This window comes from Carcharodon carcharias, chromosome 20, assembly GCF_017639515.1.
Source record: "Carcharodon carcharias isolate sCarCar2 chromosome 20, sCarCar2.pri, whole genome shotgun sequence".
Classification (NCBI taxonomy): Eukaryota; Metazoa; Chordata; class Chondrichthyes; order Lamniformes; family Lamnidae; genus Carcharodon; species Carcharodon carcharias.
Genome location: NC_054486.1, coordinates 54,068,168 through 54,140,256, shown reverse-complemented (window position 1 = coordinate 54,140,256; position 72,089 = coordinate 54,068,168). Strand labels below are relative to the sequence as shown.

Below are 72,089 nucleotides of genomic sequence, written 5' to 3'. Positions count from 1 at the left end.
AGCTCCTTGTTATGATGAGCAGTGTTTGTGTCAGTCTGAAGTAAAAGCTTGGTTCCTGCACGGGATAAAGGCAGTTGCCTCAGTCCAGGGCCTCTTCCCTGTGCTTTGTGCAACCTTCCCAGCACACTGATGGTGCACTTTCACTGTCACTGGACACATCAGTCAGCCTGCACCTCACTGGGGCTTATCATTGCTGCCAGGATGTCCTGGGCCGGAGGCACAGAGTTCCCTCATTCTCTCTGTGCTCTCAGCACCTTTGAGGTGTAGCTGTCCCCCCCCCACCCAATGTCATCAGCATCTGTGTCCGGTGACAGTATGGTCCTGAAAGGTTCAGCTCACGAAGAGTGCCACAGGATCAGGAGAAGTTAAAGTTTCGCTGCAATTGAGCTGCCATCAGCCAGATTGAAGTCAGATATTCTCAGAGGCTATTTCAGGACCTAGGGAATGTCCCTACTGCAGGTCATCAACATCCTCCTGAAATGTAGGGACTATGGGTATCCTCTGCATCTCCATACAGGAGCTTTATCATAGAAGGTAAGCGCGCTGCCATCAGCCAATCAGGAGTCAGATGTTCACAGAAACAGTGTGAGGATCTATGGAGTCTCCTCACTGCATGTCAACATCATTCTCCACGAATCCAGTGGGTATGAGGGCCCCTGAGCATGCCTGCCTCATCTGGACAATGCGATGGTCTCATCGCTGTCATCCTCGCCTTCGAGGGCTTCATCACGCTCATCCCCGTCAATGTCCTCCTCATTGGAGAAGACATGCAGTTCCTCCACCTCCTCCTCAGGCAGCTCCTCCCCTCTGTTGCAGCACCAGGTTGTGAAGGGCGCAGCAGGTGATGATGATGCATGACACCCTCTGTGGACTGCATTGCAGGGCTCCACCAACTCAATCTAGGCACCAGAACCTCATTTTCAACATCCTGATGGTTTTTTCCAACAAGGTTTGAGTTGCAGCATGAGCCTCATTGTAACTTCTCTCTGCTGCAGCCTGAGGCCATTGCAAGGGTGTCATCAGCCACGTCCTCTGCAGGTAGCCCTTGTCCCCGAAGAGCCACCCCTGCAGCCTCTGTGGACCCTGGAGAACATTAGGGATCTGAGACCTCTTAAGGATGTGGGAGTCATGGACACTCCCTGGGAATAGCGTGTAGGCCTATAGGAAGCGTTTATGGTCAATACATCAGCTGAACATTCAGCAAGTGGTGGCCCTTATGTTTGACATAGTTGATTTTTTGCTGCCACGTGGATCCAAGTGCCACATGAGTGCAGTTGATGGCACCCTGCACCTGTGGGAAACCTGAGATCTGTGCAAATCCCAGCGCTCTTGCCTCCTGGTTTCCCTGATCCCAGATGAAAGGCACAAAGTTGTGTGTCTTGGTGATTAAGGTATCTGTGGCTTCCTGGATGCACACTTATGTGTGGAGGCTGGCGAGACCCCACTGAGGTCATCTGTGGAGCCCAGAAATGAGCCACTAGTGTACAAATTGAGCACTGCGGTCACTTTCACGGCCACTGACAGTGGATGCCCTCCATGCCCCCATAGCTCAAATCCTGCAATAGATGACATATGTGACCAACCAGTTCCCTGGCCATGCGCAATCTTCGACGACACTGGTTCTCTGTTATCTGCAGGAATGACAACTGCCATCTGTATACGCTGGGTCTAGCTAGGTTCCAACCCGCAACAACTCGCTGTGGCTCACCAGCAGCATGCACAGGAACCCCAGCCGCCCCTTCTTCTTGACAATGTTGTTCCTCTCTCTGCCCAGCCAGGCACCTCCATTGCTCTCTTCTCCTTCACCTGCCCTCTCTGTACGCCACGAGGCACACAGCTAGGTTACCAGGCTCCATGCTCCTGGATGTATTTCTCCTGCAAGATGAAAGAGAGAGACGCGTGGGTTAACTTGGCTGTACTAAGAATCTCTCTTGGTTAAGTCTGAAGGCCCCTTAATGCATCCCAGAGAATGCCGGCCACCACTTGGATGGCCAGAGTTTAGTGAGCTACATGGCTGTCCATAACCCCACCCACCGTTACCGCACCCACCTGACCAAATGGTGGCAGCTTCAGCCACTGGACTGCATGCTGTGCTCTCAGCTCCGGTGCAGGAATTATCCTAACCCACACTGCAAGGCAATGCTGTTAGCTTCAATCATGGGAGAAAGTGGTCCAAACCTGAATGGTGACATTGAAAGGGGCTGCGAGCACCTCCAGCAGTGACTGCTCCAAGGCCAGCTTTTGCAAGGAGATTGTACAACTTTCCCAGTCGTCCAATTGTTCTGCAGCCCCCTAAGACACTCATTAATTTGCAGGCTGTGCCCAAGGGTTGCAAAGTTCAGGAGCATTTGGTGGCACTTTCATGCCTCTGCGTTGTTTGAGTGGGCAGATAAGCTAGAGGCTTGAGTCCAAATGCATCAATGTAGCTAGCTGCACCTGAACTGCCTCAGCTACAGTAGAATGCTCACTTTATACAAGGTTACCTAATGCTTCCCTCCCCCAACCCCCGCATGTGCTTGCGCACTAGCATTGGATGGTGCTGCCTTCCCTCCCCCTGCACCTCGCCCCAACTGCATTACAGTTCTTGCCCGGCATTGCACAATCAGCCAGCTGGAAAAAAGCCATTTGCCTGTGCCTTTGCTTGAAATCGAATGGGTGACCTCCCCGAGTGCTGCGGTACATTCCTGTGCACTCACCTCCGTGTTTCCCTTAACTTGCAGCTCGCCAGGTACACACCTTTTAAATGCTGTTGTGAATCACATTGTTCTGAAGTCACGCTGATGCGGGAGATAAATTCAATGTTGGGGGACGATTCCAGCAGGTGGGCAAGATGATGAGATGCAAATGCATTGAAATTGGGTTCCCAACGTTGGACAGCGGGAAAGGCAGCCTACCATTATCAGGCAGGGCAGCTGATCACGTACTGGTTTCATAACGGTGTAAAACTGATTTTTGGCCTTCTTGCCATATTGTCCGCTCACACCTGCCATGACACCCAACACCAATGGGGGCAGAAGATTCCGGCCTTTAACTTAACTAAAGAAGCAGCTGAATAAACTTTGTATTGAAAGGCTTTCTAGCTTGTTAATTGTTCAGCCCGTCAACCTCCATGGTGCCTTATTGAGCCTGGCAGGATCCAGGAGTCCTGTGAAACTCATGTGCTGGTAGGTAAAACCAGAATCCATGGCTTTTGTTGCGGTCATCAAAAAGTAGCTTTTTGCATGTTGGAATCCCCAAGCCACATGCTGAAAAGGTGCTTCAGTTAAATGTCAATGTTGTTGGTTTCTGTTGCCTTCCTAAAACACAAGCATTTTTTGCTTTTTTAAATCCTGTACACACCAGCATCTGTCCTCCCCTCCCTGTCCCAAACAACCCACCACCCACAGAACCAACCACCTTGGAAAGTTAGCATTCCCCCTTTGTGTTCCCAAAATAGAGACTAGCCTTCCAGAAACATATATTGAAAATTTGCATCTGCTGCAGTTTTCTGATTATTAATTTAATGCACAAAGTCAAAATAATATCCCATCACTCCAACTCCATCTCTTGTAACTATCTTGCTTCCATCTTATTTCTCTTGTTGCAACTAAAGTCAGCAAAATGGGAATTCATTTGGAAATGACAATAGCATCCATAGTTTGAAGAGCAGCTGTGAGAGTTCAAAAAAAGATGCAGCAACTAAACCTCACATAATGCTTCTAGGCAATTGTTTTTCACTCAGTACTGTCTGGGAACCTATAGAGGCAATCTGTCTTCAGTCCTTCCACTTTGCAGAAATTTTGGTCATCTATTAATGTTGTAATTGATGTAAAATCCCAGTCTACACGAGTACCCGAATGTTTTTGATGTATGTTTGATTGTGTCAAATTGATTGCTAAGTATTTTTCTCCATGTGTTTAGTGATCTTTGTGAGTGGGTTTTTTGTTCCATTGTGTGTTTTAGAACGTAGCAATGGTTCACTTTGTGTGGGTGTCTGAACCACATTAGTTTCTTTTTATATATATTTCACCACTGTAAGTTACTTTGTTTCCTTTCTGCACAGTTTTGCAGCCCTGCCAATTTTCAGTAGGGGTTCTTCTCAGCTGTTGATTTTTGACGACTTGCAATCTTTGTTTTCCTTTCTCACTAATCACTCTGCACAGCATACAAAAGAAATGATTTGCAGCAGTGTCAACACTATTTTTATTTTCATCCTGACCTTTACTCTTGGACAGCTCTTGGATGTTGCTGCAATTATTTGCAGCTCTGAACATTACTTATTTTAACACTTCCATTTTTTGAAACAAGAATTGTAATTTTCCTAAGACAGGTCAGAATTAATTAAAATCCCATGAGGATGTTAAAAGAGTTATGTGTGAAATGTAATATCTTCAGAAAGAGCATGACCGGTTACAGTGATCATTTTATTTGGATGCTAATGGGAAAACCAATTATGGACCATAATGTTAGCCTTTCAGCAAGTGTTTTGACTACTTTTTTGTACTTGCTTTATTTCTTTTACAGTGTTTATTCAAGTCATAGTAAAGTCAGCATTGGTTTAGTGAAATAACTATTCCATTTTTTCCCCTTTACATGTGCATTTTGAAAAGGTAGCAACTTGTGATGGAGCAAGGTGGTTCCATTGTGTGTTTTAGAACATAGCAATGGTTCATTTTGTGTGGATGCCTTGAGTCACATTAGGTTTGTGTTTTTTTTTGGGTCTCACCATTGTAAGTTACTTTGTTTCCTTTCTGCTTCCACAATGTCCTATGAAGGAATGTACCTTAATAAGTAACTGAATGTTATGTAAATCCATTATATTATCTCACTAATGTTGTTGATATATCATCTAATAATGAAACAATATTAAACCAATAGGCTAAAATGGAATTATATCATTATTTACGTCTGTAGTTTGATATTGCTGTCTATCGTGAACATTTTTTTCTTCATCCTCACTCCAAAGGCACAACCCACAGGGCCACAACCTCCACTACAGGCAGGGCAAAGAGGCAGATCCTAAATCCACTCCATGCTGGTAACACCGATCTAATCCAAACCGGCTGTCTAGCCAACTGACCCCCCAACATGCCAGAATTGCTGTGGTGATGTACACTTTTGACATGCATGTTGTAGCCTGGAGCTATGAATAGTAATGGTAGAGTCTCCAATTTCTTTCCATCACATGGCTGACTAGGAATCTCTCTCACTCTTATCACCTGTCATTGGCGTATGTTGGAAGGATTTTACAAGTTAATACTCAACCTGCTCGGCTGCATTATGAACTCACCTTCCTTGGCCATCAATTCCTGGAGTGGGACTTGAACTCGGAGCTTCTGGTTCAGAGGTAGGAATACTATTCACTGTGCCCTCCTAGACTATTAACAGTCTATAAAACTTTAAAGTTTTGAGCTATGTGGTTTAAATTTTAAAATACATAGGGCAGAATTTTCCCAGGCCCTGGGAGGCGGGTTTGAGAACTGGGTAGGAAAGTCTAAGAAGTTGACATCGGGTTAGGATCTCAACTTGATCCCATCCCCCCCATAGCGGCATTGAAGGTGAGCATGGTATATGGGCAGAGGGTGAGTGTGAGGGTTGGTTGTTCAGACAGGGATGGCAGGTACCTAGAGAGAAGGGAATGAGTGGAGTTTCAGGATGTGTTGTGTGAGGAGTGCTGTGCAGAAGAATGTTGGGGAATTCAGAATGTGGGGCTTGGCACCTGAAAGTAATATGTCACTCACCTGTCATGTCCTTCTGAGGTCCTAGATTCTCAGTGCACTGTCTCCAGTTTGGAGGATCCACATTTTTGTTGCTGACTTCATCAGTCACTTCCGTTCATGCAGGCTTGGTCTGAGAGGTTGTCCTCCTCTTAACATCCTTGGTAGGGCTCATCTCATTGCAGCCCCTCGGATCCCATAGCAGTACCTCCATATAACTATCTCAATTGTCACTGGTTCAATTTCACCCTTTAAGGCCGCTGAACATTCTCTAGCTCTCTGCACTCCTGTAGATCCCTGCTGGTTGTTGCTGGCCTCTTTTCTTTCACTAGCTAACACTTTACTGCCACCCAAATCATTTCCAAGGAGAAAGTTGATCCCTGGTACTGGTAGCTTGGGGTAATTCTTACCGTTATTGGTCCTGAGACTAGGCCACACTGTAGGTGGATGTGATGGAGGGGGCTAGACATGTATTCTCCTCCTACTCCACTGATCAGTGCCTTGGCTTTCAGGGAGGACATGGGGCTTGGGGGTGGGGTGAGGTGGGGAGTAAAGCTTATGTTTCCCTCCAACATTAAGGACTGAGTGGCCCTTGTATCCTGGAGTAATGCAATTGATTTGCTCACAACCTGGAATGGCTATGGGGGCACTGTTCCTGAAAGGACAAAAGTCCAAAAGCACTCTGGGAGTTTGTTTGTCTCTGCCTTACATAGGGCCATACCCTTCGAGAGTTTTTGCAACAAGGGTTCCTGCCTGCTCTGCTGCACTACCCTCTGCGGCATCCTTCTAGAGACTGCTCTTATGGAGCCCTGTTGGACCCGCAGGCTTCCCTTCCAACCTCCAACATTCAGGTCTAGAGTGTCAGATTTTATTACAATGGGAACACGCTGGTCACCGGATGTTCTCTCTTCGAGCTTGAGGAGGACTTCTCACACCCAAATTTGTACTTTCTTTTCTGGGTTGTGGACCGTTCCTATCTAGGTCACCCGGTTTATCTTTCCAATGGGCATGGGGATGGTCTGGAAAAGGTCTGCCTGAGTTTCCAGGCCTATGGGGGAGGTCTTAGCTGTCTGCTCTGAAAGCTGCATCTCGGGCTGTGAGGATCCTCTGCCCCTCCAAGTGCGTCCTTAGGTTGGAAGATAAGCAGTTTTTAAATTCCTCCAGCAATATCAAGCCACGGAATCCCTTGGAGCTGCGTTGTATTTCCAAAAAGCTGACCCACTGATCAAACACAATTTTCTTCAGCCATTCGAACTCGAAGTAGTGGGTTTCTTGTGAGTGTTCCAGAATTGCTGGTGATATGCCTCCGGGATTAACTCATAGGCACTCAGGATGGCAGCCTTGGTCTCTTTATAATTAGTGGACATCGCAGGAGTCAGCATGGAGTAGACCCCTTGGGCTTTCCCCAGTAGCTTGAATTAAAAAGGCCAAGATATTTGATGGCTATTTTCATTGTCCTGCTACTATCTCAAAAGTGGTGAAAAAAGATTCCAAGTCACTGTTCAAATTTGGAATGAACCTAATGCACTTAAGGGTGTTGGAAATTGGTTCCAAGTAGGGGATTAGGGGCTGTTACCAGGTAGGGGAGGGTTTTTCCTCGCAGCTTCCAGCTGTCTGGTTTTTCTCGCTCTCTCTCCCTTTTGAGCTGCTAACTCCATTTCCAATTTTTGGAGCTGCAGTTCATCTCTGTTCCTTTCTCTCTCTCTCTCTCTCTTTCCCTTTCCTGAGCTTCTCTCTCTCTCTCCTGAAACTCTAGCTGCATTCTCAGCTTTTCCAGCTTGAGTTTGGCTAGGGAAAGGGGTTCAGAGTCAACATTGAATGTCTCATTTCCCTGCTTTGGCTGCTAAGTGAGATCCAAATTCTCGACCAGCAACTGGATCAGTTCACTTCTTTTTACCGTACTGGGTACTTTCAGCTGTACCTGCATAACTACAGCTTTCAGCTGTTCTGTGCTTAGAGATACTAATGTTTCTCTGCTTAAGTTTCCTTATTTTACCCATATCTGTGCATCAAAGATCGTCATTTTCTTAGTGTTAGGGGAAGGAATTTTGCTGTGGTAACTTTCTTGCATTTTAAAAATCGTTCCAGCTACTGAATTTTCCCCTCTTGGCTTCCAGTGGGTTCCTTTTATATAAGATTCATCTCATGTCTGATCAGTGGAGTAGGAGGAGAATACATGTCTAGCCCCCTCCATCACATCCACCTACAGTGTGGCCTAGTCTCAGGACCAATAACGGTAAGAATTACCCCAAGCTACCAGTACCAGGGATCAACTTTCTCCTTGGAAATGATTTGGGTGGCAGTAAAGTGTTAGCTAGTGAAAGAAAAGAGGCCAACAACAACCAGCAGGGATCTACAGGAGTGCAGAGAGCTAGAGAATGTTCAGCGGCCTTAAAGGGTGAAATTGAACCAGTGACAATTGAGATAGTTATATGGAGGTACTGCTATGGGATCCGAGGGACTGCAATGAGATGAGCCCTACCAAGGACTCTGGTCCAAATTTTTGGTCAAACTCTCTTGTTTGATCAGCTTTTGCCTTGCTTGTAATGGGTCCATGCTGGACCTGAGCTCCCAATTTCTATTACAGACATGAGGAAGATAGGCAAAAGGCACGTATTTCCTCTCACCAACTGTCCCTAAGCAGGAGGTTTTTTGATTTTTTTTAAAGGATCCAGTGGTATGTTTTCCCAAACCTTTAGTTTGGATGATCTACTTAACTAATACCTGCAGCTAACTCATGTTATGATTAACTCAGAAGGTTAGATTAGTTCACATTGAAAACCCAGGAAAAAAGTGTTTGCAACTTATACAAACACACACACTATAGGGGGGTTGTTAGAAAAAGGTGTTTTACAACTATGGATAGTAACAGTAAAAGAAACACAGAAATAAGTATTAGTTTGTGTGACTTCCAGAGTCCAGAGTCAGAGTCCAATGAGGAATTATTTCACGGAAGATTTCAAGTTCAACTGGATGGAGGCTGGAGTTATAGAATTCGCTTTACAGTTGATGCTGATAACGAAACATAACGTTGGCACACAAAAACTGGATTGGTTCTGCAGGCGATGGTAGGAAATTTTCCAGCAGAGACAAGCTTGAGGAGCAGGCTGTTGTTCTACCTGGAGGGCTGCTTCTTGGTGATTCACCAGTTTAATGTTAAACAGCAGGCTGCTTGTGAGGTTAAAGATGTAATGTTAAAACTGTCCGAAAAGACCATAGGCTTGAGTGATGTGACATGTTTCAGTAATGGTTAATTGCAGCTTCACAATCAGTTTTGGTGTTTCTGGCCAAAATTCCATTATTCCTCCTTAGGAGAGAGAGAGAGATAAAGCCAGGGTTTTCCCCGCATTACACAAAATGCATCAGTGGGCATGGCAAGTGGTGTTCTACTCGAAGGCCACAAAGGTGGATTTTTATGCTGTACCGTCCACTTCCTGGTGCATTAATTATGCACACACTGGAAACATGCTGGATCACAGGCGGGCGGCTTCTGATCTGCCCACCTTGCCATGGATTTACCACTTCCTCACACTGGGTGCCATATTTAAACTGCATCTGTGCACAGCTTTTTTATTGTGTGCAGCCCAAGACTGCTCCAAAGAAGACATAGCTCCCAAAAGGAAGAAGCATGCTGCTCCGAAATTCAGTGGTGTCTCAGTAGAATGCCTGCTGGATGCAGTTGAGACCTGCTTTGGTGGCCGGGGAGTCCACCAAACTCACCACTCTGGCTTGGCAGACAGTGGCAGCAGTGGTCAGTGCTAATGCTGCACACAGGAGGGCAGCCACCCAGTGTAGAAAAAGAATGAAAAATCTTATCTGTACCACCAGGTTAAGTCAACCATTTCATCACCCTCAACTCACAAACCCACCAGCCCATCACAAATTAACTGGCATCTTGTACACTGCCAGCTCAAGGGACATCACCATTCGGTCTCTCACGGACACCTTCACATCTCCATCTGGCCTCATATCCTCTGCAGTTCACATATTTATGCCATCCATGTCTGCACACACCACCTACACATGGCAGCCATCCTTATCATCTGCCCTGGCAGGCGTCCTGCTCACACTGTCTCCATGTGTCTCTATGCAGGACAAGCTCGCACACAATCGAAGGGAGAGGTCTCAGACCGGGAGTGGAGTGGTTGAAATCAAGGTCCTCACTGCCTACGAGAATCAAGCCATTGTGCTGACTGGAGGGAACGTGGACTGTGCCTGCACTGATGATGAGGTGGGTGGCACACACACAAGTGAGCATCCTGCACCAGATCACCCCTCAGCCAATCATACTTCGAGTGCATTGTCCTGTTTTATAGTTGGCTGCCATGCACTAATTATCTCTCCCCTCTTTCATAGGCACCTCTGGAAAACACCCAATACCAGCCACAAGCCAAGCCCTCAGCTTCAGCCCTGACAGTATCTCGGATGAGGAACCAAAAGACAGCATCACATAAGACCTGTCACAGTGCTCACCCAAACCCTCCACCACTGCAGAGACACAAACCTCGGTGGGATCTAGGTCTAAAGTTGCCCCTGTGTCACAATCTGGCAAGCACAGCACACAATCTGGCCCACAGCAGGTGGAGGAAGGGACATCTGAGGTCACTGACAATCAGAGGACTACTGGAGACCGTGATTCTGCTGAGGCTGAGTCAGATGATGAACCTTCGGACTCAATCCTAAGTCAGTTGCTGCAGCTGCAGCGACAATCATGGAACATCAGGAAGGGATGTCGGCTGCATTCCTCAGATTACAATGGACAATGGAGGAGTCCATCCACATTCAAGTGGATGGCATGCCAACGCACCAAGGTTAACACTGGTAGAATGGTGGCCACCATGGAGACCTTGGTACAGTATATTGGCCCTGTTCTGCTGCAGAGAAAGCACTCCATCTCTGTAGCCATTGGTGGCGCCCATTTGTGGTTATGTGAGGGGGTCGCGGGTCACCTAAATCTCACTCCAGCTTCCCCTTCTGCTCAAGGAGTCACCCAGGGGCCCTCAGGCACCCATAGGGAGTAGGACCAGCAGCTGGATACTGCGGGGCCATCCACCTACGTGACTCGGGGGTGGTCCGGCTGATCCCAATCCCCTCTTCCTGTAAACCCATCACCTCCAGCTCCACAGTAAAAGGGGGATACACCTGCCCCAGAGCAGGCGACCCAAAGAAAGCTGGGGCCCTCTAGGCTCAGCCCTCCAGAGGATGCCCACCAAGGTCATCGCAGGGAGCGGGGCATGCCAGGCAGCAGGCTACCTCCATCTCCACTGTGAATATCAGGGAAGCCCCAAGGTACTGCGGTAGGCTTAGGAATGTTAAATAAGATTTAGGGTCACAACAGTGGCACGGGTGTTCACAACATGTATATAATGTTCACAAATGTAAGTAGAATCACGCCCTTTTCACATCTCTTGCCTCCTTTTTATGATGAGCAATGTTGCTGTCAATCAGGTGTGATACCATGTTCACTCCCCCCATTTATCGCACATGTCACTATCATGGGCCTCTCATCTGTGTAGTGTGCTTCCATATCATCACAGTGTGTGCCCCTTTTCCAGGTCATTCTCGACATCAGTGATGCCTCAACCTTAATGTTAAGTGTGCTTGTGGAAGGAACCTCGGTCACATGCTTTGCAGGTCATGTCATGTTTATTCTTGGCTGTGTAAGATTGAGGCAGAGGTGTTCTCCTATCTCAACTGCATTCTTGACAGGTGAAGCTATAGTGTACAAACAGACATGTGTTTTCACATAGAGAAGGTAATATAGCGTTCAACTCCATGTGCTCTCTATCTTCCAGCAGGGTTTTCATGCTATAAGCCCATGCTCAGAGCTCATTGTGCTATTTGCCAACCGTGTTTCCAACTTTCCAAGTGTACATCTGCTAAGCTCACCAAGAAGTGGGAGCACCTTGCCACCTCAAGATGTGAAGCTCTGCTCCTCTCAGCCACATTATTGTCCTGGTGCTCGAACTTACAACCTTAAGTATTTCTCAACCTGTAATTGTGTGTATTGCAGCCACAAGGCTCTCATCACAATGTTTTGATGTAGTTCTGTGCGTCCCATCATCTGAACACTTGATGGGATGAGTGATGCTAATTGCTAATGTTGATAATTGGTGGTCAATAGAGCATTTGAGCATGCTCTGAAAACGCACATTGTAGCTTTAGACAATGTTGAGGGGAGCAAGGAATAGGAGCGAGGATGTACTGAAGCTGAAGTCTGCTCTTTATTGGCAATGACTCATGACCTTGAGGGCTTCATGGTTTCTGAGAATTTTGGAGTTTGTGCCAGGACTGGCCATGAGGGCACAATGTGTGTCTTAAAGAGGAGGCATTTTAATGTCTATCATGCAAGTGGTTGAACATTGTCATCCTCAGGTGGTCCATATGCATAGTAAGTTGAGGATAAAAGCAGGCCAACATCCCTAACTGAGAGCGCCAGATGTTAATGTGATAGAGAAGAAGGTAAAACAGAGGATTGAGTCATCTTGGAATAGATGCACACCTGCGGAGCACCCTCGGCTGCCTTGGCCCAAGAGTCATCTATCAGTTTCACCATCGCCGTTATACGGCATGCATTGTCCCATTGCTGGAGATGGATCTCCTCGAGGACCTTTGTCAGATTGAAGGCATACAGCTATGAGCCTATTGAGATAGTGGAACAGCTCCTGGATTTTGTAAGATGCTGCTGCGATTGGGATTATGGAGAAATGCTTGAAGAGGCAAAAGCTCCTGATGTCTGATGCCGGGACTCCCTCCTCCAGTTAGCAACTCATCTTAGCAAGGACACATGCTCCCAAGGCTTCATGATCCTTCAAAGGGTCAGGACAATGTGAGCCTGATGTGTAACTATTCACTCTCATTTTGAAGTGCCTTGTTGAAATAAGAGGGATAGCAACGCTGGTGTTCACATTGGCCCATGATGGAGAGCACTGGTCCGAGAAGGTAATCTTCATTATCTTCTTTGTGAAATCTGGTGGCAATGAGGGCCTCACGTGTGTGCCTGTCTCATCTAGTCCCTGCTATGGCCCCTTCTCCTGCAGCTCGGTTTCCTCCAACTCAATGCACTCATCCCCCTTAGATGTCCTCCTCATTGGAGGAAATACGCAGCTCCTTCATGTCAGCAAGTGCCCCCTGTGAGAAATGAATGTTTCAAAAAGTGCTTTTGGGCAATAATGTGTTATTCTGTGAAGAGGGCTGTGTGTGTTTGTGTGTGTGTGTGTGTGTGTGGGGGGGGGGGGTGTGTGTGTGTATGATTTAATTAAGCTGGGCAGAGATTAATAGGAGACAGGTTGTCTGAGGGGTTTAAAGCATGAAAAAGATAAGGGTGTTAGGTCTGAGGTACACGTGAACAGATTAGATCTCACATTTGCATTTTTAAATAAATTGAGAGTTGAAGGGAAGTCAGGGATGACAAGAAGCATGTTTGCATCTTGCAGGAATTCTATAGGTAAATAGAAGTGGGGGTATTATATTTTATTGGCCCAAAGCCAAAGACAGGATAGAAACATGAAAGATCTTATATTTGGAAGGGTTTGAGTTTCAAAGCGGTGTGAAAACAATGGAACCTGAGATGAAAGGGAAAAAAGAGTATTTTAGAGTTACCATGAAGGACTTAAGGGAGCTGTTTGAGCTGGAGCTGTGAGATGTAGACGTTTGTGCTGTTGAACTGGGGCTGAAGTTGGTGAGATGTAGCAGCTAGGAGAGAATGCAGTTTGAACCAACCATCCAGTCAAGCCAGGAAAGGCTTGGGCTGCAAAAAGCAGTTTTATTCTGAAGTTTGGATTATCACAGTAGAGTGGAAGTGAGTTACAGGTAATGTGGCATGCTTTAATTAAAACTACAGCAGTTTGCCTTGGGTAATATTACTGGATATTTATAGTGAAACATCTATAAGGGACTGTTGCCTGGAAGGTGTTTATTTGTGGGTCTGGCCAAATAGAAAGTCTTTTGGGGGGAATGTTTTGTAAGTCTAAGTTTAACTGTGTAACTGTAATCTTGTGTGTTTACGTTTTCTTTTATTCTTGTTAATAAAACTTTTACTTTTCATTTTTAAAATCCCAAAAGTGTTCCTGGACTTCTTGCTGCTGAGATCACTATGTCTTCTTCTCATCTTCAGAATATAAAAAAGGAAAAGCCTATAAGCAAAGTTTCCCTCTGGGATTTGGTTTAAGCAGCAATTAATATTGGCTATGGTCATAACATTCCCTCCTTTGTAGCACCAGGTTGTGCAGAGTGCAGCAAGCCACAGTCATCTGTGAGACCCTCAGGGGAGTGTACTGGAGTTCTCTACCACGTCTGTCCATGCATCGGAATCGCATCTTTAGGAGCCCTATGGTGTGCTCCACAACATTCTGGTAGAAACATGAGCTTCATTGTATCTTCTCCCTGCAGGCGTAGAAGGCTGCTACACAGGCATCATCAGTCATGCCCTTTGCTGGTATCCTTTTTCAGCAAGGAGCCAGCCCAGGGTCCTGTGTGGTCACTTGAGGATGTCTGGGATCTGCGATCTATTCAAGATGCATGAGTCATAGTTGCTTCCTGGGTACCTGGCGCAAACCTGTATGATCAGTTTCTTATGGTCGCAGACCACTATACATTGAGTGAGTGGTAGCCTTTCCTGCTTATATATTGCAGAGCTTTTATAGCCTCAAGAATGCTGTTGATGGCACCCTGCACCTGTGGGAATCTGGAAATCTAAGCAAAAGCCCAGTGCTATGGTGTCCTGGCTTGTTTGATCTCTATCGAATTTGACTTATCTGTGGGCCTTGGCAAAAAGGGCATCTGTGGCATGATGTATGCATTTCTGTGTGGATGCTTGAGAGATCCTGCAAAGGTCCCCAGTCGAGCCCTGGAAGGAGCCACTGGCGTAGAAGTTCAGAGCAGCTGTTACTTTCAGAGCCACTAGCAGTAGAATCCCTCTCAATCCTGTGCCAATTCCCAGAGAATGTGGCAAATGTGAGTCACAAGATCCCTGGATACATGGAGGCATCAGCGACACTGGTTCTTGCTCATCTGTAGATAACACATGTTTGTTCTATACACCCTCGGTCTTGTGAGGCACCGACGTACGACCTCTCTGTGAGTCTCATCCTCTGTGTCCAGGGGGGTCCGTGCTGGCCCTTGGTCTTCAGGGTTTTATTCCTCCCATTAGCAAGTCAGGCGCCTCCATCACAATCTTCTCCTTTTACTCTCCTGCCCGGATGCGATTCTGCAGAAATAAATCCAGTCCCCATCTTCCTGATGGTCTCCTCTCTGCAGTATCAATGAGAAATAGACAAGAGGCAGCATTAATCTCCAAAGGTGCTCTTTCTGTCAATGACTCATCAGTGAATGTGGATTCAAGGGCTTTGTTCCAGTGTTGGAAACTACTCGTCCCAAAATGATGGCCAGACATTGCTTTGGCCAGGTGCTTGGATGTGTCGCTTTCAGTCCAGGCACTGGGATCCTCATTCACTGCACACCAATACTACACTTTTTGGAATAAACATAAGGGTAAATGTTTAGTCAGGAAATTAGAATATTTGAGGGGGCCTGAGGCTTCTCTTGTCTGAACCCTCCAGCAGCATGATTCTAACACACTTCTAAAATTTGTCCAGTTGCCCAATTGCTCTGGAGTTTGTTATCACTGGGGAATTGCAAACAAGGGGTTTGTATAAGGAGACCAATTAGTGCCACTTTGTGGGATTAGTCTCATATGAATGTGCATCATTGCTTCACTTTCCTGATTCCCTGCATTGTCATTGAAAGGCTCCTAACATGTCTCAGCTGTGGTTCTATCCTCATTTGGGGTTGCACAATTCAATTGCGTGGCGATGTAATCAGTAAACCCCCCAACCCAGTGCATACAACTGCCATCCAATCCACCTGCAGAGCCCTCACCAGCAGAGGTTCTCCTCATTTTAAATTTGTACTGCGCCATTACTGCAGGTTGGAAGATGGTGGTGCAGAGCTCTCACTGCCAGACCAGATGGACCCTCTCTGTGTGCATATGGAAAGCCCTCCCATTGTCCCAGCGGAGCTTAATGTTTAGATTCCTCTCCCTCTCAACCCTCTCAATCCTCCCCCTGTATTCCATGACCCCATTGCGTTTGTGCTGCATGTCCCATTTGTTAGCCTCTGAACATTTTGAGGTGAATGTGCCTATGTCCCATTTGGACCTCACCCATCCCTATCTTGAGGTCACTTGCACAGTTAAATATATAACCCCTCACATACGTTAGATACCCCCACAATGTCCTTCCCTGTCGGTTGTAGATGCCTCCCTTGACTGAGTGTGCCACCTGCAGCCCAGTATGATGCCAGAAACCCCACGGACAAAGCCGTGTGATGTTATGACCACACCCTATGCACAACATGCTGGCACAACTGAGACTGGCACGCCCTCCCCCGTCCTAGACTGAGACAAGGACAATTTTTTTAAAAATCAACATTGTAAACTGAAGCACTCCTTCACTCGGTGCTCCTTCTACTCTGGCCCTATGTGGCTTACCTCAATCTGTAACATACTCTCTCCCTATCTAGGTGCTGAGGATGCTAACCCCCTGCACCACCACCCCCCCCAAGTCATGTGTCTGACTGCAACCGTCCCCACTCCTACCCCACAGTACAGCCCTAACCCTGCAATCCCTTCTCCTGCCCGAGGTTAGTTTCCCCCCTTCCCTAGTATAGCCCTTGTCCTGCAACCTCTTCTCCTGTGAAGTCAGTTGCCCCCCTTCCCTAGTATAGCCCTAGCCCTGCAGCCCATTAAAAGCCACCCCTGCCCTACCACTGATCTGGTAGGCAAAGGCTTGCTTGTAGCACAAGCCATGTAGTGCTGCCTGAAAAGCCTGACGTTGATCGCTGCAAACACTGCGCAATGCAAGTACATGAACAATCCTTGAAGTGATGCGCAAAATGCAGGTCACCAGGTGCACGTCACTTATATACCAATGTGTAACACGTTGTTCTAATTGCACACCAAAATGCCCTGATGATCCAGTATGGAGGGATGATTCCAGCAAGGAGTCCTTATAATTACATGCAAATATATTGAAATGGTGTTCACGATGTGTTGGGGTGGGAAACACGACCAACCACTGACAGCTGGACCGCTCAATCACGACCTGGTTATATGATGACGTAAAACCGATTTTTGGCCTTCTTACAATATTTTCAGTTCCCGCCTGCCATGACACTCACCATGAATGGGAGCAGGAAATCCCAGCCAAAGTGGTCATTTGCATCTCTTCTAGTATAATGAATTTTGTTCTCTCTCTTTTGTGATAGTTCCAGTTGGGGGATCCAGTTCGTCTATACTTGCTCTGCTTTTGTTGATTACAAGGAGTCTGTACAATGAGATGTGAGATTCCACAGGCTGGAACCGGTGGTAACTCCCAGAACAAAGGCCAACCCTGCGGTCATGTGACTTGTAGCAGCCATCCTTTTTTGGCTTAGCAAATTTATTTTAGAAGATAGCAGTAAGGATAAAGTTTTTAATATACAGTGTTGGATTTATTTTTAACGTGGTAGCAGCCCAACATAATATAAAACTGAAGAAAAGGATATACAGAAGTTCAAAGGACAGTATAGATCCAAAGGATTGGGGAAAACATCAAGAACAGCAAAGGAAGACAAAAAACATTGGAAGAATTTCAAAAAGCAAACAAATTTGCAATGGAAATCAAAATTAGCATGTTTAGTTTTTATAATGATATGAAAGGAAAAAAGATTATAATAAGGCAATATTGGCCTTTTGAAAATAGTTACATTTTTATTGCAAATGGAAATAAGGAAATTGCAGTTTTTGCTGAATAATTACTTTGTGTCAGTTTTCACAGTAGCAGAAGCAGATAATGCACCTGACATTCCAGGAAAATTAACAAAGAATCAAGGACAGGAACCCACTGATATTAACATAAGAAAGAAAACAATATTTGAAAGACTAATCACATTAAATACCGATGTTTTGCACCCCAGGGTGTTAAAGTAAGTAAATGAGAAAATTACAGATGCCTTAGCCATAATTTTCCAAAGTTCTCTCTAGTCAGGAATTTTCACGCTACTCCGACTTTCACTCTAACAGCTAGATGTGCCAATACCAACTCTTAAGTTAGGCACCAGTTAACAACCCTTCAAAAAACATGAAAAATTAATACGTGGAACATTTACCAATCAGACAGAAAAACCAAGAAGGTATGACTTTCTTTTATGAGGATGTCACAATGCCCTATAGGTGAAGGGACCCCAAGACGGACCAATGAATAGCAATTGTCTTTGCTAACCCACTCACTTCCTATATATAGCAAGACTTGCTCCAACTAAATAAGACACTTTCCTCTTTTGTCATTTCCCATATGACTTTAGCCCTCTGGTCAAGAATGAGCTGTCCTGCCAATGAATAACCTCACATCAGTGCGAAGAGCTACATAGCTTCATAAAAACCTTGCTACACGTATCTGCAAGTCCTGTGTAATCTACTAGATAGCATTTATTCTATTTTTCTTTATTTACTAGATTACTAAATGTTAAAATGAGATGGTGTAGGAACATGGTTCGTGCCATTGTAGTCAAGTATCTCATCAGGTGCTGTGCTGCCTGTACTTACATTGAAATGGGAACTGAGCTAGCAAAGTTCTTGAGATCAAAAACTGTCTGACAAGCCAAAATAAGGATGGATGTGAAACAGTCATGCTCATGAATCCATTCACCACTTACTACCTGTAAACAGAATGGTTGGATAAAATAATTACAGGGTCAGTACATGTTGAGACAAGAACTTTCCACATTAGAGTGATTATTGTGCGAGAAATGTGTAGAATCAGCCAAACGGTATAAAAGGAGGGCTCTAATGGTATTTAGAGTTTGAATAGTCCACAGGGACAGTTGGAAATCCATAACCCACGGAGGCCAAAACTCACCTTGGATTGTGAGGAAAGCAAGTTGTATGTGTTGTACTATATAACTTTATAGCCATTATGCTATTAGTGCCTTTGTAATAAACATATGTTCAATAACACATTCTAACTTGGACGGTGAGAATTCACTGATCTAAAGTCATAGGTTCCTTACAAAAGACCAAAGGACCATTCAGCCCATCTTAATTTGCCCATCCAGAAACACCCTACCATCTTCCCAATGCTGCATCCAAGTGGATTTTAAATGATTTCTGGGATTTTTACCTCCAGCATTCTATCAGAATTACATATTTTAATCATTCTTTACCATGGGAAGAATTTTCTGGCTGTTCTAAAACTTCCTTTCACTAGTTTGAACCCATGCCCCCCTTCTCTGTCAATGGAAATAAAAATCAGGAAAGGTGTAAAAGGGACTGCTGGTTCACTGTCATTCATTGGACATTACTGCATAAAGTCAAAATCAATGTGGGAAAGTGAGGTCAGGTGAGAAAGACAAAATGGAATAGTTTTGCAATGGTGAGAGTCTAGGTGCTGTGAAGGAGCAAAGGGACTTATGTGTCCATGTATACAAATCACTAAAAGCTCATGCACAGGTACAAGAAGTAGTCAACAAAGTTAATGGATAGTTGGCCTTCATCTTGATTTAAAAGTGAAAAAGTGATATTTCAGTTGTATAGAGTTTGGTCAGACTCCATCTAGAGTACAATGTTCAGTTTCAGCAAAAGTATATCAGACATTTAAAATTTAAATCATGAGGCCAGGCTGCATAAATTTAGGCTGTATTGCTATGAGTGCAGAATGTTGAGGGGTGTTCCAGTCAAAGTGTTTCAATGATAAAAGATTTTGATAGGTTAAAAAGAAGGAACCATTTGCCATGGTGGAGGAATCTAGAACAAGAGGGCATAATCTTAAATGAGAGCTAATTCATTTAGGAGTGCAATCAACAAGCAAGTTTTGAGACAAATGGTAATAGAAACATAGGCCTGAATTTTTCCATCAGCAAGCTGGGGGCGGGGCCTGCTCACCGACATGAAAATGACGCGGGATGATGTCAGGGGGATCCCCCGATGTCAACTCGCCCCATTCAAATATTCAGGAAGGCGGGCGGACAGCGCGATCAGCTGTCCGCCTGCCGAACTGTCAATGGCCAACTGAGGCCATCGACTGGGTCATTAAGGCAATTAAAGGCCCTGCCCATCCAACCTTAAGGCTGCAGGAAGGCCAGGAGCCCTGGCGGGCTTCTGAAAAAACATGAAACCTCATCCACTAGCAGGATGAGGTTTCATGTCTGTTTTTAAAAAGTTTAATAATAAAATTTTAGTCATATTTATTAACATGTCCCATCTTGTGTGACATTGTCACATGTGGGGGACATGTTAATAATTTTTTTATCATTCTATTTTTGATATTTAAAACACTGTCAATGATTTCCCTGAGACAGCACTTCGTCTCAGGGAGGTGTGCACTTTTTCGCACACATGCACAAAAGAGCGCACTTTGACAGTTGGGGAATCCCTCCACCCCAGCACAGGAAGCCCATAGCATTCCTGTCGGGCAGCCCGCCCACTTAAAATGGTGGCAGGGCCTGTTTCGGTGGCGGCGATCGGCTGCCCGCCCGCCACTGAGCTGGTGGGGCCCACCCACCCATCAGGGGCAAAATTCTGCCCATAGAAGCTAGGAGCAGGAGTAGGCCGTTTGGCCCTTTGAGCCTGCTCCGCCATTCAATTGATCATGGCTGATCCTCTATCTCAATGCCATATTCCTGCTCTCTCCATGCCCCTTAATGCCACTAATATCCAAAAAAATTATCAATCTCTTTCTTGAACATACTCAGTGATCTGGCCTCCACAGTCTTCTGTGGTAGAGAATTCCACAGGTTGACCACCCTCTGACTGAATACATTTTTCCTCATCTCAGTCCTAAATGGCCTGCCCCATACCCTGAGACTGTGGCCCCTGGTTCTAGACTCCCCAACCAGAGAAAACATCCTCTCTGCATCTAGTCTGTCTAGCAAAGAAAAATGCAAAACTTGTTCCATCAAAAGTCCGAGGTCAATTGGAATTTTCAAAACTGAGATAAATTTTTGTTCAATAAATATATCAACAGAATTGAATTACATTCCAACATGATTTAATTAAACGGTGAAACATGCTCAAGGGGCTGAATGACCTACTCCTGTTCCTATGTTCACAGTCTTCAGCCAATTGCTTATCCCTTCTCAAGGTCTACTCTGAACACCCAATGCTCTGGGATAAACAGATAACTTTTTTAAGATGAGAGATTGTAAGAAGAATTTTGTCAGTCATAATTTGAGAAGCAATATTAGGTTGTGCAGGAACAAGTTTCAGAGATGCAGTCAAAAGTGGCTCCCCATCAGAAATAAACTTCCATGAGAACAGGGCCACCTCTGTTTGAAGACTGTTTTGTAACACCGGAGGAGTAAAACATTTCCTGTGATTTTGATCTTTCAGGTTGCAGCTGGGACAAGCACTAGACGAGATGAAAGCAAAGTAAAACCGAGAGGAGGCCTGATGTTAGGAGAGAGTAGGTTAGCTTGTGCTCACTTTGCAGTTATTGTATTTAAAAAAGGATGTGTACTGACCTTGCACTTTGTTATTTATGAAGGTTAGAGTCATAAAGAAAACTGTGCACTTATTTGAAGCTGATTTATTTAATTAGGTGATGATTTTTTGCACAGTACTCTAGTGGCAAAAATGGCTGTTACATTGTTGTGTTCTCGTATGAATAGTGGATTAAAAGAATGTTCCTATATTTGGAGGTTAGGTGCACAGGTGAAAGATAGATAATGTTACTCAGAAACGAAAACTAGAGGAAAGAGATGTGTTCTGAGGTCCTCTGTAGCAATCACTGAGGAGTTTTGCATTTAGGTCATCATGATAAGTCAGAGTAAAGGATCCTCTGGGAAAAAGAGATCACAATAAGATAGAATATGTGAACTGTATCAAAGGAAATAGAGGCCAGACATCTGTTTCTCCAGGTGGGCTCATTATGAATGGTTGTCTGAGCTCCAAGGCTCACTAATGGATTAGCTCAGCAGGGGATCTGTTTACAGAGGCTGAGGTGGAGTGATTGATTTGGTTCATTGACTTATTTATGAGGTTATAATACGTTATACTTTATCTGAATTGTTTCTTTCAATGCTTGTAGTTTTATTAGGTCAAGATTAAAAGGTGTAAAGTGATGTAAAGCTTATGTTATTGATATATAATGGCTCTATTTGATTGACACTTTTAAAGGATTGCCAGGACAACAGTTTTTTTCAAAGCAGATATTTGAATTGGTGTATTTTAAAGGCATTTCAAATCTTGCCAATGCCACTAAATGACTTATTGGTTCTACATTTGGTGTGTGGCAAGTGAGATGGAGTCAGTGAGTGGGAGGGTCAGGGAGGGAAGCAGCCAACCAGAAGTCAATGGGCAGAAGGGAGGTGTCATGAAGAGATTAATGTTTATAATGTTATTGGAATTTTTTTTTAATAGAGTTTAGTGGCTTCTATGTCTATGTGTATGTATGTGTGTGTCTTAATTGGATTAAAGCCATCTGTTCTAGAGGCTTTGATGTATAGAAAGAAGTAGGCTTGAAATGGTAATTAGAAACATAGGTGTCAAGGGGGCAATTTGCATTTTTAAATAAACCATTCAGAAGAATGGGTGAAATCTTGCACCTCGCTAGAAGGTGCCAAGCAATGTGTTTTTTTTTCAGTTTACTAATAAAATTGTTGGAATCAAAGGATGTTGCTGTTAGAAGAGGTAAAATTAAAAGTCTAGTGATACAATAGAAAATTTACATTCAAAGAAGAATATATGTATAAAGGTTAAAGGAGATTGTGGGTAAGGCAGAGGCATTTTAAGATTCAACAAGTGTTTCCCCTGTTTTTCGGATGAGTGCCTCGCCATCCTCTTGGAGGAGGTGGTTGCCAGAAGGGATACCCTTGCCCCCAGAGATGGGAGGAGGAGGCCACCGCACCTCACAAAGAGGGCATCGAAGGAAGTGGCAGTCCGGGTGAGCAGCCACAACGTGGTGTGGCGCACCTGGGTGCAGTACCCAAAGCGCTTCAATGACCTACTGTGTTCAGGGAGAGTGAGTACCATGTTGGCATGGGTCAGTGTGTTGAATTGTTTTGGGCTGGCTGTGCCCCTGTGGAGCTCAGGGGTGTTAGAGTCTGAGTGCCAACTGTCAGTCATGCTGGAGCTGGCCAAGGGTATGAGCCCTGGCTGCTTCAATTGAGTGTCTTGCGCCTTGAGGGCCATGACTCAGATGTGCCCTGCAAGGTGCTCCTTAGGTGGGGTTGGCCAGGCTGCAATGCACTCAGGTAGCGAGTGGGCTGATCAATGCTTCTTTGTCCTGTCAGGAGAAGACATCCCATAACAATATTGAGAGGTCGCGGACTGGCGGAGGACCCCCACACCTCCTCATCCTCTCCTGCTAGGAGCAAGAAGCCCCGGAGCCCGAGAGGCGCCATGCACTTCGATCAATCGGCTGCGGAGAGGCTGGGGTGTCAGACGAAGGTAAGAGTGCAGTGCACTGAGTTGAGAGTTTCGGATGCTGCAAGCAATCTTGTGCAGTCTCATCATTGATGGGAGCCTCCAAACTGGATTCTTCATTGATCATTGAAAGATGATGGCACCATGATGCAGATCGCCGTTGTCTCATCAGGGTGCCTGGCATGCATGGTGACAGTGTCATGACTTTAACTAATGACATGTCATTGTTCTCCCTTACATCTGCCACCAAGCAACCAAGTGCAGGACCTCCAGGAGCTACCCCTGACACCGGAGGACCACCATGCTCCAGGAGCACCTGTGTCACACCTACTCTCTGAACCAGGCACCAGTGCAGATATTTCAGTGACTAGTATCTCGGTGCACATTGGTGAGGGCAATTCACACTTGCTTGAGGTGCAGGCGGAGGCAGAGAGTGCCTAGGGCGTCGGCAGTCATAGGACTGCTGGAGACCAGGATGGTGCTCAGTCAAAAGCTTATGAGGGCTTCTGGAGTCATCCTTTAAGCAGCAGATGCTGGATGTCCAGTGGGAGGATCTGATGTAGATCCAAGAGGGTAGATGTGCCATGGTCTCCATTGTGGAGGAGTCCATGCAGAGCGTGAGCACTGCATTGACACTCATGGCCGAGTGCACTGCCTCCTCTCATGGAAAGGCTGCTCCAGGAACAGAATCAGGGTTTCCTAGGGTGCATTCGGACCTGCAAGCCCTCACACAGGCACTGATCTTAGGTGGTCAGTGTCCATGTGTGAGATGCATGAAGCACCCAGTATCCCAGCTTGGTGTCCATCCATCAATTGCGAGCAGAGAGGTCCACAGCAAACTCACGTTGGTGCATGAGCTGCTTGTCGTGTCTGCAGGCTTCTCTCATGGTGCTCTGGGTGACAGCAGAAGCTCCTCTACCCCTCTGCCAGTGACCGTGGCATCTGGTGAGGCAGTGGCAACTGGGGAGATGTCAACCGTAGCACTGGCCATCACAGGCTTCACTGGCCAGAGCACGACTGCCAAGGCCATCAAGGCCAACAGGTCAGCAGGCTGTCTCCAATGCTGGTGCTAGTGAGGGGGGAGCACCGAGACATAGCACCAGTAAACATTAGTTTAAAGCGCCTTAAGCACAAGAGGGACTGGTCACAGGTGATCTTTTGTTCTCCCATTTTGTTTTACTTATTTCAATGGTGTGACCATCAACACTGGATATTGTTCTCTTCGAGAGTCTGAGAGCTCCAACATTAAAATACATTTGTTTCTGTGTTATTGGCCTGAGTATGCTTCATTTCTTTTATAAGTGCAGGGTCGGTCAGTATGTAGTGCTGGATGTGGGTGGCTCGAACCTTTATTGTACAGGCACTGAGTGTACCTTGGGGGCCAAGGAAAGGGTCATTTCTGCGAACCAGGATGGTGGCGGCAACCCTGGCATGAGGTGGTAGCTCTTATTTGGCAGCCTAGTTGAAGGAGCGTTGGATCAAGGTCTCCCTGGTGTCCCTACCTCCCTGGAGGCTACCGGGGTCTGGCTCCACACCCTCAGCGTTCTCCTCACTGCTCCTCTTCTGACTCACTGCTGGGCTCATCATCTGTGACCTTTGCAGCTGCGTCAAGATCCTCTTCCTCCAGTGGCTCCCCTCTTGCCAGTGCCAGATTGTGGAGAGCGCAGCGTGCAACCACTAACATGAGCACACCTGCTCTGGGGGGTATTGTAGTACACCCCCTGAACGGTCCAGGCATCAGAGGTGCATCTCGAAAATACATATGTTTGTCTCTACCGCCGCCCTTGTGGAAGCATGGCTCCTGTTGTTCCGCTGCTCCGCCTCTGTTCTTGGGTGGCAGAGAGGCGTCATGAGCCATCTTTTCAACAGATAACCCTTGTCACCCGGCAGCCATCCATCCAGTTGGGCTGGAGCACAGAAGAGCCTCGACACCTGGGAGTGTCTCAGGATTATAGCATCATGGGAGCTGCCGGGGTACCCTGCACAGACTTGCAGAATCTGCATTTTGTGCTCACACACTATCTGCATGTTCATGGGGCAGAATCTTCTGTTCGGTGTGCAGGGGCAGGCCCTGCACACTGACACGTAAAATGGCAAGCAGTGACATCATCGTGCGTCCCAACATCATCGCGTGTCATTGAGTCAGCTGCATGCCTGCCAAACTGTCAAAGGTTTCTAAAGGCCATTAATAAGAGAATTAACCCAATTGAGAAAGTTGCCCGTCCAACTTTAAGGTTGGCAGGCAGGCAAAGAGCCCAGGCGGCCTTCGCATTTTTCATGAAACCTCATCCGCGGGTGGGATGAGGTTTCATGAAGGATTTATTAATGAATTACATTTTTTTCTCAAAATTTACAAACATGTGTGACACTGTCACATGAGAGGACATGTCTGAATAATTTTCTTTTTTTACAACTTTACAATGGCACTTAATCTCCCTGATGCATGGAGCGCAGGTCCCGACTCTCCCTCCTCACCCTGCCCACACAGGTAGTGCTGAGCGCTACTGGGTGCGCGTCATGCTGGGCGAGCCTTTATTTGCCCGCCCACATAAAATGGCAGCTCTGCATCCACTCCCAACTGGCGCACCCGACGAGGAGAAAATTCTCCCCATGGAGTGGAATCCCTTCCTGTTGACAAAGGCATCCGGCTGACCTGCTGGTGCCTTAATTGCCACATGTCTGCAGTTGATGGCATCCTGGATGTGGGGGAACCCAGCAATCGCTGCGAAGCCTCTAGCTCGCTCAGCCTGTCTGGCCTCGTCTGTATGGAAATGAATGAATGAAAACAATACCCGCCTGAACAGAGGGTCTGTCACCAGCTTGATGCAACTGTGGACAGCTGATTGGGATATTCCACACAGATCCCCCACTGAGCCCTGGAAAGAGCGGGAGGCACAGAGGTTGATTGCCACTGTGGCGTTCAGAGCTACTGGCGTGGGGTGTCCACGTACACAGTCGGAACTGACCTCAGGCCCGATCACCTGACAAATAGAGCGCATGTTCTCCCTGGAGAGATGCAGTCTCCTTCAGCATTGCACCTCGGACATACTGAGGCAGCTGCACCTGTAAACCCTGGCAGCAGGATAGTGGTTTCCTCTGTGGCTACTTCTGTCTTGGACTTCCTTCTGCCCCTGTATCCCCTGTGCCTGCGCCTCTCCTCCCACAGGTCCCTCCCCTGGAAGCTGCATTGGGACATATGGCCTCCTCTCCCTTCTTCCCCTCTCTTCTTCCTCAGAGTAGGTGCCTCCAGCGGAGACCACAATCCCCATTACCAGGGCAATGGAAGGCTGTCTGATACCTGGAAGGGTCCACATGGTCCAAATCCTCAGGAGGCCTTGAAGACACAAATTAGTCTGCAATGATGCATGGAAATGCTAAGAATGAAGCCTCAGTCAGAGGTTAAGCTGCCAAGTACCAAAAAGCAACCAATAGCAAACTATCTCCAAAACTCCTCACTGCTCATACTGGCAATGCTGCTGACTCTTTTTATCCCACCCGTGGATGAGGCTTTGCAAATGGTGGGCTGCCTACCTGCCCGTTTTGCCGGTGCGATGAGCATAAAATTGGATGGGCAATGTTAAGTTGCTATCAGTTGGGTTGTCAAGGGCCTTAACTGGCTTCTTAATTAATGGTGGGCACGGTTCTAATTCCCGCGCACGCCCACCAAGCAAAATATTGTGAGTGTGCGATGACGTCAGGATGCTCGTCCGACGTCATTGCACATCATTTTGCACTCGTTCGGGTCGGGCGTGCGCCTGCCTGACATGTGAAACATTCTGGCCTAAGAGTTGGAAAGAGGATTTTTGGCCAGTTAGGTTGAAGGCAGCCGATAGGTTTTTAATTTGAAAATTACAGGTCAGCTAGGAACACATTAGGAGTGCTAAATGATGGATAGCTGTTAATTAATTCATTAAATAAGAGAGAGTATATAAGTAATTAGCATAAATATTATACACGTTACCATTTGTTGCTGAAAGCTAAAAAGTGAACTTCCGCAACCAACATCAGACAGAAGACAAGGTGCAGTGTAAACGAAAAAGAGAGAGTTTATGCTTAATGCATCTCAAACCTTAATTACATCACATCTGGCATTCTCTGTACAGTTATTAACGTGTTTGTTTTGTATTGATTTTTTTGTGTTTTACATGGCAAGATATGTTTTTGAAGAAATAAATTACAATGAATCCGTAAGTATGTTAAAAATTCTGCTAGCGGCTCATTTAAAATTTTTCAATATCCATTTGGTCCTCACTATTTCACTAGCGGGAAGAATTTTTAGGTCGGCGTGTGATGCGCGTGTGACCTGATTAGACACGAAACCGCATGGGAAGATGTTGGGCATGCATCCCGACGTCATCCCACACTTGTGCGATGTTTCAGACAGCAGGCGTGTACAGAAGTCGGAAGCGGGCCCGCCGACAATTAAGAGGTCTATTAAGGTCATTAAAGTTGTAACTGTCTCCGATGTTTTGTGGTCTGTCCAACCTTACGGTTGGCGGATGAGCGAATCAGCCAGGTAGACTTTGCATTTTTCACAAAACCTCATCCAAGGGTGGGTGAGGTTTCCGTTATTAAATTAAAAGAAACTATAGACAAAGTTTTTATCATGTATATGTTCAGGTGACTGATTCTGATGCATGGACATTTTTTTTTCCTGGTTTTACAAACTTTATTTAACTGTTTTCAAGTCTTCAGCACCCTGAGGCAGCTCTCTGCTTTCAGGGAGCTTTCATTCGGTGCTCATCAGTGCCCATGCTTACATTAGCGCCCGCCCTCCTCCTGCCCCCACGTCAGCAGCGCTGAACATTTCAGCGCATGCTTCACACTAGCTGGCCGGTAATTGCCCAGCCAGCGTGAATTCGTGGTCAGGGACCGATCACAGGCGGCGGTCCATTTTCTGGCTGATCCCGAGCCCGCCGATTGTGCCTGCCTGTCGACATAAAAATTCTGCCCAGTGAATATCATGGATTTAAAGAATAATTCATAGTTCTCCCTGAATATACATTCCCTTGAGGAATAAAAACTCCAGTGGGAAAAGTGATCCAACTGCAAAAAGAATAGTTAAGGACAAGTTAGATTAGAAGAAGAGGCTTATCATGTTGTCAAAAAACTAGTAAGCTGAAAGATTTGGAGAGTTTTAAAAATCAACAAATGATGACTAAGGAATTGATAAAGCTTTGTAAAATGAAATGAGTAAATTATCAAGAAATATAAAAACAGATTGTAAGAGCTTCTACAAGTACAGTACGAGGTTAGAGAAAGGGTCCCTTACAGGCAGAGGCAGGAGAAATTATAATGGTGAATAAGGAAAAGTCAGGGATGTTAAACAAACATTTTGTATCTTGTCTTCACTGTAGAAGACACCAAATACATACCGAATGAAATTGGGGCCCAAGGGTCTAATGAGAGTGCAGACCTTATAGCATTTAAAATTAGTAAAGAAGAGGTGCTGGAGAAATTGATGGCACTAAACGCCAACAAATGCCCTGGACTTGATGGTTTACATGCCAAGGCTTTAAAAGAGGTGGCTGCAGAGATAGTCATGGTTTTGATCTTCCAGAATTCTCTAGACTCTGTTATGATCCTTATGGATTGCAAATTAGCAAACGTAATCTTGCTGTTCAAAAAAAGAGGGAGAGAGAAAACAGGCAATGATAGGCCAGTTAGCCTGAAATAAAGAAAATGCTAGACTCGATGAAAAGCTAGTAACAGGACACTTGGATAATTACAGTATGATTAGGGAGAGGCAGCACAGTTTTATGGAAGGGAAATTGTGTTTGATAAATCTATTAGAGTTTTCTGAAGGTGTGACTGACAGGATAGATTAGGTGGATATTGTATATTGGGATTTTCAGAAGACATTTTGATAAGGTCCCATAAAAAGGCTCCTATAACAAATTAGAGCTCATAAGATTGGAATATATATTAGCATGAATTTTCGATTTGTTAATAAACAGGGAATAAAAGTAAACAGGTTATTTTCTTGTTGGCAGTTGTAACAAGTGGAGTGCAACAAAGATCAATGTTTGGGCTTCAGTTATTGTCAGGGCAAAATTACCATAAACCTACATAAAACACTCACTATTTAACTCATGCTGGACTGTTGTGTCAATTCTGGCCACCACACTTCAGGAAGAATGTGACGACTTTCAAGAATGTATAGAAGAGATTTATGAGAATAGTTCTAAAGAATACAGATTACAGTTATGTGGGAAGACTGGAGAAGCTGGGATTGTTCTCCTTCGAGCAAAGAAGGCCAAGAGGGGATTTGATAGATCTGTTTACATGTTTCCAATGGCTAAAGAGTCAATAACCAAAGGGCACAGATTTAAGGTGAGTGGCAAAAGAATCAGAGGCAACATTAGAAAAACTTTTTTATGCAATGCATGTTAAGGATTTAGAATGTGTTGCCTAATTGAGTGGTAGAAACCGATTCAACTTCAAAAGGGAAATTAATAAATGCTTGAGGAAGAAAAAATTGCAGTGATATGAGGAAAGAGCCAGAGATGGGACTAACTGGATTGCTGTTTGAAAGAGCTGTCACGTACTCGGTGGGCTTAATGGCTTCCTTCTGTGTTGTACTGTACTATGCTTCTATGATTATGAATAGTAAAAGCAACACATAAGTCCTTGGCATATACTTGCTAAAATGTGGATTTTCTGCATGCTGTTACTCATAATATGTGAACTGAGTGAGTACATTGATTCCTGCTGAGGTGATTAAGGGGTTTTTCTGTGGGAGGTTGCAAATAACGTGGGTGCCATCGATTGCGCCCTAGATCTTGGGAAACCCAACAACGCCGTAAAACTCAGTGGTCCTATTTCATTAATGTGTTGCTGTGTTGCCAAAGGTGATGAATTCCCCAGCTCTCCTGTAAATTATGTTAGTCACAGGACCAATGCACGCCCACACTGCACTGTGACAGATACCGCAGAGATCGACTTTGGCTGCCTACAATAAGCCTATAGCATGAAATTCATAGTTATAGAGACAGCAGTGTTGGAGGTGAGCAAAGTTGCAATTTGTCATGCAGTTTGTGATAGAACTGCCTGGCTTTGATGGAGTACTTGAATTTACAAAAGGCATTCGATAAGGTGCCACATCAAAGGCTACTGCACAAAATAAGAGCTTATAGTGTAGGTGGTAGCATATTAGCATGGATTGAGGATTGGTTAGCTACAATAAAACAGATAGTATGGATAAGTGGGTCATTTTCAGATTGGCAAGCTGTTACTCGTGAAGTGCCTCATCGATCAGTGCTGCAGAGTGACCAACTTGTCCCTTGTTTCACAGGAGAATCCTGCATCTGAGTCCACTGCCCGGTGTTCTAGGCTGCATGGTGCTGGGATGCTGATTGTCCTGTAATTTGGGCCTTTAAATTCTGACGATGCGTAGGACCTGCTCTCTTCATGTTTCCGCAGTCTCACAGCTCTGCTGGCCACCACTCCCCTCCTGTGCAGACTGCCATGGTAGACTGTCTCTTAATTTTCTCTGCGAGAGTTGGTCACCGTGAGTGCTGGAGCCTCAACAATGACTTGGATGAAGGGGCTGAAGGTATGGATGCTAAATTTGCTGATGACACAAAGCTAGGATAGGAAGCTAAGTTGTCAAGATGGCATAAAGAGTATACAAAGGGATTTCGATAGGTTAAGTAAGTGGACAAAAATTTGGGAGATGAAGTATAAGGTGGGAAAAAGTGAACTTGTCCACTTTGGCAGGAAGAATATAAAAGTAATTATAGTTAAATGGAGAGACACTGCAGAACTCCATGGTACAGAAGGATCTGGGTGTCCCAGTACATGACTCACAAAAAGTTAGTGATCAGGTACAACAGGTGATTAGGAAGGCAAATGGGATGTTTACGTTTATTGCTAAGGGAATTGAGTATGAAAGTAGGGAAGTGTTGCTGCAGCTGTCCAGGCCCTTCGTTAGGCCACATGTGGAGCACTGTCCACAGTTTTGGTCTACTTAATAAGAAGCAATATAATTGCATTAGAAGCAGTTCAAATAAGGTTCACTTGACTGATTCCTTAGATGAGGGATTTATCTCATGAGGCAAGGTTGAACAGGTTGGGCTTATACCCCTTGGAGTTTAGAAGAATGAGAAATTATCTTATTGATACATATAGGAGCTTGACAGGGTGGATGCTGGGAGGTTGTTTCCCCTTGTGGGGCTGTCTAGAAGTAGAGGACACAGTTTAAAAATTAGGGGTCTCTCATTTAAGGCAGAGATAAGGACGTTTTTTTTCTCAGAGGGTCATTTGTCTGTGGAATTCTCTTCCCCAGAGAGCAGTGAAGCAATATCATTGAATATATTCAAGGCTGAGTTAGATTTTTGATCAAGGGAGGCAAGGGTCATGGGAGGCAGACAGGAAAGTGGAGTTAAGGCCACAATCAAATCAGCCATGATCTTACCGAATGACAGAGCAAGTTTGGGGGGGGGCTGAACGCGTCCTACACTTGCTCCTAATTATTGTGTTCTTGTGTTGTTTTCTTGTGAGAGCAGTACTTTTCTCATACACAATTCCTCAACAAGATTCTTATATGATCACACCCCGCTTCCTGTAAGGACTCCATCCCATTCTCTCAGTTCCTTCGCCTCCGTCGCACCTGTTCCGATGATGCTACCTTCAAAAACAGTTCCTCTGACATGTCCTCCTTCTTCCTTAACCGAGGTTTTCCACCCACGGTCGTTGACAGGGCCCTCAACCATGTCCGGCCCATCTCTCGCGTATCCGCCCTCATGCCTTCTCCTCCCTCCCAGAAACATGATAGGGTCCCCCTTGTCCTCACTTGTCACCCCACCAGCCTCCGCATTCAAAGGATCATCCTCCGCCATTTCCGCCAATTCCAGCATGATGCCACCACCAAACACATCTTCCCTTCACCCCCCCTGTCGGCATTCAGTAGGGATCGTTCCCTCCGGGACACCCTGGTCCACTCCTCCATCACCCCCTACTCCTCAACCCCCACCTATGGCACCACCCCATGCCCACGCAAAAGATGTAACACCTGCCCTTTCACTTCCTCTCTCCTCACCGTTCTAGGGACCAAACACTCCTTTCAAGTGAAGCAACATTTCACTTGCATTTCCCCCAACTTAGTCTACTGCATTCGTTGCTCCCAATGTGGTCTCCTCTACATTGGAGAGACCAAACGTAAACTGGGCAACCGCTTTGCAGAACACCTGCCGTCTGTCCACAAGAATGACCCAAACCTCCCTGTCGCTTGCCATTTCAACACTCCACCCTGCTCTCTTGCCCACATGTCTGTCCTTGGCTTGCTGCATTGTTCCAGTGAAGCCCAACGCAAACTGGAGGAACAACACCTCATCTTCTGACTAGGCACTTTACAGCCTTCCGGACTGAATATTGAATTCAACAACTTTAGGTCCTGAACTCCCTCCTCCATCCCCACCCCCTTTCTGTTTCTTCCCCCTTCCTTTTGCTTTTTTCCAATAAATTATATATATTTTTCTTTTTCCCACCTATTTCCATTATTTTTAAATATTTTTAAATCTTTTATGCTCCCCCCACCCCCACTAGAGCTATACCTTGAGTGCCCTACCACCCATTCTTAATTAGCACATTCACCAACTTTAACACCTATGTGTTCTTTTGTTCTGTTGTCTGTGACATCTTTTGATGATCTGCTTCTATCACTGCTTGCTTGTCCCTACAACCACACACCCCCCCTCCATTTCTCTCCCCCCACCCAACCCACCCCCACACCACCCCACCCCCCACCCCCACACACACACACCTTAAACCAGCTTATATTTCACTCCTTTCCTATTTCTACTTAGTTCTGTCGAAGGGTCATGAGGAATCGAAACATCAACTCTTTTCTTCTCCGCCGATGCTGCCAGACCTGACGAGTTTTTCCAGGTAATTCTGTTTTTGTTCTTATATGATCTGCTGTGCCTATGTATCCTATCGGATGGGATGGGTGGAGTAATATCCTGTGGGTTGTATCCTCCATAATATTGCCTGACTCACCTTTGCTCCAACTTGCAATGCTGCACCTCCCTCCACATGATAACAGAATACATCGGCGTGCCCTATATGCTACTGAGAAGCCGTCGTGGAAGTTGTAACTGGAGTGCGAACCTGTCAGAAGCATGAGAAGTAGGTCCATGTCTGTTCAACATATCAAAAAACAACTCCAGAAAAGTCATGCCTAGATGCAGAAGTTACTAATAGAATTCTTCAGGCTCAGAAACTCTTCGATTCTACCTGCCTGAGCAGCTTCACCTGCAGCTTAACTTACCCAGAGTGCCTTGCAAGTTTAAAAACTCAGAGCTTTGATGCCATTGGTCCTTATTAACATATTTTGAAGTATTTTTAAGTCTCAGCAGGGGGATCAGTCAAGAGCCAAAGAGCACAATTTTATGCTTGAAAATGTGCGTAAATGGCTTCTTTCTAATTGTCATGCCACAAAAATAGTCTTTTTCTATTTATATGAAATGGTGTGGAAGTTAAACATAATTGGGTTCATGTTTAGATGTATTCTTAGGCTACACCCATAACAGAGCATTGATTGACATTTCAATTTGTCTGCTTTCAATGAGTTTTACTAGCCATGAAATGCTCACCTCTGCAGCAACAGGCTGACTACTCTGTCTCTGGGGATTGATGTACTCCTTTCCTACAAAACATGGATCTTCTGTCAGCTGTTTGCTATTAAATTGTATGTAATAGCATTGAAACGTACAGTTCACACTACTTGCCTCTGAGGTAAATGGGGCATTTTAGGAAGGGCTGCAGTAAGAGGTCCTATGAAGGGGAAAATTTTTGTTACAATGGAAAACTTCTAAAGAAACCAGTAGATAATTCAACAGTAAGGCAGCAAGAGTGTCAAGAGAATCAGACATAAACTTTCAGAACTGATGAAAGGCAATCAACCTCAAACGTTCTTTTTTCACAGATGCTTCCTGACCACTCTGAGTGTTTCCAGCATTTTGTGTTTTTATTTCAGATTTCTAGCATCTGCAGTATTTTGCTTTTGTAGCAGTAGCAAATTACTTGCTGGAAGAATGTGAATATTTATTCATTAATTTAAAAATCTTTCTGCAGGAGTAGTTTAATGCATTTCCAAAATACTGTCCACTACCAGTATTTGCTAATGTGTTTCTTTAAAGTGTAAGAAGTAATGAGAAGTGACAGAAATAAATAAAGGTTGCAATATTTAGAGACCCAATGCATCTCTCAAATGAACAAGTATTCATTGAGCAGAAAAAAACAATGTAAATTATACTCAATTTCTTTAGGCGCAGTAGAAGTGCAACTGCTTAATTGTCAACACTGTAGTGGCTACAAATAACATAATATTTACTGATATCAGCAGTTAAATGGCTTCTCGCTCTTTTATTTAAAACCCATGTAATAACTTACCTCAATCACCAATGTATCTGAAAATTACATTGAATTATTGGTTAAAGACAAAATGTCATGGTTTTCATGCAATATCGAACTCCCAAAGTGTTTAATGTGATACAACAGCTCCCCCTTCTTACCAGTTAAAGAATGCAGTTTTTAGCATCTTATTGTGCACAAAGGCTGTTTTGAAAAAAGCCCCTGATGAGTTTCGGGCTGCTGAACCTGAGATTATTTATTTTATTTTCCATTTCTTATCCTTTGTTCCCAACACCTACTATGTTTCAGAAATATAAATATATAACCATTCCAGGAAGAATAACATTTCAGTTTTATACAAAAATATATATGTATATTTTTGCAAATTAACATTAATGAAAACGAAAACACTCAAGAAACTAGAAATATATGATTTTGGCAATGATCATTTGAATACTTAGTTTTGTATTAAAATCATTCTGGTTATATTATTGCACTTATTAATAAGATATCCATTTGACAATTGTTCTACTTTATGCAAAAACCAGATCTATTCATGCATGTATTTACTGTTATCAACAAAAATAAAAAAAGGTACCTGGAATTGTGTAATTTTAATCAGAACGTAGACTTCTTTCTGTTCTGCAAATCCAGGCCAACAATGTAATTGCTACGAAGGCACAGTGCAGAAAATAAATGAAATATTTTAAAGTAATTAATTCAGTTATATATGCATACATGATGTTAACATCTAATGCATGCCGAATCTTAGCATTAACATGAATTTATACATAAGTGTTTTGTTACATTGTAATATAATAACCAGTTCTTCTAAAGAGATAATAACAATTTACAGACCCATTAGATTAAACATTTATACGGTAGTGCATATCAGTAAGCTATTTTTAAAAACAAAGTAAATGAAGAAGCAAGGAGGCTTCTTGCAGAATCAGCAAAGAATTGAAAACATGTTTCCATGCATGTTAATACAGTTGAAGCACAGAACAAATAGCTCAGCTCCTCAGATGTTTCATGCCATTCAGATACCAAGCATGATTTTATTTACATAAAAAGTTGGTCAGGTTGTAACTGTAAAACCAGTTTCTTACATTGAAACAGTCCCATACTAATAAAACCTGAGGCACAGTGCAGAGTAAATTAACTGAGAAAGTGAAAAGCATATGGTCCATAAAAATATAGCAATACAAAATAATTAAATCCAAGGCTAACATTTCAGCAGCATTTTCAAGTATTAAAACAATACTGAGCCAAAATTAGAATGACCTAATGTCCTATGTCCATTTCTGTTAACTGAGACAAATTAGCCTTTCAGGTAATCCTAATTAATCTCCAAATGACAGAGACAAGGGATTTAAAATTAGGCCACGTTTGGAATTATTGCTTTCTCAATCAGAAAGCATGTGATACTGCAGGACCCAGGAAAAGAATAGCCTGTTATATTAATATAGATCCTTTTCAGGAAGCTGCCGGTCCTAGACTTCGAGGCCGACTCCCCCTTGTTGCTCTGTTGGAATTGTAGGATGTGGCTACACAAAGAGTGTTAAGGATGTGGAAAACAACCTATGATCTCTTCTATCTTCTTTCAGAATGTTATTCCTTTTAATCATGTCTGGATCCAAAATATTTTCAATAGAAAAGTAGGAGTGTTTATTCAGCCTAACCCTCAAATGTGTTTAGACTGTCAAACTGTTGGAGAAAATAGAAACACTCAAGCCAGAACAGGGATGTTCCAAAGCCCCGCTTCCTCAGTTAATTAAAGGAGGCGCCTTTTTTTCCCGCAAGGGGCCGTGTTCCTCTGTCACTCATGCAGCCAGAAATCTTTCAGGGTCTCTCTGCACAATTCCTTTCATCTCAGAAGGGAGATTTGACAATTTGCATTCGTGACCTTTTATTGTAGGACATTCCCCAGTGTGACTTGTTCTTACCGTCTCTTTTCCGCACAGCAATATCCTATTTTTTTTTGTCCACAGAACCTAAAAAGACACTAAGCTTGAAAGCATTTCTTAACAAGTTTCCCTGAGTGACAGTCAGCAGACAGAAGTAGCCTGAGCGATTCCTCCTCTATTCCCTCCGCCTCCTGACCATTGATACAAGGTTTTTGCTCTGCTCAAGAAGGAACCCACCCTTGCAGCGGACTTGATGGAATGCCACCATCAGTAGTGCAAACCCTTGCCTCTACCTCTTTGAAAGCGCATGGAGTACGCCAAGGCTTGTATTTGTTATTGTTTACACACAATTAGAATGACACTGATTTAGCACGAAGTTGTTGGCCAGCGGTCCTTCTTACAAAGCGAAAGTGGCCGAGAGCTTTCTGAAGTCCATCCGTACGTGAGACGGGGGCAGATAATGTGGCACTCGATCACTCTGAGGATTAACTCAGCGTGGAGGCTGCGCTGGGGGAAGTACTAGGTGCAACGGTGCAATTCTGCCTGCTGAGATTTGATCTGACTTTCCCATCTCAGCCACTTGATCGCTCTCACTGCAGAGACGTTTGCTCAGCTAATAGAGCAGCTTGCTTGATGCAGAGAAAAGCTGCTCTCGATTCCTACTGTATATATCAGGATAGCCACATCGGCGCTGAATGGACGGTGGAAACATATCTCTGCTGTTCGCGGCGCCCTGGAAAATGTGTATCTTGAAGTTTAACTGTGAGGATTTATGTAAATCTCTGAAGTGAAGGTGTTTTCTACATACGGATGGCATTTTGCTCTTGTCTTTTGATTTGGTTGCTTTAAGAAATGGCCCTTTTGGAGCACATCGCCATAGAGAACAGTACACTGTGTAGATTCGAGAGATTTTAATAGTGACTTGAAATGGGAAAGCGATGATGAGTGAGAAGACACACTTACCCTGATCCTTAGCTAACTGGGCAGGGCTGATGTTCGACCTTAAAGGTAACTCTTCGATTTTGGCATTTTTGTCATATCTGTTTTCACTTATGATATGTTTTTGGTTTAACCTTCAGTGCAATCTGTAACATATTCGGGGTTTATTTAGCAGCGAATCGCACTGGGTTTTTATTTTAAATTATTTTCGCTGTAGTGAGCAGTGTTCAGTGTCTAATGGCCATCGTGTACTGTTCAAGGTGTTCATGCTGCATCGCAAGGGAAGATCCACCGGCAGGTTTTTTAACTTGAGACAGGTACGTTACAAGGTCAGTGCAGCCTTTCGGATGCTAGCTCGAGTGTATGGACTAAATGCGGCGCAAGAGTGTTTTCCAAGTGCATCTGCTGTTTAAAATTATTACTGTAGAACTACACTTAGCACGCCGAAATCGAATGGATTAATTCCGCAGGCTATTTAGGGAAATTTAATTGAAACGCGACGCTCGACAGATCAGCTTTTACTGACCCTTTGCACTGAAGAATTTGGAAACATGCTTCTGTAAAATAAAGCAGAGATGCACTGCTGATTATCTCGACTCCCCCCCCCCCCCCGCGTTATAAAACAGTCCATGTAAATCGACCGAATTAATAAAGAATACTTACTTTTGTCCCCTCTTCCACACCTCCCCCCCGCCGCCCCCACCACCTCGAGTTGGTATCAGCAAGTGGCCTGTTTAGAGACTGAAGGTAATCAGTGATATTAAGCTAAGAAACTATGCCAGAGGGAGAAAAAAGCTTATTTTCAAAGCTGCAAAAAACTAAGTCTGCAGTGCCATTACATTACAGTACCCGAAGGTAAGAGCGCTGTAAACACCTCTCTAGTGCAACGAGGTAAAAAAAAACAGCTGTCGTTTACCGTACTGCAATTCTGCTGAGGTCCGGTGTTATTTGGGGCATGCGTCTGCTGGTTACATACAAAGGGAGCCCGAATAACATACGTGTGTGCAGCCCTAGGTTCCATGACGATGGTAAAAAAGAGACAAGGGAGAGGACTGACATTTCAGTTTAAAATATGGTTGAAGTTTCCTTTAATGAAAAACCACCATGTTTATGACTACCCTTTTCTACGTATAGGAAGGGTTTTAAGCAAGAGTTTTCCGATAATGATGTCTCCCTCTGTCACATAAGTCCCCTGTGAATTAATAATTATCCTCATATCAACAAAAATAGTAAATCCTTATAGAAAGGAATATTAAATGTCCACCTTATGTCAAGGAATATTGCTATTCAGTTTGCTAACCAAACCCATTTCTGATTTACGTTTTTGTTCTGACATTACCTAATTGCTGATTGCTCAGAACAGTGGGGCAATAGCCAAGATGCTGGTGGCTTTTTAGACAAGTTATTGTGTTAATTTACCTCTTATTCTGTGCCCCAGTTTATGATCTTTACTAATATGGTCCAGCAATGCTTACAGAGGTTAACAAGATCAATTGCTCTAGACTTGCCTCATAAATATTAAATGTCATATTGTAACAACTGAATTATTCAAAGCCCTAATGCTCATTTGGCACTGTTGACCAATATTGTGTAGATGTAATCATTTTTTTAAAGAAAATAGTTCTTTTCTAGCAAAAGATCTGTGGTGACAAGGTAGCATTTTTCAGCCAACAAAACAGTCTGAAAATGGCTCACATTCACGTTTAAATTTGAACAGTTGATTATGGACCCATCTACCTTTTAAGTCAATACTTAGTTGCTGCATATCAACATATTGTGTCACTGACATTACCAATTCATGGCAAAACTGCAGCTTGGACTTTGCTGCCTGGTGGTGCTAGATTTCAGGTTATGCCTCTTCAGCATTAGAAAAAGACAGTGACATCCTTGTCAGCTGAATAACTCAGGAAGCTTGAATGAGACAAGATTATTACTGCCGGAAACTTCAAAGGTGACAGTTTATCTTATGTGTTGGACATCAGTGCTCAGATTGACAATACTTTAGTGGCTTACTTGTGTTAATTAATCCAAAAGGGACAAACAGCAGTATTGCTTGAAAGTGCAACAAAACTAATCTTGATATTATTCAACCCAAAGTGTCACATTAATTCGTCATGGCCACAGATTAATTTAGTTAATGAATATGCATCCGTCTGAACTATCCTGTGCCCTCTTAAGGTGTGATCTTTTAAATATTTTAGGCCTTGTTGTACGTTCTTTACAAGGACATTGCAAAATGAATCATTGTGGCATTTCTGTGACTGATGCTATTTAAAAACAAGCTCTGCCATTAAGTAAAATGATGTGTGCTGACGGCCTGGCCTAGATTACTACATTTCCAGCATAAGTGCTAAATGAATGGAATATATCAACCGCACTCATCTACCTACTGCAGCATCAAACATCATCAAAGAGAAAAAATTAAATCTGATCAAAAATTTTAACTTAAGCATGTAATATTTACAAACCTTACTCTTCAGTGTCACAAATATGTTCTGTCACTACACAAACAGCTAATACAAACAACTGCTTATCAAAAATTGTGCAGCCTGCATTCAAAAATGGAGAGGCAGTGCTACAATGAATCTGTGTTCTTCTGGTTGCAGCATTACTAAGCTGATTTCTGTAAAGTTACTATAGCATGAATGATTTTAAGACAATAGGGTCAGTGCACCGGAAAACAGTTGTTCTGACCTTCTGATGTCTGCATGCCATTCCAACAACTTTTCCCAGTCCATTTGAGATCCATTCTTCCTCCTAAGCACAATATCATGGTACGTTGCTACAAATCAGTATCAATCCAGAACTTGAAGGAACTTGATCTTAATTAAAATGTTGAATGAGAAACAAACCTGCTTAGCAGTTATGGTTGGCGTGGGCTTTTGTATGTAGCTGTGCAGTCAGTTGGCAACTAAATACAGGTCACTGGAATTTAGGAAGGCAGGTGCAGTGTTATCATAGTGTCTTAGTGATATAAATATCCTGTTACTATGAAAGTCTCAAATGCCCAACATTATCAATAGCTGCGAATGCTCAGTGCCCAGATTCCTAGAGACATTGACCGTAGTTGAAAGCTAATTCACATTCATTCGTTTTCGTTCCTTTGACAGTTACTATGTCTTTGAAAATTTTAACTTCTTTCTGCATTATAGCCTCACTTATTTGTTTTCAAAGTATTTATTGCATTGCAAATCCACTTTTCCCTTTATTTTACCTTCCTTCTTACTACTCTTTCCTCTCTAATTCTCTCAGGTCTTGTTTTCTATTTCCATGGTCTCATTGTTTATGTTTTGCAACAGTTTCTCTCCATACGGATTTTACATTTTTCTAATTATTTTGCTCTTCATTCTAGATCTCATTGTGTAAATAGTTCTCTTTATGCTCATTTAAATGTTCTTCCTTTACCTTTTCTAATTACTGTCACTCAGTCAGTCGATTCCCCTTTTGTCCTGAAGCTGATTCAGTGACAATTCCTTAAATAATCTCCAGAAGGTTCCAAATGCTTGGGAAATGTTAATCCTGCTTGGAAGTTTTCTGTATTACATTTGTTGGCACTTTCCAATGTCCTAATACTTCTAAATGTAGATATATTTAAATGACCCAAGGCAATTCTAAAATACATTTAAAGTATCTGGTATGAGATGTTTTTTTTTACCATCAAATGGAAAATATATAGTTCTCACTGAACTGGTTGGTTATAGCCTCAATTTCAATTCAACAAATGAGAAAAGACAAGCCGAATTGAAACCTGATTTAATATCCCACAATCCATGGCCCACATCATATTATAGCATAGTGCCACACATGAGATAATTGTCAATGCAATCCGCATATGTGACCTACCTAAAAGCCATTTCTAAGGGGTAGAGGGGAGACAATGAGCAAGATCTAGTATGTTGGTGGTATATAGCATCTATAATAATAAAGTATTTGAAATAGCCATGAAGCTTTAACAAGGTGAGCTAGACTCGAACAATGATGCAAAACTCTATTGCTACCACCATAGTGGAACTTTGATTTGGTTTAGTGGATCTTTCATCTTGTAAAATTACCTTGCTAAACAATGTAACTCTTTAAATTGTATAAACATTCAGATGTCAGTGAATTTTAATTCGCCAGTGTTGTTTTATATTTTTTCGGTCTTTGAGCTTTTAAAAATAGAACATAATGAAATTGTGTGCACTTGCACCCATCCAAGGTGAAACTTCAGGCAACTATGAGAATTTGGATCCATTTAAATTAAGGTCATCAAAAATGTTGATCTCTAGTTACAGTTATTAACTTCAATAGAAATGCAATTAGATCGATCAAAGAAAAAAAAGCAGAAAGAATATTTATTTTAAAAAGGCACCCACGATCTTAGAAAAATGGAGCACTGCTAAGCTTTGACCAGCAAAACTGCCAATTGGCCATGTACATAAGCAGAAGAGAGAAGAACTCATAAAATATCTCACTATATGCCTGTCACCTCTAGGTTAGAAAACTTGAAACTAGATGATCCAAACTGGACATCCTGCTAGATTTCAGATTGATCTACAGTCAGGAAGCAATGTTATCAAGAGGGTTTTCTAGGAGTGAAAGCCTAAGAACCCTGAATTAGACCATTTCTGATTTTTTTCATGGATGCTTGAATTTGACTATGCTTGGGTAATTCAGGTTGGGAAATATCTGCCCAGTTAAACGCTGTGAATGTCCATTTTCATATTTACAAGTGGAAAGAGTAAAAAGCTCAAGATTTCAGATAAACATACTGTTTAGCATATTAGTTTGAGAATCTCTAAATAGAAATGAACTGGAAGGAAGCTTTCGCATAGTGGTAGCATATTTGTTGGAGTGATTCCATATCTTCTTACCTGAACCAATGTTTCTAAGGTAATTTAATTTATCATAACTATCTACCATTTTGCCATTACCTCACCATAGAAAATCTCTACCTTTGTAAGATATAGTGACTAGGAACTCTGACAAATAATTTTAGTTTACTCAACAATTATATGGGTGACATTTAATTTAGAAAATATGGATTTGCAGCCCTAATGTGGCAAATCAGCAATAAATGATATTACCAGAGTTGCACAAAACATATCTGTGATTAATGCTTAGAATCATATCTGAGTTGTAATTCATACCACAGCAGCAAGCCGATGGCATCACCAGTCAGTCACTGGTGCATAGTTAGATAATCATGAATTTAATTGATCAAAACCTGAATCTGATTGATCTTCAGTTTAATTTAGTAATTGTCTTTTACATTATAATAACCAGCTTTTAAAGGTCTCAGCTTTATTTAAACAACAACAAATATGCAACAGTGCAATAGGAGAGACAGCTTAGAGATTAAGACTGCAGTTAAATTCACAAGAATTATTTGGAACAGGATTGAGACTTTCTGTCAATTGCTTTCCTCAGTTTTATCCTTCTGCAAGTTCATTAATTTCATTCATTATATTTCAAAAATAATATTGAAAATCATATTTTGTTTTCTTTTTGATACACTGTGTGATCTGTCACATCCCAGCAGGGTCTGAAAGAGTATTGTAAATTTAAATCCTTATTACTGTTGGATACAGCTGTGCTAGTAGATTGTTCAAATATAACAGGTTATGAAAAATTTTAACACTGCTGAACTGCCTCTGATATTGCTACTGAGCAGCACGCAGTGGAATTTCAACTGCACTGTGGCTGCTTCAAAAATTTTTGAAATAATCACATTACTAGTTGGAATGCTAGAAAAGGTGTTTGAACATAATGAATATTAATGCTGTATTGTATCTGTGTCTTACCTACATTTCTGTAATTTAGAATGCCTGTCATTACAATTCCTCTGCAGCTATGAATGAAACTATTTGTTAAACTGGAGACTTTTAATTACACTATTTGAAGTTCTTAATGACATATTAAGGCCTTGTATTACATTAACTCCAGCCATACATTTTCCATTTAACCTCAGAGTGATAATTAGAAATTAACCATCAAATCAGCGACAGTTCCTTTCTGAAATGCTGAATTCTGTGAAATAGAGGACACAGAGAAAAATTAGGTCCAGTCTTTTGCAAAATTGTTTTGAGATAGCTAAATATAAACATTCAGTTTTATGGTAGACACTAAATATATAGCATGCACACATTATTCCTTTAAAATAATCAGCAGACATCTTTGTGAACTTGATGTTATCATTTCATTTGCTACATCATTTGCAAATTAATCATCTTGCATATAGCATGCTCTTACCTGCCAGTAAACCTTCCTTCTTGGGTCAAGTTTTTCAGACATACTTCTCATGTTAACAGTTTACATTGAACTGCCAATTTATCACTTATAATGGAAATTCTTATAAGAGGCATAATGAAAAACATTTTATCTAAACATCATTTTACACTATGTTTGTTGAAGAACTAAATGAATTATTAAAGATAATTTTAAAGGAAAAATGTCTGACTTTTTCTTAGTAACTTAATTGTTTAATGTCCAAAATTTAGTTTTAAAGAAAATTAAACAAAATGCACACAAACACGGGATTAATTATCCATTGAATTATTGTTTGCACCTTTCAATAGTTTAATTAAGATTTCAAAAGCCTTACTCAAAAAATTGAATTTCAACTGGATAGTTTTTTCCTCAAACAGTTGGATGGGAATTTTATCCATACCTGTCGATTCTAAGCATGTGTAGGTTGCAGAATTTCCCAGAATACTTTATTGGTTGAAACAGAAGGACTTTTCAAATTACCCTCTAAGGGGTTAATCAATTTCTTTGCTCCTAAGATTTTAAAATGACTGAAAATTAATTTCTCAAACATTTATTTTGAGCAGGTTTCATTCAGATATTAACACTTTTCAGTTATGAAATGCTCGACTAGACTGTGATTTAATATAGCTGTGATTACAAACAGCTATGGTTCCTTTTTATTCCATTTTATTTCTCGCCAAAGATTGTTTACAGGAAATGTATTTTTGTTTCCTCAGTCAAAAAAATCTTTTTTCTTCGGAATCATTTTAGAGCTTAAGTGATTTTTAAAAATTAAAAACTGGGAAGCTGCATAAACAATACATGTTTGAATGTTTCATGAGATCATTTATGTTTCTTTATGGAAATATATGTTTGTTTAAGGTTGTATGAATCAGCAAACTCACAGTGAGCTAGATGCTTTGCAGCAGAACACAAAAACAGGAGCTGCTTGAAAATGGAGGGAGCAGTTGGATGAGATGTCTGATTCTGATGGTGGAAGAGAAGTTGCTGATGAATCAAGAGTGGAGGCGAGGCTACAGTGATGGAGAAGGGAGGGGAAATTGGGGCCTCATGTCCTAAAAGAGGCAAAGAGTAGCTTAGATGCCATCTTCTGGACCCCTTACTAGTCTCCTAGATCTTGCCCCCAGTATTATTCAACCCCAACAACCCTCAGTTCTGCCTGCTTGCTGCCCTAAAAGCACTTAAGACTGCTTCCCCGCTTAAGTTTAATCTAAAACTTCCCTCCCTTCTCAGATCCTGGAACCCTTCAAAATTCCCAAGACTTAATTTCCAGTGCTCATTGATTCCAAGACTACTCTCGAAGTGTCTTTATCGTGGAATTTTGTCCTCTGATATGTTCAGATGTCTCTTCCAGTGATTCCAGAAGCCAGTACTTGCTGAAGTGTTCCCAATATCCCCTCTAGAGTGCATACCCGGACCCTTTCTCAGGCCCCAGCTCTCACGACTGAATGTTGATAAATCAGGTATCCTGATAATAATCTTGTTCTCTCAAAACATCCAACTCACTATGAGCAATGCAATGGGAGATTTGCTAGTGTATTTAGCATTTTGTTTATCATTCAGATTCCTATCATCACATTTTTACACCGCATTTTAGAAGTAAAAATTATAACAAGGAACAAATTATTTTTCAGTGGAGTACATCACATTTCCAATGTACTATTAGTTTTTATAAGAAACTTAAATTCAGTTACCTTCATAGAACCTAAATTTGTCTTTAAGGGCTCTCAGTTGCCATTTCAGACAGTGTGGTTAATAGTTGGATAGATGTCTCTGTTGTATGGAATCTGGATGTGTAGATATAATCAATATTGCATTAACTTATTAACAATGTGCTATAATTTTGAAAAGTTTTTCAACATTATCACCTGCATTTTAAGACACTTATTTGACCAAATTCCCTTTACATCTTACAACTGCGGTACTAATTGAGTACAAGGTGCTGTGGATAATCTACAATAAAGTTCCTGTTAAAAGTTGATACTGACCCCACAATTAGAGGGTTTACCAAAGTCAGCTAGGGTGCTTTGCTTTCTAATTTTCCCTAGTGAATAAATAGGTTTTAAGAGCATTTCTCAGCCAAGTTTGGGGACCCACCATATAGAGTATTCCAAGAGCAAACTTATCTCTGGTTGTTCCATTATGTAATGGATTGGAACATCAGCATACTGCATCATCATGCTGCTCAATAGTTTGAAGGAATATCAATGCTTTTGCATTGAGAATTATTCAGAACAATCCCTTTAATAGTCTTTGGTTTTGAAAATGCTTTAGAACAAGTGGACTGAAGTATTCATGATGAATGAATGGTTATTGTTTCTTCCATTTATTGTCTAAACATTCTGTTTCTGTTCCAGGCTAGTTAACCTGATTTACAATGGAAAAACTGCTTTTTTATCTGCTGTTAATTGGTATGACAGTGAAGGCCCAGGTCTGTCCCAAGCGTTGTATCTGTCAGAATCTGTCTCCAAACCTTGCAACTCTTTGTGCCAAAAAAGGACTTCTCTTTGTCCCATCAAACATTGACAGAAGGACAGTGGAGTTACGTTTAGGAGATAATTTCATTACAATCATTAAAAGAAAAGACTTTGCTAACATGACCAGCCTGGTTGACCTTACATTGTCAAGGAATACCATAAATTATGTTGCACCACAAGCATTTGCAGACCTGCGCAATCTGCGGGCCTTACATTTGAACAGCAACAGGCTAACCCAGATCACAAATGACATATTTAGTGGACTTTCAAACCTTCACCATTTAGTAGTCAATAACAATCAACTAATTGACATTTCCTCCGAAGCTTTTAATGATATTTTATTGTCTCTTGAGGAGTTGGATGTATCCTATAATAATTTAAAATCTATCCCCTGGGAAGCAGTTCAGAAGATGGTCAACTTGCATACATTCAGCATGGACCATAACATGATTGAACAAATTGATGAGGGGACCTTCTCCCATCTTCACAAGTTGACTCGATTGGATATGACATCCAATAAATTGCGGAAGCTGCCACCTGACCCTTTATTTACTAGAGTTCAGATACTAGCCAATTCAGGACTCTTGAACCCACCAAGTTTTACATTAAGTTTTGGAGGTAACCCCTTGCATTGCAACTGTGAGTTACTCTGGCTGCGCCGTCTTTCAAGAGATGATGACCTGGAGACCTGTGCCTCACCTCCACATCTAACGGGCCGATACTTTTGGTCAATTCCAGAAGAAGAATTTATCTGTGATCAACCTCTGATTACTCGCTATACACATGAACTCAGAGTTTTAGAAGGTCAACGTGCAACACTGAAGTGCAAAGCCATTGGGGACCCAGACCCTTCTATCCACTGGACCTCACCTGAAGGCAAGCTCATTTCAAATTCGTCGCGGACAGCTTTATATAATAATGGAACCTTAGACATCCTCATAACTACTGTCAAAGATACAGGTACTTTCACCTGCATTGCTTCAAATGCTGCTGGAGATACCACTGCAGTGGTGGAACTTCATATAATCAAACTCCCGCATTTAGTCAACAGTACAAATCACATTCATGAGCCTGATCCTGGCTCTTCAGACATTTCTACATCTACTAAGTCTGGTTCAAACACCAGTAATAGTGTTAGTGACACTAAGACCAAACCAGAAAAGAGGGTGGCAGTTGCTGAAACCTCATCGTCATCTGCACTTATTAAATTTAATTTGCAACATAATATCCCTGGTATTCGTATGTTCCAGATTCAGTATAATGGTTCTTATGATGACTCCCTTGTTTACAGGTAAGCTCTTTCAGCTGTTTCTGCACTCTAGTTTAGTACTTAATCAGTTGGTCCTGTATTGATTTTCTTAATGCAGTGTTTTATTATGGTACATTAGCAGAGGTGAAACCACTGTCACATTACAGCTTCATGTGAACTTTGTAAGGATATGGTCAATTATTAATGCAATGCTTTCCTTTGCATGGTAATAAACAAGCAAGTGTAAAGCTCTTATAATACCATACTGATCCTTAATCCTGTGCTATAATCTTACTTTATTCTGTGCATGCTGGCACATCACAGTTCACGTCTGTCTGCAAAAGGTTGACTCTTGTGTGAAGACACTTAACAAAAAGCTGCAAAAAACACTTCAGTTTAAGACATACAAAATCAATCAGACAATGACTTCCTCAGTAATTGATTCATTTGCTTTGTAGTTCACTTTCATGTATATTTAAAGATTGTTTTTTTTTTGTCCTGAGAGCAGATTTTAAAAATTCCCTTTCAACTTCAAATGAGAGCATGGCTTTTTAAAAAAAAATCTGGTAATGTGATTTGTAAGTCTGTCAATGAGTTTTTTTTTAGGTTTTTACAATTTAAAATATGGTACAGCTATGCCCACAGCTAAGTGTGGTTATTTGGCCCCAAGACACCTCAAATTTATTCGATTATAGTAACAAAAATAGAGCTGTTTTTGCTAATTAAGAGAATGAAGTGTTTAAAGATCCACTAATTAAGTCCATGTATTGTCTCTCAGAATGATTCCTTCCACAAGCAAAAGTTTCCTTGTTACTAACCTGGCTGCAGGAACACAATATGACTTATGTGTCTTAGCAATCTACGATGACGGTATCACCTCTCTCACAGCTACCAGGGTTGTTGGCTGCATACAATTTACCACACACCAGGATTATGTTCGCTGCCATTTTATGCCATCTCAGTTTCTGGGAGGAACCATGATAATTATAATCGGTGGAATTATTGTGGCCTCTGTCTTGGTCTTCATTATCATACTAATGATTAGATACAAGGTGTGCAACAATAATGACCCACACAAGATGACTAAGGTCAGCAATGTCTATTCTCAGACAAATGGAGCTCATTTACAAATGTGTAGTGGAATATTAGCCCACTCAAATTCTAAAGTAATCATGGGGCATGAAGACAACACACAATATCATAAAGATCCCAAACCACAACCATCAGATTCTGCCGTGAGCCAGGACTGTGCTACCACTACCTCCATCGTGCCACCTGACTGGACTTCGGGTGTTACTGCATCTCAAAAGCTGAAAAGAAAGGCTGGGCCAAAGTCAAGTGTCGAAAAACCAATGGAAGCTTTCACCAATGTCGAGTCATCCAAAAAGAAAAGGGAAAATACTGCAATTATACAGAAGCCCTCTTGTGCTCCAATTTCTCTGAAAGAGACTCCCACTTTTAGACGAGCACAATCAAAGTCCATTAAATATCTTACTCTGCCAACAGAAACGAGCAGAGCTAAGAGGAGATACTCACTCAATGGAGATTTATCAGAGTATCATTGCTATACTCATTCACAAAAGATTAGCAGCCTGTGGTCAAAAAGGAGCATGTCAATGAATGGGATGTTATTACAGTTAGAAAACTCTGATGCTGATAGTGGGAAAGCCACTTTTTCAAGTTCTGAGTGGATAATGGAAAGCACTGTGTGACATTTTAACTATTTTAGTGAAGAAATACTGCCTTGTAACAGTTTGGGAATTCTATGCTTGTCTTTCTGTTTGATGGCATTTCCAGCAAGGTGGTAATGGAACTGGCTCATGCACGCAATTCTTCGATAGAAATCAACAGGCAGCACCGAAAGACATGAAGGTAAAGCACGATTTAGCACCAATGCCTTATCCTGCTTTAGGATTGGCTTTCTGGTTCTGGAGTATGGGGATAATTAAGTGAAATTGTTTCACAGAAGCCTTTGACCAAGGAAATATGGTTTCCTGCATCTTAAAAGAAAAAAAGCCTATTTATGGACTACTTAATAAATTGATATTTTTTAAAAATTGAGCTGTAATTTTCTTTTCAGTGACAATGGTAAATGCCTTTTGTTTTCAGGCAAATGCTGTACAGATAAAACAACTTTGTGTTGTTATGTTGTGTACAATAAAGAATTAAATAAGTATACTCGGCCAGTGTTAGTACAATGAATAGCTGTTATATGTGCAATTAGGCAGGGCCTGAAAATTGTGGTTGCCCAGCCAAGACTGGTAGAGGTACTCCATACTGCCAGCTAAGTAATCTAAAATGATTGAACTTCCATAATAAAGGTGCCAGTCCTGTATCAGAAAAAGTAATGGTTGTGGTAATGTAATCTTCGCATTTAAATCAAGTATTCATAGTCTGACTACCACTCAAAGGAGCCATTAAATGAAAATATTGCCACTCAAAGGAGCTGCATTAAGGCCTGCTACTGAAGTGCTTTCAACTGGTTCAAATGATATTTTTGTGAAAATATCCTAACACAAGAATACATAAGGAAAATGGTATACACTAGGATGTGCAAAGAATCTGAAAAACTGATTTATTTAATCTAATACCAGGCCAAGCATTAAAATGGAAAGACATTATATAAAAGCACATTCCTATACTGTGATGTTTGAAGAACCCAACTGCTAAAATCATTATTTACCTGGTAGAAATGAACAAATAGACAGCATTTCAGATTAATTGGCTGGTGTGGTCTGAGCTAAAACCCAGCCAAACTCAGTCACAGTTTTGAGCCATTTAACTATTGGGATAAATTCAATAGTGTTATTGGAAATTCTGTGCCAAGATTTTTCTCAAGCGTGGGACTGTATTTCTTGTCAAAGAATGCGATTATCCATTTTTCAAGAAATCCAAAATCTGAAGCAAGCTGATAAAATCCTGGCTGTGCCCCAGATCACATCTAACCAACCCAGTTAGTGAAGGTTTGACTTGTGTTGTGCTCACTCCTATTATCTGGTAAACATTTTTAGACTCCTTTTAACATATGCAATTTGTAAAAACAGTGAAGCACACATTGCATCATGGCTTGACCTAACCTGATGGAAATACTTAAGACACTCAATCCATCCAAGGACTTTACAAGGAGTGTTTTCTGAAACCTAGCAGCAGAGTAACAATGAATCTGGTTTTATTTTATCAGGAAGGTTTACCCAGACCTGTCAAATTCACTCATTTCAATAAAAAAAGTATAACCTGTTTCTATGTGTTTCGCTCTTTGAAAATAAAGTTTAGATATTTAAATGGGTTTGTAATCTGTCTGAATTTTTGTGCTTGTAAGCTCTTCTGAACAGAGAGACTAAGCTGTGCAGTAAAATCCTTCTTATAGAACTCTTGTGTATTGAAAACTAGCTATATCTGATGATCCTGCCAGCCCGGCAAATGAATTAATGATTCAAACTTGATGCCTCAGGAGACCAACTGTCTATAAAGGCCGCCTGGAGACTGTCTCAAAGGCAGTTTTAGAAAATGCTTTCATTGTGCTTATCAGTATTCGTGTGTATTTTATTTTTCCTTGGAGTAGTTAATGTAGTTTGAAGTATAGATGTTTCCTGCTCAATGACAAAAAAAAGATTTTCTGTACATTTTGAATGTGGTTCATTCTAAGGTAAAATCTCACAAGTGTGCCATCATTGACTCATTCACTGCATTCAAGGAATGTTTTTGTTACATTTTATTCCGAAAATGAAGTCCATGCAGGTTTGAAGGAAGAAACTTCCACTATCCTAACTTTTGACATTTTTTTCCAGAACTGTTCACTTACTGTAGCGTTCATTTCTATTTGTTGTCAAATTCAGATGACACTCTGAATATTAACAAGAAAATCAGATTTTTTGTTTTCCTTTCCTCTTGTATTGTTCCTAAGTAGTTATAGGTTCCTAGCTGAATAATCTATTCTTTAAACTGACTGAAAATCAGTCTGAAAATACAAACTTTCCCTTTCACATGCGCCTGGCTCAGGTTAAACATTTATTGTTCACTAATGCATCCAAGCATCTCAGTGTGCTGTATTGTAAACTCTTTCTCAAAACTGAAGATAAATTCCTGTCTTAACATTTGAAAGCTCACAATTTTTGATTTTGTTTTTTCCATCTTTTTTAGTAAGAAATGAGCTAACAAAACAAATAGCAAATGCCATGTTAGCTAGATGAGGTAGAATGTTTAGTGTGGTAAATTGCCAAAGAAATAGGCAACATCTGAAGTACAATGAATTGATTAACATGTTATTTTGTTCATACAAGTGCTGTGTGTGATAGAAGTTGGAAAATTGGTCTGCAATGCGCTTAAGCTAATACACAGTTCTCCAATTGATATTGTTAGATGATTAGAGCCTTATATTTGCCATTGGCTAATCCTGCTTACATCAAGCACCCCCAGTGTAGGTATACTGGTACTAAATGCAGGTGATATTTCGGTCCTAATGACATTCCTTAACCCACAAAAAGTCTTTCCATATCTTATTGCATCAATGTGATGTATTTTTCCATATCAGCTATACTTGTCTTTGAGTCAGGCTGCCTCCTTCATGCCAATTTGTGGGTAGTTTTGCATTGTGATCTCATGCCAGTTCAGAGCTGGAACAAAATCGGCTTAATCTTATGTATAATTTTTACAGCCAGAGAGAATAGGTGTTCATTCCAGGAGTCTTGACTGGATTGGAACCAAGATGAAAGATGAAAGATGAAAGGATAGAATGCAAATGCACTGTACCATTGAGTATGCTACTAAGAATTGCAAGTCAATTGTTTGGCAAGGAGAATAACTGTGGACTATTTGGCCCAACTTAGGACTGAAATAACGAATTATTTAGATAGATTTATAATTTTTTTGATGCTTCCCCTGAAATCCATGTTTTAACCAGCCCAAATGTAATAAAATGGCTTTGATAGAATTGAGGTTTTTGAGTGACATGCTGATCTATTTTACCTCAGCTCAGGTTGCATTATAGATAAGTTCTCAGTAACAAGGACTCCATTATTTAGCATTAGTTGAGCAATCTAGAACCATAGAATGATAGAATGGTTACAGCACAGACGGAGGTCATTTGGCTCATCCTGTCTGTGCTGGCCCTCTGAAGGAGCAATTCACCTAGTGCCGCATCCCTACCTTTTCCCCGTAGCCCTGCATTATTTTCCTTTTCAGATAATGATACAATTATCTTTTGAAAGCCTCAATTGACCCTGCCTCCTCAGCACTCTCAGGCTGTGCATTCCAGATCCGAACCACTTGTTGTATGAAAAACTTTTCCCTCATGTTGCCATTACTTTTTTTGGCAATTATCTTAAATCTGTACCCTCTGGTTCTTGATCCTTCGACCAATGGGAACATTTTCTCCCTATCTACTCAGCCCAGACTTGTGATTTTGAATACGTCTATCAAATCTCCCTTCAACCTCAACTTTTCCAAGGAGAACAGTCCCAATTTCTTCAATCTTTCTGCATTACGGAAATCGTTCATCCCTGGAACCATTCTCATGAACCTTTGCTGCACCCTCGCTAATGCTTTCACATGCTTCCTAAAGTATGGTGTCTTTTGAAACATTACACAAACTTGCAGCTGAATGTTGGAAAGGACATAGGTATCATTTTGAGAACATATCAAAATAATTTAAGTGAGCTCCATGTTGCATCTGAACTTTTTTGTAATTGACCACATTGTGTTGGTTAATCTTTTCACTGGATCACAAGTTTAATTTTCCAGACTATCATCTTTATACGCAGAAACAATTGCAGGGTCCATATGCAGTGTTTCACTTTGAATCTTTCTAAATTTGTAGCTTTGATAAAAAGGATATGACTGAAACTTCAAGGCCTAAATTTGTTATGGCCAAATGGGAGGCAAAATGGTCAGCAAGGTCTGATTTTACACTTGCTCATGTGGACTTAGGTGCCACGCTAAATTGGTCCCTATCCCTGCTTAGCATAAAATAAATAGGTTGTCAGTGTTACTCATGCTCTTCAGTGGCAGTTCACTAAATGAGGGTTAAATATCACTGGCATTGGTTAAAAGCAACCTGGACCTCTAACAGGTGAAGTACAATGTGGCTGTAATCAGCTTCATTCTGAACAATAGATACAACAGATACTGGAAGGATTTCCTACTTGTCAGATGCTGATTTGGCTTTGTTGGTGCAGGAGGCCAGCAGGAGGATGGAATTCATCTTTCTATGTGGCAGCAAGGAGGTATTCTGGCCAACTTCTCAGCAAAAACAGGCAGAAGGGGCAGAGCAGGTCAGCAGCAGAGACATTGCTCCAAAGTCCAAGCAACAATACAGAAATAAATTTAATGATCTCATAATGGCTACTGAAGTAAGACCCATAACTCATATCTCTCATTACTATTTAACACTGCATTACCTGTGGTCTCAGCATTCATAAAACTTACCTTCCTTGCTCCCCACCACTCTCCTCCAATCACTGAAGCACTTTTCACTCCACCTCATTCTGCTGTTACAGACACACCCTGTACCTCTCTACCACTTCTCACTTGTTTCATTTCACATTCGTGCTATCTTTTATATCCCAGAAATATTGTTCAATCCTGATATTAATATCCTTAAAAGGTATCAACAAGCTAACACTAAAGACTCACTTCATTATTGCAAGAGAAGCTGGCACACAATAATAGAGGGTAGGAGGCCAGAAGAGGACCACCATCCATACATCCTGTTTCTGGTAGAAATCATTATGGGCAGGATGTGTGTCAGGGGTGTGGCCTCTGGAGGCTGGAGAAAATGAGTCACAAGATTTTTGACTAACTTACCCTTCCCCCCACCCTCAGGCTATGCATGACAAAGCGTTAATGCTTCCAGAGCCTATCTATCCACTTACCCTTGCCATTAACCACTAACCACTGTCCATCTATTCCTTTGCAGAGTCTGAAACAGTAATCCACACAGTGGGAATGGAGAAAGAGGAGGGCAGCCCTCCAGAAGATGTAGTGTCACTCAACCTTACCCAAGCAAGCACCAGCTCAAAGTTTGGTACCGAAAGTAATTCAGAGGCTAGAGTAGAGCGATGTTGTACTGAGAGATTCATTAAAAACAAGTATGCAGTATCAAGGATAGGACACACATCAGCAGAGTTCATCCTCACTTCCTAGGCCTGCTGCAAAGGATAGAGGTGGTTACCCTGAGGATCCAGCATAAAGAGGAGAAATGGTGGTTATATGCATGAGCATTTAAAGCCTATTGGCCTGCCTGAGGCATGGTGGACTTCAACTCCACCTCCACACAGCATCCTGACCATATAGTCAACTATGGAGTGAGTCATGAGCTCTATGAAAACTGCAATGGACCTCACAATGAGTGAGTGTCTGTTGGCAGAGCCTGTTTTTAGACAGAGCAATGGGAGTGTTGAGGCACAGCTTGTGAGAAATATATTGGTTCCATGGGAGAAGCACGTGCTCTACTCTCACAGGAGCACATCAAGCATTCTCCCCCTGTCAGACTCTTATCTTTGCCCTTGTTGGTGCCAGTCAGCTAATTGAACCAGACTACTCTGGCTGTCATCAAGCTAGCAACAGGCAGGGAGGAAGCACATGAAGTAATGTTGGGGGGGTGGTGGTGGGGGAGTGAGGGGGTGGCTTTGGGGGAGCATGCAATCTGGAAAGGGGGCTAATGATGGAGGGCTACCCCACTCCATTTCCTGAGCAGGGTTACCTGCAGGTCTTCCCCCCCCCATCTCTGAACTCCTCCCACTGAACTCAAAATAAGAAGCTGGGCCGAGAACTGCACCTTAAGTGTCCATTAATTGGGCCCTAGGCCTTGCTCGCTGCCTGTAAAATTGTGGACAGGTCAAGAGCGGGCAGGAAGGTGGCAGGAAAGCCAGTGGGGAATTACATGGGACAGCTGCCTGCAAAGCCGCAGGTGGGGGTCCATTAAATTCTGCTGTTGGTCTCTCTCAGCAGCCTCAGCTTTCTGATTCCCTTCTTCCTTTTCCTCATCTTCTTGTAACTCCAAAACTTGCGGCTTCTGAAGGCAAAGGCATGTAACATGCAGTGTGCAAGGAATAATAGTGACAGTAACTCCAGGCTATTAAAGCATGCCTCCAGTTCAGTTGGAATCCTTGCTTGAGAAGCCCAGTGGTCTGCTGGATGAGAGCTCTGGTTTTGGTTTGGCGCTCTTTCTATGCTGCATGTCTATGCCCAGGTTCCTAAGAGGAATCACGAGTCAGGTGTTCAGGGGGTAGATCTCAACCTCAAGCATTCAGCCTCTAACCTGATGGCCTAGCTGGAAGTGAGGGTGTGAGAACGGGTTCAGGATGAAGACGACCATCAGGAAATTGAGCAGACTTGTATGATTTTTTCCTGCCTTTGATCACAGGTAAATTGCACATTTAGAAACTGGAATCCCTTTCTGTTGGCCTCCTCCACCCTGTCCTCCTTGTCCATCTTCTAGTCGCTTGTGCAACCCTCCACTGGCTACCTTGCTCCTACTGCTCATCCTCCTCATGTTGTAACTCAAATACAGCAGAAACCCATGTTCCAACAATGTTCCTTTGAGAGAGCACAGACAATCATCACCGAGTTCAGCTTAGAAAAAGGAGCCAAAAATAAAGTCAATAATCAATAAAACATTCTCCAGCAGCTTATCAAATCTGAACAGTCCTTGGGCAAGGAAGGTAGTTGGGGTTTAGACTGAGTAGATAGAAACTTTTCCCACGGGGGAAGGGCAGAAGACTCAGCTTTAAGGTGATTGGCAAAAGAGCTGAAGGTGACAGGAGCAACACCTTTTTGTAAAGTGAATGGTAAGGATCAGGGATGCATTGCCTGAGAGTGTGGTGGTGGCAGAATCAATAGAGGCTTTCAAAAGGGAATGAGAGAAGTGCATGAAGAGTAAAACATTTAAAGGCTATGGGAAAAGGGCAGGGAAGTGGGACTAGCTAAGTTGCTCTTACAGAGAGTCAGCATGGGTTCAATAGGCTGAAGGGCTTCCTTCTGTGCAGCTTCATTCCTGCACTCCCATTCTTCTGCTAAGCTTTTCCTTCCATTATTTTTACAGGTCATCAAACAAGGAGGCTTAATGAAATCATTGCAGACCAGCTCAATTTTTATCCGCTCCTCCAAGGAACCAATTTCTGCACTCACAGCTTGCTATTCCAACACCACTTCCTAAGAAGCCTATCTCCAATTACACTACCTCTATCCCTAATTAATATCAATGAGTAACTTGGGAGATGTTTTATTTTCACAACATGGAAAAAATTAACTGCACAACATAACAAGGAAACCAATTACTTGATAAGAATTAGTAAATTATCCCTCAATGTTTCCTCATTTTATTTACAACCCGAACCAGAGACAAGTTAATCTTAAATTAAAAGCAAAATGCTGCAGACGCTAGAAATCAAACAAAAGCAGAAAATGCTAGAAAAACTCAGCTGATCTGACAGCATTGTGGAGAGAGAAAGAAACAAAGTTAACGTTTCGAGTCCATACGACCCTTCTTCAGAGCACTCCCCACAGATGCTGTCAGACTTGCTGAGTTTTTACAGCATTTTCTGTTTTTATATAAGTTAATCTTATCCAATATGAGCATTTATCCACATCTTCAAATTTTCTATACGTTATATGAATCAATACTTTGAAAAAATCTGAATTTTCATGTCAGGGGGGATTGGGAGGTGGGACCAAACCCCACTACACATTCCCACCTCTGCCCCAAGACTGTAGGTAGGCATGATTTTTGGAGGCCCGGGCCTAAGTGGCAGAAATGGAGGTGGGCCGAGTTCAGAGTGGACAGGCTAAAAGGCCAATCTCTGTTCTCAAAAATAATTGGCCCTTATCGTCTGATGGAATCAGCAGCTACATTTTTTATTCATATACAGAATGTGGGCATTGCTGGCTGGGCCAGCATTTATTGCCCATTCTCAATTGCCTTTGAGAAGGTGGTGATGAGCTGCCTTCTTGAACCACTGCAGTCCCTGTGACATAGGTACACCCACAGCGCTGTTAGGGAGGGAGTTCAAGGATTTTGACCCAGCGAAGGTGAAGGAACGGCGATATATTTCCAAGTCAGGATGGTGAGTGGCTTGGAGGGAGATCTTCAGGTGGTGGTGCTCCCACCTATCTGCTGCCCTTCTCCTTCTAGATGATAATGGTCATGGGTTTGGAAGGTGCTGCCTAAGGAGCAAGTTTCTGCTATGCATCTTGTAGATGTACACACTGCTGCCACTGTGGAGGGAATAAATGTTTGTGGAAGGGGTGCCAATCAAGCAGGCTGCTTTTCCTTGGCTGGTGTCAAGCTTCTTGCGTGTTGTTGGAGCTGCACTCATCCAGGTAAATGGAGAGTATTCCATCACACTCCTGGCTTGTGCCTTGTAGATGGTAAACAGGCTTTGGTGAGTCAGGAAGTGAGTTACTTGCCACAGGATTCATAGCCTCTGACCAGCTATTGTAGCCACGGTATTTCTATGGCTAATTCAATTCAGTTTCTGGTCAATGGTAATCCCCATTATGGGGGATTCAGTGATGCTAATGCCGTTGAATATCAGGGGGCAATGGTTAGATTCCCTCTTGTTGGAGATGCTCATTGCTTGGCACTTGTGTGGCATAAATGTTACTTGCCGTTTGTCAGCCCAAGCCTGAATATTATCCAGGTCTTGTTGTATTTGGACATGGACTGCTTCAGTATCTGAGGAGTTGTGAATGGTGCTTAACTTTGTGCAATCATCATCGATCATCCCTACTTCTGACCTTATGCTGGAAACAAGGTAATTAATGAAGCAGCTGAAAATGGTTGAGTATAGGACATGACCCTGAGGAACCCCTGCAGCGATGTTCTGGAACTGAGATGATTGCCCTTCAACAACCACAACCATCTTCCTTTGTGCTAGGTATGACTCCAACCTGCGGAGAGTTTTCCCCTGATTCCCATTGACTCCAGTTGTGCTAGAGCTCCTTGATGTCACACTAAGTCAAATGCTGCCTTGATGTCAAGGGCAGTCACTCTCACTCCACCTCAGGAATTCAGCTCTTTTGCCCATCTTTGAACCAAGTTGTAATGAGGTCAGAAGCTGAATGACCCTAGCGAAACCCAAACTGAGTATCCGTGAGCTGGTTATTGCTAAGCAAATGCCACTTGACAGTACTGTTGGTGACTACTTCCATCACTTTACTGATGATTGAGAGTAGACTGCTGGGGTGGTAATTGGGCAGGTTTAATTTGTTCTGCTTTTTGTGTACAGGACATAACTGGGCAATTTTCCATACATATATACAGTTGAACATATGAACAGAACTCATAAGCCCTATTATAACAGTTGGAAGCCATTGAATAGTCCAGAAAATTCCCTGCATGAGCAGACTCTTAAGTCAGCTGTGTGAACAACTTCAACCACTTATAAAATGATTAAGATTGCATAAAATGATTAAGATTGCAGCCAAGAGCTCATAAAACTCTCTAAGTAAACAAAGAGGCTTCACAACTACTATCTCAATGGATAACAAAAGCAGTGGAGAAAAAAATACATATTTACACATTGTTATCATACTAAGCTACCCTTTGAATAGTGTGAAAGGTATTCTGCCTTTTTATCCATTAGATGATTTTTTAAAAGTCATCTGAAGACTTTTCCACATTTACATTGTTGATCTTTTACCTGACCGCTTGCCAATCTTCAAAATGAACAATCTGGCAAACACACTGTTTCAGGGACAATCTTCCAATCACAGCACTGGTCATAACTTGCGTGAATGAACATGGATACAACTCATGCTACAGCATTTCATGATGAACTGTAAAGGAGGCAAAATAATTTTACTTATCTTTAAACTCTTCCTGCCTCCAATCTATGGTTCATGACTCCATGCAGCAGATGAAAAACTCAACAACTGCCACAATCCAGCCAAATCCATGAAAATATAAAAATTACCACGGTGGGCTCTCAATGAGTCTACAATGCTGTCAGTGTCATCCTTCATAGAAGTGGGCTGTTCCATGACCTGATTGTGAAAATGGCTGAGGGAGGGAATGAAGGCATGGATTCTGACCTTGCTTCCATTTGATCCTGATGAGGACCATGAAAATCCAGCCCCAAGAGTTTACATAAAAATCACAAGTCAATGCTAAATTTTTGGTACAAAACACAACTCTATTAGGAATTCAATTTATTTGTACTTGATCAGATTGATGGAGCACAACAAAGGAAACTCAAAGCATTTTAAATGCTGGCTATATTGCTAACAAACTGAAATGTAAGAAAGAATTGCACCATCCAACAATTATTTGGGTAAAGGCTTGATGTAAAAGAAGGAATCATTACTTGGATGTGCAATATATTCAGTTAATGATCAAAAGGCCATGTCATCGAGTTTTTTTATATTATCCTAACCATTTGCAAATAAGTTAGTTTAGCATCAAAGTTAGAGATTTCTGTTATGTCACATTGTCTATTGTTCTAAAGACAATGATTTTGTAAAAGACAAGGAACTGCAGATGATTTTTTTTATTTACCCTTTAAACAATTTTAGTTTGTCTTAAGGGTTAAATTGGTGTGTAAAAAAATTATATTGAAAGTCATATACAGAATGCATGTTGGAAATGTATACCTGATCGATCATCGATATCATTGCATAGTGCATGTGAATGGGAAAAATTTAATTTCAGAAAAAGCAGAATTCAGATCATTATGAGAAAGATTTGATAAATAGCTGATTGGGGTTTATTAAAATGTTAACTAAAAGCAGTGCTGTTTGGTGGAAAAAAATCATCTATTATGCCAAGACAAGTAGTTTTTAATGCTTGATTTTTAAAAATGCTGTAACTGTCTTAACCATTGGCTACAGTGGTTTAAATGTGGCTCAGACTATAAAGTTTAAGTGTCCAAGTAGCTATGATTCTAGTCCACGCTTTTAGCGTGTATGAACTTTGTCTCAATAGTACAGTGGAGTCCATATCATAGGAGAAGTAAATTGAAGGATAACTTAACTATGATGTGGTTAAAGGGGAAAAGTACAAGAATGTGAAATTTGCTGAGTCACTATGAACACCAGGACAACATGATGAGCCAATGCTCTACCTTGATATGGAGATCCTTTTGATATAAACTTAAGATCAAGAAAATAACCATTACTAATTGCTGGTGTCCCTCCATTTAATAAACACTTCACATCTGCCTCTGCCTATTTTCCTCACAGCACTTTGTTTGTTAACTATCATGTATTACTGAACTGCAAATCCGACAGTGGAGAATGTGACTAAAGGCTGCATATGTGCAGATTAAGTACAACATGTAAAAAGCATGAAAAGACTCTTGAAGAAAGAAGACAGCAGAGTGATAAGGTACTTTATAGATTAAGCATGCCGGTCATGGAAATGCAAAGCAATATGGAACTTGAGCCAAGGTGACAGCCATGGCACTGTGTTAGTATTCTCATCTCTGAGTCAGAAGGTTACGGGTTTGAGCCCCACTTCAGAGAAATTAGCACAAAATCTAAGGTGGAACTCTATTACTGTACTGAGAGAGAGCTGCCATTATCATAAGTGCTATCTTTCTGGTGAGGTGTCAAGCTGAAGCCCTATTTGCTCCCTCAGGCGAACTTAAAAGATTACATAGTACTATTTGAAGAAGTGTGGTGCCTTGGCCAATGATTATCTCTCAACTAATGTCACTAAAACAGATTATCTGATCATTTCTTCATTGCTGTTTCTGGGAGGTTGTTGTGTACAAATAAGTTGCAGTGCTCCTGATATTATAAAAGTACTATAAAAGTATTTCACTGAATGTTATACATTTTGGGACATCCTGAAGTCGTGAATGACACTAAAAAAAAGTGAATTTTTGCTTTCATTTCTTTGATGGTCAATATCAAAGGATGATGGGGTGGCGGGGGGAGTCCAATGATTATATCACATGTTAACTTGCTTCACTTTGACGATATACTAAACCATTTCTGTGTTCAGCAGTGTGTTAATCAGTATGTTAAACTGCATGCACTACAAAGCAAGATTACAGAAAAGTATTAGCAACAAAACAGGGATTTGGAGGCAGTAATTAGAAATGAGGATATATGTTATAAATATGATGGAAGCATGTTTATAGGCAGGACAGGATTGGCAGTTAAACATTGCAGGCATAAATGTATTTAGAAATTACAGGAAATAAAAAAGGGTTTGGGGGTAGCAGGGTTAATCATAAATAGCATCACGGCATTAGCAAGAAAAGACACAAAGATTGAGGTACAAAAAGCATATATCTGAATTGAGATTAAAGCATAGTGAGGGATTTGTCCCATTATTAGGGCTATACTACTGACCAGCAGATGGTGGAAAGGAAGTAGAAAGACAAATATACAGGCATTTATATAAAATAAGTTAAAAAAAAACACATCATAATCATGGGGGCATTCAACTACCCCTAATTAACCTGACAGGGAAAGGGAGTGAAAGGGGAATAGAGCATGGAATTTTTAGAATGTGTGCAGGATTTCTTTCTGACCCAATATGCAAGAGGCCCAAGAATGGAGGAAGCTCTGCCAAACTGACTAATACTAAATGAACCAGAGCAGAAAAAGTAAAAATAGGAGAACACCTAGGGGCCAGTAACACAATACGGTATAAGGTAATGATTGAGGGAGTTACAGCGAATACAACTATGAGGGAATAAGGACAGGGCTAAGAAAGGAGTAAAAGTATTGCCCAATAAAGAAATGGGATAACAGTGCGATTAGAGATTAGCAAAAAAATATTTTACTAAACAATAAGAACAAACTAGTCAAGAATGCAATTCCGTAAATAAATAGAGGGGTAGATAAAATCAAATCTAAAGAGAAAAATAGATACAAAAGTTTATAAACGATAAACAACCAAAGTTAAGAAGGGCACAAACCCAGGTCCAGATGGATGGTACTTTCCAAAGCTCAGAGAAACTAGGGATGAGATAGCCATGTATGAAAATTCAGTAGAAAAAGGAAAACTGCCTGAAGACTGGTAGAAAGCAGATCTCAAGTGAGGTTACATTGCACCTTGGAGTGGGGTTGGCAGGCAGGGGAGGCCATAAATCTGGGTACCATGCCATGTGTGCCATTCCTGGCACTTAACCACCCAACCCTCCTGCAATTTTACCAGTGGTGAGGGAGGTGTCAGGAGGCCCACCTGCCAGAGGATCAATTGAAGCTATTAAGTAGCACATTAATGGCCGCTTAAGGACTTCCTCCTTCCACTGCCAGGATGGCAGGCAAAGCCCATATCAAGTGTGCAGCCCAGCAGGTTTCACTGGTCAGGCTGATGGCTGGTCAAGGGTGGCGATCTACCTTCGTTATCAGCCCCCTGTGCCCAGCAGAGGACGCCTGCCAAGATCTTGTATCCTCTGCATTTCCAGTCCCAGCCCAGTTCATCCAATCCCCCACCACCCTTCTTTACCACCCCAACCCCCCCACCCCCACCAATTCCCCAGAGTTTGCCAGCCTGGTTCCACAAGTGTTATAGCCAGGATGGGGGAATGGGTTCGCATAGTTTCTCTGGCGTGACAAATCCACAGCATGCACCATAAGTATAAATGTTTAAATCACTAACCAAAATGGAAAATTGTTGACCCATGCTAATGATAGACCCAGAATAAAAGAGACTTTAAACAGGTTTATTTCAATAAACTCAGAATAATTGATTTATTATGAGACATAACATCATTCTTAAAACGAGATTCAAAATTGGTTGGCATACAATTTTCAATATAGAAGATGTACCCTTTTAAAATCCCAACATACACACAAAAAACAAAGGACAAATCAAATAAGTTCTCTGCAGAGGTTGGAGTAAGGGAACACTTCATGAAAAAGGATAAAGTTTGAAAAGGTCCTAATGCTTTTAATTTGGTGTCCCTGCATGTGAAGATGGATGCTGGTCATGGTAATTTTCTGCCAGTCCTTTCCAAAGGACCTTCGGTGAAACACTGGCTGGAATTTTCTGACATCATTGGCATGGGCATCATGGTAGGAATGGGTGGTGGAGAGTGGTGGACCATATGGCAAGAAGGCCAAACATCAGTTTTACGCCATCGTGAAACCAGTTGTGATCATCTGCCCCACTCATCAATGGCGAGTCACATTTCCTGCCGCTGCACATCGGGAACATCATTTTAATACATTTGCATCTAATTATAAGTCCTGTTTGCTGGAATCATACGCCCACATCAAATTTACCACCCATGTTGGCATGACTTCAGAATGGCATGCTTCCCGACTGCCCTTAAAATGTATGCATCTGGTGACCTGAACTTCGAGGGGAACTCAGAGATGAGTGTACACATCCTTGCGCAGCGCACGGAAGCATTACCCATAGGATATTAAGGAAGAGGCACCACAAATTCATGGGGGGCACGGGCAAGTCACTTTTTCCTTGGCTTTCAGTGTGGTTCCGGGGCACGGGCTCCAGTGTTGATCAGATCAGGGTTTGGGGGGTGGTGGTGGTGGGGTGAGGGGGTTGGGGGGGGGGTGGGGGGTGATGCAAGGCAGCACAGACAGATTAAAGAAATTACTCAAGCACTTGCCGGGGATTTGGGGGGAGGGGAAGGGGGGAGTGAGGGAAGTGTGCACGCACTGGGAGGGGGGTACATCAGGATCATGGAGCCTGGTGATTTAACAGTATGCCTCATGGCTTACAGACAGCAGAGAAGAAGAAAAGTGTGGCTGGCGGAGGCACCTGGCTTGGTAAAGGGAGGAGCACCTTCCTCAAGATGAAGGGGTGGAAGGACCTGCTGTGCACCCAGTTGAATATCCACAGTGAGCCATCACTCATAGGCACTGACTAGACCCAGGGTCTGTAAACGGCGCCTGTCATTCCTGCAGATGACTGAGAACCAGTAGTGCTGATGGCTGTGCATGTCTAGGGAACTGGTTGGTCACATATGCCACGTGCTGCAGGACTTGGCACTATGGGGACATGGAGGGCATGCACTGCCAGTGGCTGTGAAAGTGACCTTGATGCTCAATTTTTATGTCAGTGGCTCCTTCCAGGGCTCCACAGGTGACCTGTGCAGGACATCGCAAGACTCCATATACCCAGTGTACCCAGGAGGTCACAGGTGCCATCTTCATGAAGACACAGAACTGTTTGCATTTCACCTGGGATCAGGAAAGTCAGGAAGCAAGAGCACTGGGATTTGCACAGATCTCAGGTTTTTCATAGGCGCAGGGTGCACTTACATGGCGCTTAGATCTCCATGGCAACAAGCAGCCAACTACATCAACCACAAGGGCTTCAAATCACTGAATGTTCAGCTGGTGTGTGACCACCACAAACACATTCTGCAGGTCTGTGCACAATTTCCAGGGTGCGTCCATGGCTTCTACATCCTTAGTAGACCTCATGTCCCTGGCATCTTCCAGGGTACAAAGGGGCTGCAGGGTTGGCTCCTCAGGGGCAAGGGTTGTCCACAGTAGACGTGGCTTGTGACACCTGTGCAGTGGCCTCAGATTGCAGCAAAGCAACGGTATAACGAGAGTCATGCTGTGACCCAGGCTTGGCAGAGCAATCGATAGGCATTTTGAAAATGAGATTCCAGTGCCTCCATAGGTCCAGTGGGAGCACTGCAATGCAGTCCCCAGAGGGTGTTGTGAATCATCATCACTTGCTGTGCGTTACAAAACTTGGTGTGGCAAAGGAGGGGTGACCTGATGGAGGAGGAGATGGAGCTGCACGTATCCTCTGATGAGGAGGACATCGAAGGGGATGATAAGGATGGGGTTCTCGAAGGCAAGGTTGCCAGCAAATAACACAATTGCACAGACCCGATGAGGTAGGCACCCTCAGGAGCCTCTCATAGGCACAAGTTTAATGGAGTGTGATGACGAGATGCAGTGAGGACAGGCCTGATGTCCTTACCTTGCACCTGTGAATGTTTGACTCCTGTGTGGCTGATGGCAGTGCACATACCCCTCAGTGCTCAGGCTCATGTCATGGAGATGCAGTCGACCTCCTAATAGTCATGAAATTCCAGGAGGATGATGATGACATGCAGTGAGGACACTCCATAGATCTTCACATTGCCTCTGTGAACTTCTGACTCCTGTCTGGCTGAGGGCAGCTCACTTGCGCTCTGTGATCAGGGTCATATTATGGAGATGCAGCCATGAAACTTTAAATGCACCTGATCCTTTGTCAGCCTTCAGCACCTGACCACTTCAGGACCACACTGTTACTGGTCATAGATGCTGAAGAGATGGGGGCCAGGCCCACCTCAAAGATGCTGAGAGTACACAGAGAAAATGATGGAACTCTGTGAGGCCTGCCCACTACATTCTGGCAGCAATGACAAGCACCATCAAGGTGCAGGCATCTGTAATGTATCCAGTGAGTGTGAAGCTGGACCATCACTTTGGTCTGAAGGTTACACACTGCACAGGGAAGAGGACCCGGACTGAGACAGCTGCTTTTACTTTGTGCTGGAATCACGGGGTAGAATCATCCCAGACTTGCACAAAGTGTGGTAGCGGGTAGGAAAAAAGATATTTTACCAGCCGGCCGCAATGGCGGATTTTTGCACCATATTGTCCCAATCCCGTTTCATTAATCATGCATTCCGGGAAACACGCTATGTTGCTGGCAGGCAGCCGCCGATTTGCCCACCCTACTATCACATCGCTGCTTCCTCACGCCAGGCGCTATATTTAAAGTGCAGTCACACACACACCTTTCAGTGTTTCCAGCAGAGGACTGCTGCACCGAAGATATGGCCCTGAAGGGCAAGAAGACTGCAAACCCTGGAATGCCTTTAACGTGCCGTTGAGGTCCACTGTGATGTCCTCTACCCCTGCTCTGGCTGCAGAAAGGGCAGCGACATCACCAATCTGGTTTGGGAGGAGGTGGCAGTGGTGGTCAGTGCCTTTGCTACCCACAAGAGGTCAGCCATCCAGTGCAGAAAGAGGATGATCCTCATCCATACCGCTAGGTTAAGTCAATCATCTGCACATTCTAAACTCACATACTCAAAAGGCCGTCACACATTTACCAGCATCTCACTCATTGCCAGCTCAAGGGACATCAACACTCACTCTCTCACACGCACCCTCACATCTCCATCTGGCCTCATCTCCTCTGGAGACTACCTCCTCACCCCATCCATTGCTCCACTCAGCATATACAGACACCTGGCATCCTTCTCATTTGGTTGGGCATGCACCTTGCTCACACTCTCTCCATCGGTCTTTATGCAGGACAAGATCGCACACAATATAAGGGAGAGGTCACAGACCAGGGCTGGAATGCCAGACATTAAGGCCCTCACTCTGTTTGAAGGCCGTGCGTTAGAGCTGGCTGGAGAGGACATGGACGGTGAGATCGGCACCAAGCATCCAAGTGAGGACCATGCACCAGATCATTCCTCTGGCAACTCAATCGTGGATCCATCGTTTTGTGTAACATGGCAGCCATGCACTAATAATCTCCACTTTCTCTCATAGGTACATCTGCCATGTCGCCCTCAGGCAACTTTGGCCCCAACTGCAGCACCAATAGCACCTCAGATGATCACCCTGAGGACAGCACCCTCGAAGATCCATCACAGCGCTCACTCACACCCTCCATCAGCACAGTGGCACACATCTCTGTGGGATGAACATGTACCGCAGACTCAGGTTCACTATCTGAGAAGCACAGCACACAATCTGTTCCACAGCAGGCAGAGGCAGGAACACCCGAAGCCACCAGCACTTGGGGGACTGCTGGAGGCAACAGATCTGCTGAGTCCGAGTCAGATAATGAGCCTCTGGACTCAGTCCTCAACCAGTTCTTGATGCTGCAGCAACAATCAGGAAAACAGCAGGAAGGGATGACAGATGCACACCTCAGATTGCAAGGCACAATGGATGAGTCTGTCCAACTTCAGTCCGAGGTGATAGCACCAGCATGCCAAAGCACCAGGGTCAACACTGGCAGGATGGTGACCAACCTGGACACCTTGCTCCAGGATATCTGTCCTGCACTGCTGGACGGGATGAACTCCATTGTTCACACCATAGTTGGCCTCCAGCTGTGTCAATGAGAGGGGGGTGCAGGGCAGCTCAATGACACTCCAGCTACTCTTTCTCCAGGAGTCAGCCAATGGCCCTCTGGCACCCAAAGGGAGGAAGATCAGCAGGTGTACACCCCAGAGCAAACCACCCAGGAGACTCCGGGAGTGTCCGGCCCATCCAAATCCCCTCTTACTGTGATCCCAGAAGCTCCAGCTCCGTAGACTGAGAAGGGAGCAACTGCCACAGAGTAGGACACTGAAATCAGGCCAGGGCCCTCCAGGTCTTGGACCTCCAGAGGACGCCCACAAAGGTAATTTCAGACAGGGTGTAGCAGTCAGCAGGCTGCCTCCACCTCGCTGTGGATGTCACGGGAACACCAAGACATAGCGGCAGGATTAGGAAGGTTAGGAAGATGTAGTCACTCAGCTGGGCATGGGTGTTAATCACTTGTACTTAATGTTCACTATTGTGAATAAACTCCTAAGAATGTCTCCTTGCCTTTGGCTCCTTGTTCTGATGAACAATGATTGTGACACTCATTGTGAAACCTTGGTCCCTGCACAAGATAAAGGCAGGTGTCTCAGTCCAGGGCCTCTTCCCTGTGCTTTGTACAACCTGCCCAGCACACTGATGGTGCGCCTTCACAGTCACTGGTCACATCATTCATGCCTGCACCTTGATGGTCCATATCATTGCTGCCAGGATGTCCTGGGCCAGCAGCACAGAGTTCCCTCATTCTCTCTGTGCGCTCCCAGCCCCTTTGAGGTGCAGCTGGCCCCCCATCTTGGCATCTGTGTCCAGTGACAGTGTGGTCCTGAAGGGCTCAGCTCAGGAAGGATGCCATGGAATCAGGAAAGCTAAAATTCCTCTGCTGCAATTCCATGATGTGGCCCTTTTTACAGAGCGGAAGCGATTTGCCATCAGCCAGACAAGAGTCAGACGTTCCCAGAGGCTATGTGAGGATCGATGGAGTGTCCTCGCTGCATGTTGTCATGATGCTTCTGGAATGTAGTGACTATGGGCATCTGCTGCATCTCCAAGGCAGGAGCTATATCACAGAGGGTATGTGAGCTGCCATCAACCAGATGGGATTCAAACTTTCACAGATGCAATTTGAGGACCTATGGTGTCTCTTCACTGCATGTCGTCATTATCCTTCACAAATCTATCAGCTATGAGGGCCACCTGAGCACACCTGCCTCATTTTGCCCAGTGTGATGGCCTCACCGTCATTAGCCTCGCTTCGAGCACCTGCTTACCCTCATCCCCGTTGACATCCTCCTCATCAGAGGAGATGTGCAACTCTCCCATCTCCCCCTCAACCAGCTCCTCTCCCCATTGCAACGCCAAGTTGTGAAGGGTGCAGCAGGCGATGATGATGTGTGACACCCTCTGTGGATTATATTGCAGGGCTGCACCAAAACCTCATTTTCAGCATTCCAATAGTTTGCTCCACCAAGTTGCGAGTTGCAGCATGACCCTCATTGTAACTTTGCTCTGCTGCAGTCTGAATACACTGCACGGTGTCAGCAGCCACAATTTTTGCGGGTAGCCCTTGTCTCCTAGGAGCCATCCCTGAAGCTTCTGTGGACCCTGGAAAATGTCAGAGAACTGTGACTAGCTGAGAATGTAGGAGTCATGGACAGTCCCTAAAAATTGTGCGCAGACCTGTAGGATGTATTTGTGGTGGTCGCACACCAGCTGCACATTCAGTGAGTAGAAGTCCTTGTGGTTAACATGGTTGATCGCTTATTGCTACGGAGATCTGAGCGCCACGTGGGTGCAGTCAATGGCACCCTGTACCTGTGGGAAACCTGAGATCTGGGCAAATCCCAGAGCTCGTGCATCCTGGCTTTCCTGAACCCAGGCGAAATGTACAAAGTTGTGTGCCTTTGCGAAGGTGGCGTCCGTGACCTCATGGATGCATTTGTGCGTGGAGGCTTGTGATATCCCACAGAGGTCACCTGCCAGCCAGTGACAGCTCACTGTGGCTCTTCAGTGGCATATAAGGGAATCAGCTGCCCCTTCTTTTTTAGGGTGCTGCTCCTCCCTTTGTCCAGCCAGGCACTCCCGTCTCTCTCTTCTCCTTTGTCTCCGCTCCCTGTAAGCCGTGAGGTACACAGCTGGGTCACCAGGCTCCATGCTCCTGATGTACTCCTCCTGAAGGATGAAAGAGAGAGATGCATGGGTTAGCATGGGTGTACTAAGAATCTCTCTTGGTTAAGCCTGAAGGCTGCATAACGCATGCCAGAGAGTGTTGGACACCATTTGGATGGCCAGAGTTTAGTGCACTGCATGGCTGCTCGAAACCCCACCCACCTCTGCCCCACTCCACCTGACCGATTGGTGGCAGCTTTGCCCATTGAACTGCATGCTGTGTTCTCAGCTCAGGCACAGGCGTTCTCCTCACCAGCACTGCAAGGCTGCTCTGTTAGCTCCCACCATGGGGTAGACTGGTCCAACCTGAATGATGACATGGAAAGGGGCTGTGAGTGCCTCCACTAGTGCGTGCTCCATGGCCAGCTTTTGCAAGGAGATTGTACAACACACATAGTTGGCCAATTGTTCTGCAGTCCACTAAAATGCTCATTAGTTTGCAGTCTGTGTCCAAGGGGTGAAAAATTCTAGAGCATTTGGTGGAACTTTCATGCTTTTGCATGGCTTGAGTGGGCAGATAAGCTGGAGGCCCAACTCCAGGCAAGTTAATGTGGTTGTGCCTGAACTCTCTCTGCTGTGGAGGAATGGTCACTTTATACAAAGTTTCCCTAATGTGTGGCTGCTTCCCTCCTCACCGACCCACATGTGCATGTGCAATACCATCAGACCAGGCTGCCTTGCCCCCCACTCCCCCATCTCGCCTCAGAAGCAGTCCAACCCTTGCCCCCAACCCCCCCACCCCCACCCCCGCTACTTGCCTCACAGCATGTGAGACCCATAGAACTTTGTGATGCCTGCCCACAACATTCTGGGAGCAATGACAAGCACCATTGAGCTGCAGGCATCACTAATGTGTCCAGTGGGTGTGAAGCTGGACCATCACTTTGCTCTGAAGGTCACACACTGCACAGGGAAGAGGCCCTGGACTGAGACACCTACCTTTAGCTTTTGCAGGAACCAAGCTTTTACACCTCAATGGCATGAACCCTGCTCATCAGGACATGGAGCCATAGACAAGGAGACATTGTTGCGAGTTTATTTACAATAGTTAACACTATGTACAAGTGGCTAATGCCTGTGCCCATGCAGTGCAGCTGCATCTTCTTAAGCTTACTAACACTGCCGCTACATTTTGGTTCTCCTCCGACATCCACAGCAGAGGTGGAGTCAGCCTGCTGTCTGTGATGCCTGGTCTGCAGTGATCTTGGCAGGCATCCCCTGGAGGGCTGAGACCTGGAGGCTGCATCTGGCCTGCCTTGGGTGTCTTGCTGTGTGCCAGATGCTGCCTCCTCGGCCTGTGGAGCTGGAGATGATGGGTTTGCAGGTAGAGGGATTTGGATGATCCAGGTGATCCAGCCCTCCACTTCTACATGGTGTGACAAGGGTCTGGCCACAGAGACTATTACACCAGGTAACCAACTCAATCCACCACCGACATTTCGTACATATACTGCTTCACCAACAGTAAATTCTTGCCCATGGCTAACGCAAGTCATGAGACGCTTTTTGATTCCTTTGGCTTTCCTCCACCTTCCCCTTCAAACTGGGAAGCATCAGGCTTAAACTCATTTGAAGGCATCCTTTCATAAGTAACTCTGAAGGTTTTGAGCCTGTAGTTATGTGGAGGTTGTTCTATAGTGAAACAGGAAACCTGAAAGTTTATTCTCCAGCGATTCCCCTGATAACTTTTCCATCCCAACTTTAAAAGTATGTACTGCTCTCTCAGCTAATCCATTAGACAATGGATGATATGATGCTGTCTTTATGTGTTTGATACCATTTAGACTCACTAATCTTTGAAATTCAGCACTAATAAATGCAGTACCATTGTCTGAGATGATTATATCTGGCAATCCATGTCTAAAAAAGCTTTGGCATAACTTTTCTATTGTTGCACCTGGTGTTGATAACCTAACCTCGTACTCGTCTAGCCAATTGGAATGTGCGTCAATTGTTAGTAGGAACATGGTGCCTTGAAAAGGACTGACATAATCTATGTGCAGTCTCACCCAGGGCCTGACAGGCCATTCCCATGGCTGTAGTGGGGCCGCAACAGGTAAATTCTGTAGTTTTTGGCATTGTATACAGGGTTTAACTACCTTCTCGATATCACTATCCATGACCAGTCACCAAATGTAATTTCGCATGATCATCTTCAGTCTTGAGATTACTGGATGTGCACTGTGCAACTCTGCTAAGAGTGATTCCTTTCTTGTGAAGGAACAACTACTTGTGCACCCCACAACAGGATACCATCTTGACTGCTCAATTCATTCCTTTGAGTGAAGAATGGCTTCAATTCGTCAGGCACTGGTTTCTGGGATCATCCTTTCAACACTTGGTCTCTCACTCTAGAGAGGACTGGATCATGATTTGTGCAGTTTCTTATCTGCCTTGCACAGACTGGTGAGGAATCCAGGAAAAAAATCACTAATGTGATCTCTTGGGGGAATTGGGGCATGTTCATTGCTTTCCTGCAAAGGAAGGCGACTTAGGGCATTAGCATTGGCTATATGCATCCCTGGTCTGTACAGATAAGTGTACTCTTATGTGGATAAAATTAAAGCCCATCTTTGAATTTGTGCAGAAGTTATGGGAGGGATAGCTTTTTCATCACTGAACAGACCCAAGAGCAGTTTGTGGTCAGACAATATTGTAAAGTGTCAGCCATGT

At 43.3% G+C, this 72,089-nt stretch overlaps 1 protein-coding gene across 2 annotated transcripts; it reads left to right on the top strand.

Annotated features, from left to right (window-relative positions):
- The first annotated feature begins 36,949 nt into the window (after positions 1–36,949).
- lrfn5a (leucine rich repeat and fibronectin type III domain containing 5a) lies at positions 36,950–50,552 on the top strand. 2 transcript variants are annotated; one of them, XM_041215276.1, is made up of 4 exons: positions 36,950–37,364; positions 37,556–37,612; positions 45,902–47,312; positions 48,049–50,552. In XM_041215276.1, exons 3-4 carry the CDS (start codon positions 45,922–45,924, stop codon positions 48,980–48,982), a joined length of 2,325 nt encoding a protein of 774 aa, XP_041071210.1. In that variant the 5' UTR covers positions 36,950–37,364; positions 37,556–37,612; positions 45,902–45,921; the 3' UTR covers positions 48,983–50,552. The 2 variants fall into 2 exon arrangements, with proteins under 2 accessions (XP_041071210.1, XP_041071209.1); XM_041215275.1 differs by lacking the exon at positions 37,556–37,612.
- Positions 50,553–72,089: the final 21,537 nt, after the last annotated feature.

Coding starts and splice junctions, on each gene's coding strand:
- lrfn5a (XM_041215275.1), top strand. CDS start 45,922: ATGGAAAAACTGCTTTTTTATCTGCTGTTAATTGGTATGACAGTGAAG. Junction 47,313..48,048: donor GATGACTCCCTTGTTTACAG/GTAAGCTCTTTC, acceptor ATTGTCTCTCAG/AATGATTCCTTCCACAAGCA.